Below are 72089 nucleotides of genomic sequence, written 5' to 3'. Positions count from 1 at the left end.
AACATACACTAGCCTGGCTCTGTACATACGAGAGGTGGCATAAAAATGGACCCAATGGACTGGGGAATCCGCAGTTGAGGAAAAAGGAAGACATGTCAGAAGCACTGGTATGGAAGGTGGCATCATCAGAGCAGATGCAGCGGAGATGGAGAAACTGGGAGAATGGAATAGAGTCCTTACAAGAGGCAGGGTGGGAGGAAGTGTAGTCCAGGTAACTGTGGGAGTCAGTGGGCTTGTAGTGAATGTTTGTCAATAACCTATCCCCAGAGATGGAGACGGAGAAGTCGAGGAAGGGAAGGGAAGAGTCGGAGATGGACCATGTGAAGGTGAGGGAAGGGTGTAAATTGGAAGCAAAGTGAATGAAATTATCTAGTTCAGGGTGAGAGCAGGAAACAGCACCAATACAGTCATCACTGTACCGGAAAAAGAGGTGAGGGAGGGGACCTGAGTAGGACTGGAACAAAGAGTGTTCCACGTATCCCACGAAAAGGCAGGCACAGCTAGGACCCATGCAGGTTCCCATTGCAACCTCTTTGATTCGGTATGGAAGGTGGCATCGTCAGAGCAGATTCTCTGTCTCCGCCGCATCTGCTCTGACGATGCCACCTTTTATACCAGTGCTTCTGATATGTCTTCCTTTTTCCTCTACTGTGGTTGACATGGCCCTTGACCGTGTCAGTTCTATCTCCCACACTTCTGCCCTCACCCCTGCCCCTCCCTCACGGAATCACAACAGAGTTCCCCTTGTCCTCACCATTCACCCCACCAGCCTCCACATTCAATGGATCATCCTCCGCCATTTCCACCACCTCCTGTGTGATCCCACCACCAAATGTATCTTCCCCTCACCTCCCCTTTCAACATTCCGTAGGGACCGCTCCCTCCGCGACACACTTGTCCACTCAGCCAGCATCCCAACACCCCTTCCCCTTTGCCCGGCACCTTCCCGTGCAAGCGCAGGAGATGCAACACAGGCCCTTATACCTGCCCCCTTCCCACTGTCCAGGGCCCCAAACACCCCTTGCAGGTAAAACAGAAATTTACATGTACTTCTCGCAATTTAGTATACTGTATTTGCTGCTCACGATGTGGTCTCCTCTACATTGGGAAGACCAAACACAGATTGGGCGACCGCTTTGTGGAACAGCTCCTTTCAGTCTATAAGGGGGACCCCGAGCTTCCGGTCGCCTGTCATTTTAATTCACCGCTCCACTCCCACTCAGGCATCACTGTCCTTGGCCTCTTGCATTGTTCCACAGAAGCTCAGTGTAAGCTCAAGGAACAGCACCTCATCTTTCGATTAGGCACTTTACAGCCTCCCGGACTCAACATAGAGTTCAACAATTTCAGATCATAACCTCGGCCCCTATCATACATGTATATATAAATACATTTTTATATACACACTTTTTGTCTGTGTCTTTTTTTCTTCTCCCCCGCATGGCAGCTGTCTTTCATTCTGCCACTACAATTTACACTTCATCTAGAGCCAAGGATAAAAGCAAAAGACAGGAAGGAGAAAAACAAAAGTGGCAGACAGAGAAATCAAGGGTTTAAATCAAACATGGCCACAGTAAATAATAATTCTAAAAGATCTAAGAGCATTAAAAAAACAAGCCTGAAGGCTTTGTGTCTTAATGCGAGGAGCATTCGTAATAAGGTGGATGAATTAGCTGCGCAAATAGAAGTAAACGAATATGATATGATTGGGATTACGGAAACATGTCTCCAGGGTGGCCAAGGCTGGGAACTCAACATCCAGGGGTATTCAATATTCAGGAAAGATAGGCAAAAAGGAAAGGCAGGTGGGGTAGCATTGCTGGTTAAAGAGGGGATTAACACAATTGTAAGGAAGGATATTAGCTCTGATGATATGGAATCTGTATGGGTAGAACTGAGAAACACCAAGGGGCAGAAAACGTTAGTGGGAGTGGTATATAGACCTCCAAACAGTAATGAGGAGGTTGGGGATGGCATTAAAAGGGAAATTAGAGAAGCGTGCAGTAAGGGCACAGCAGTTATCATGGGTGACTTTAATCTACATATAGATTGGGCTAACCAAATTAGTAACAATACTGTGGAGGAGGAATTCCTGGAATGTTTACGGTATGGTTTCCTGGACCAATATGTTGAGGAACCAACTAGAGATCAGGCCATCTTAGACTGGGTATTATGTAATGAGAAAGGATTAATTAGCAATCTTGTTGTGCGAGGCCCCTTGGGTCGGAGTGATCATAATATGATAGAATTCTTCATTAAGATGGCGAGTGAAGTAGTTGACTCAGAGACTAGGGTCCTGAATTTAAATAAAGGAAACTACGATGGTATGAGGCGCAAGTCGGGTAGGATTGATTGGGGAATGTCACTCAAAGGGTTGACGGTGGATAGGCAATGGCAAACATTCAAAGATCGCATGGATGAACTACAGAATTTGTTCATCCCAGTTTGGCATAAAAATAAAACAAAAAAGATGACTCAACCATGGCTAACAAGGGAAATTAGAGATAGCATAAGATCCAAGGAGAGGACATATAAATTGGCCAGAAAAAGCAGTAAACCTGAGGATTGGGAGCAGTTTAGGATTCAACAAAGGAGGACAAAGGGATTAATTAAGAGGGGAAAATAGAGTATGAGAGTAAGCTTGTAAGGAACATAAAAACTGACTGTAAAAGCTTTTATAGATATGTGAAGAGAAAAAGATTGGTGAAGTCAAGCATAGGTCCTTTGCAGTCAGAATCAGGGGAATTTATAATGGGGAACAAAGAAATGGCTGACCAATTAAATACATACTTTGGTTCTGTCTTCACAAAGGAGGACACAAATAACCTCCCAGAGATGTCGGGGAACATAGGGTCTAATGAGAGGGAGGAACTGATAGAAATCAGTATTTGTAGGGAAATGGTGTTAGAGAAATTGATGGAATTGAAGGCCGATAAATCCTCAGGGCCTGATAATCTACATCCTAGGGTACTTAAGGAAGTAGCCCTAGAAATAGTAGATGCATTACTAGTCATCTTCCAAAATTTGATAGACTCTGGAACAGTACCCATGGATTGGTGGGTAACTAATGTTACCCCACTGTTCAAAAAAGGTGGTAGAGAGAAAATGGGGTATTACAGACCGGTAAGCCTGACATCGGTAGTGGGGAAAATGCTAGAGTCCATTATAAAAGATGTAATAGCAGAGCACTTGGAAAACAGTGACCGGATCGGACAAAGTCAACATGGATTTACAAAAGGTAAATCATGCTTGACTAATCTACTGGAATTTTTTGAGGATGTAACTGGTAAAATAGATAACGGAGAACCAGTGGATGTGGTGTATTTGGACTTTCAGAAGGCTTTCGATAAGGTCCTGCATAAAAAATTAGCGTGTAAAGTTAAGGCACATGGGATTGGGGGCAAGGTATTGACTTGCATAGAGAACTGGGTGGCAGACAGAAAGCAAAGAGTTGGATTAAACGGCTCTTTTTCCGAGTGGCAGGCAGTGACTAGTGGGGTACCGCAGGGATCGGTCCTTGGACCCCAGCTATTCACAATATATATTAATGATCTGGACGAGGGAACTAGATGTAATATCTCCAAGTTTGCAAACGACACAAAGCTGGGTGGGCGTCTGTGCTGTGAGGAGGATGCCGAGAAACTCCGGTATGATTTGGACAGGTTAGGTGATTGGGCAGGAGCATGGCAGATGCAATATAACGTGGATAAATGCGAGGTTATCCACTTTGGTGTCAAAAACAAGAAGGCAGATTATTATCTGAATGGCAATAGATTGGAAGAAGGGGAAGTGCAACGAGACCTGGGCGTCCTTGTGCACCAGTCGCTGAAGGTAAGCATGCAGGTGCAGCAGGCGGTTAAGAAGGCAAATGGTATGTTGGCCTTCATAGCGAGAGGGTTTAAGTGCAGGAACAAAGATGTCTTGCTGCAGTTGTACAGGGCCTTGGTGAGATCACATCTAAGTATTTTGTGCAGTTTTGTTCACCTTATCTGAGGAAGGGTGTTCTTGCCATGGAGGGAGCACAGTGAAGATTCACCAGGCTGATACCTGGGATGGCAGGAATGACGTATGAGGAGAGATTGGGTCGATTGGGCTTGTACTAGCTGGAGTTTAGAAGAATGTGAGGGGATCTCATTGAAACTTATAAAATTCTAACAGGACTAGACAGACTAGATGCAGGAAGGATGTTCCCAATGGTCGGGGAGTCCAGAAACAGGGGTCATAGTCTAATGATTAGGGGTAAACCATTTAGGACAGAGATGAGGAGGAATTTCTTCACCCAGAGAGTGGTGAACCTGTGGAATTCTCTACCACAGAAGGCAGTAGGTGCCAATTCATTAAATATACTCAAGAAGGAGTTGGATATATTTCTTAAGGCTAAAGCGATCAAGGGATATGGGGAGAAGGCAGGGACAGGGTACTGAATTTGGATGATCAGCCATGATCGCATTGAATGGCGGAGCAGGCTTGAGGGGCCGAATGGCCTTCTCCTGCTCCTATCTTCTATGTTTTGTAAGGATTTTGCAATAATTTTGAAATTTCCTACAGTTCCAAAGATTGATTTTTGATTAAAGAATACCTGGGTAATATACCTTTAAAAATCCAGGGATCAAAATGGTCATCAGACCTCGTGGCAGAAGACAAAAAGGCAGCTTGTGTGTGTCTGTGAAAAAGGGGTAATCAAAGATGGCTGCCCAACCTCTTGTCAGGACACAGACTGTGGACATATGAAAAGGGAGGATCAAAGATGGCTGACTAAACTGCCAATCAAAGGCAGTTCAGGGAGTTCCCCTCCCTGCAGCAACAATCGACAGAAACTGCTACTATGTTTACACAAAGGATTAACCACTTGAGACTGCAGTTTCAGTTTGACCACAGGACAATGACTTTTGTTTACACTAACTTCCAAAGCCGGTTACTCAGCAATTATAGAAAGACATGCTTTTTTTTCAAACCAAGACAGCTGCATTCAAACTCAGTACGATTAAAGGGAATACATTCACAAACCCATCACGATAAATGGGTAATTCATCCAAACCCATCACAGCCAATGGGGACAGTTTGGTTCCCTTTTGTTCAGCCCAGATGCACCTGGATTTGGGCGGGAAGGTTTCGGCCCCAATTGGGGTATAAGATAGCTTGTCAAGAAGCCATCTCTCTCTCTCTCTCTCTCTCTGCAGCCTCGCCTCCGTGCCCTCTACAACTCAGGAGCCCGCCCAAGGGAGTGGAACACCAGCAGTTATTTTTAAACACTGGGGTGTCTCCATCTTCAGGGTGGTGAAGAATCTAAAACAGGCGTTCATTGGTGAGCATATAATTTTCTGGCCCATTACAAGGCAACTTAGAATAGGTATAGGGGTGGGAATTAAGGGAATTTTGTTAGAACTGTAATTTTAGTTGATTTTCCCTCATTGTGTCCATTCTCTCCTCCCCTATTTAAGTAACAGTGTTGCACTAGCAGAGACGTGCTGTAGTGAACACTGAGTTCTGTATTAAAAGTGCTGTATTTAAACAAAAGTGCTGCACTAAGCAGGGAAGTGCTGTAGTGAACATTAAGTGATTTGTAAGAAGTAAAGTGCTGTATTTGAGTAACAGTGTTGCACTAGCAGAGAAGTGCTGTAGTGAACACTGAGTTCTGTATTAAAAGTGCTGTATTTAAATAAAAGTGTTGCACTAAGCAAGACAGTGCTGTAGTGAACATTAAGTGATTTTTAAGAAGTAAAGTGTTGTATTTGAGTAACAGTGTTGCGCTAAGCAGAAAGGTGCTTCAGTGGACACTAAGCAGCTGTATTAAAGTGCCGTATTTAAGTAAAAGTCACTAAGCAGAGGTGCTGTAGTGAGCAAAGTGTACTGTATTAAAGGTGTGTTGCACTAGTTAAAGGTGCTGTATTTAAGTAAAGCCACAAAGCAAGAGAATGCTGCGGTAAACGATAAGTGAACTGTGTTAAGCAAAAGTGCTGTACCAGGCATAGGTGTGTTGTATCTATTATTTTTAAGTTGTTTCTTTCTTTTGTTTCAATAAATACTTGTCTGTTTTGCACCCGAACCACGAGTCACGTTTCTCTGTCTACATCACTACCGAATAAGTCCTGCGGTCAGAACCAGGAATAGGGGAACGCTTCGAAACCACACGGGGGTCCCTGGAGCAGTTCAGAGGCTTCTGACTGGCCAGAGACAATAACCATAACCCGAACCCCCCTGGTGTATTAATTGCTACAAAATGGCAACCGCGGCAGGACTGTCGGCAACGTTCTGCGATGTGGCAGACAGTGGTTTGGGTCTGGAAAGAGCAGCAGTTATTGGGTTTCATTTTATCCCACTGGTTTGTTTGTGGTTAGGTTCCCGCAGGCTTGGGGAAGTCACCCGCAGGCTTTGGGAAGCCAGAGCAGAGAGTTGGGGTAGGGAAAGGGAGCTTGAAGAATACCAGGCCAAGGTAGAGCGCCTGGTGGTTCAGTTTAGTGAGGGCAAAAGCCACACGAGGCACGAGTCAGAGTACCTGAAGTGCCTAGTTGCAGAGGCCAAGAACAATGAGATGAGGGTGTGGGAGGAGAACGCTCGCCTCATACAAGAAATAAAAGAGCAGGAGGAAAAGGTTAGGGAGGTAAAGGTAGCATATAAGCTGGCCTGCGAGCAAGGGTTTGTGGAAGCAGATCATGGCCCCTGTAGGGCAGAGATAGAAAGCCTGAATATGGCTTTAAAAATAGCAAAGGGGATGATATGTCTGATAAGCCCGAAGGCAGGTCCGAAGTTTCAGGAGCTCTGGGAGCAAAGGGGGGTGGAGGATGAGGTGGTAGAGACTGGAATTTCCCCCCCCCCCGGGTCGAGTCATTATTGGAGGCAGTGCGGTCTCTTCTGACTGGCCAGGGGAGCGTAGCAGCCACCACCGGTGCTTTGACCCCGTCTGCCCCATCCCACTCCCAGCAATGGCTGGAGCCACCGCAACTTGTTGACCTGTGTCCCCACGAAAATGCTGTGGGGAGCAGGCCCTATGTTGAGATGGGGGTGAAGATGGTGCAAGGGAGATATTCGGTGGACACTGGAGCCTCCAGCACGGTGGCCCACTCGGAAGACCTGACCAATTCCCCCCGGTCTAACCAGGTCCCATTTAACTTAATGGGACCCACAGGGAAACAGGCAGCTGGGAGTGAACCCGAGGTCAGAAATCCTCAGCCTACAGCAGGTACAAACTCACAGGCTGCACAGGCAGGCGCTGTGGCTTGTGTTAGGGGAGGAGCCATTCATGACCAGAGTAAGTTATTCAAGCAGGGTAACAGGGAAGGAGAGTCCTGGGACCCCTGTAAAGCAGGTCCGGTAGCAGTAATCCAGGACAAGGGCGGCACACAGGGGATAGTTTTGGCCCCGGACCAAAAGCAAGTCCAAGCCCCAGACTCCACCTTTAAGGCCGCCCTGGTAAGAGAAATGGATTCTGAACAGGATTCATGGCAGGCAGCTAGTTATATCAAACAATGCGGTTTGTTTAAGCAGGGGGCAGGGAAACAGGCAGCTGGGATTCTACCTGAGATTAGAAATCACCAGCCTGCAGTGAGTATGCACACACAGACTGCACACGCAGGCGCAGTCGCGTGTATGGGAGAAGTCCCCCAGCACTTGGCCTGAGCGATTCCCCCTCTCTTGTGGGACTCCGGGGAGGAGCCTGAACCAGGTTTTAGACCTGAAGGGGAAGGCTCTCAGCCACCGGCAGCTGGTGGCAAGGGATTGCCTGTCCCCAGCCCAGGTTTGGGAAGGGAGAGACCCGAAGGAGGAGCTCCCCAGCCAGCAGGGAGTGTGACCCGAGCCAAGGGTCTGCTCACCAGGGTAGCCCCACCAGCGACACTCCCTAGGAAATCTCTTCAGGTACCCCAGCCCAAGAAAGTATGGTCACCCACTTTCCAGTGGAGTAGGGCGGTCTCCCGAGTCAGGGAAAAGCCAAAAGGCAGAGGTCCCCAACCAGCAGCCATAAGCTGCGAGGGACTTGAAGCTGGAATCAGTCCACGAAGCTGGAATCAGTCCACCCATGCCACAGGGAGCAGCCTGTGGCAGCCAAACCAGGGATTAGGCTGGCCGCCCGGAGACGGGCGGCGCTTGTATATAGCTTTGTTCAAGTAGTGTGTATAAGGATTAAGGTAGAACGTGTTAATTTTAATTTTTATATTGCAATTCAGTAGTGATATTATTAGTGTAAAAGTTTTAAGTATGGTACCGTTCCAGAATTGTATTGTGAATCGAGGTCGCGGGACCTGATTACACCCCCTCGAGCCAGGGGACCTGGCGAGATGTATTTTTTTAGTCTTTTTCAGAGTTCCGGAAGGCACAGAGGACCAGCGTGTCGATGAGTGCTCAAGGAAGGAGCACTCCCAGCCCGCGAAGGAAGGGGTCTGCAGGAGGTGGATGCCCACAACATTTAAACTGTTACTGGAAATTCAATTTAAGATTAAGACTGGAAATTCAATTTAAGACTAAGGCCTAGAAATTCATTGTAGCCACTTTTGGGGCGTTAAAGTCGGGCGGCCGCGAAAGTTTGCGCCTGCCGCCAAATCGAGGCCACTTCTGCGATATTCATTAGCTTCGCCCTAAGAGTTTGCTCGAGCGCTAAAACTGGTGCTGGACGTCTCTCTTTAGGCGCTAAGCAGGAGGTGCTGAGCGAGAGCGCCCAGGCCGGGCGCAGCGCAGGTGCGGCCATCTCGTGATTGACAGCAGACACCCTGGCGCCGGCCAGCTCTTAAGGGGGAAGGGTCGACTTTGTCTGCTGCCACGCCCTGGATAGTGGAGCCCTCCAGCTAGGCCTGAACACTGCTGCTGGACCCAAATAGCGCCTGAAGCCATGCAGAGGGCCCGTGAACGAGCGCAGCGCTTCTCAGAGTGTGATCTGAGTGTGCTGGTTGGTGGTGTGGAGAAGAGGCGCCATATTTTGTACCCGGACAATGGCAGGAAGGCGCCGGTCCGCGCCTACCGGAGAGCCTGGAGGCATGTCGCCAGCAAGGTGTCAGCCAACAGCGAGGTCCCCAGGACCGGTGTCCAATGCCGCAAAAAGTTTAATGACCTCACGCGGATTGTCAGGGTGAGTACCCTTTCCAGTGACCTCCTCATCCTTGCATGTGCACCTCACATTATGGGCAAAGGGACCTGAAAGCCCTAATGGCCAGCCCTCATCCAGCAGCTATGGGACAGGCATGAACATCAATTGCACATTCTGCACTTAACACACTGGCCAAGCTATTCCACCATGGGAGGCAGTGCACACAAGATCAGGGTGACACACTGGCCAGGCTATTCCACCATGGGAGGCAGTGCACACAAGATCAGGGTGACACACTGGCCAGGCTCTTCCACCATGGGAGGCAGTGCACACAAGATCAGGGCGACACACTGGCCAGGCTATTCCACCATGGGAGGCAGTGCACACAAGATCAGGGCGACACACTGGCCAGGCTATTCCACCATGGGAGGCAGTGCACACAAGATCAGGGCGACACACTGGCCAGGCTATTCCACCATGGGAGGCAGTGCACACAAGATCAGGGCGACACACTGGCCAGGCTATTCCACCATGGGAGGCAGTGCACACAAGATCAGGGCGACACACTGTACTTAGAGGCCGTCCTTTCTCTTGCAGGCCAAGCTGGCCAATAACAAGAAGAGCCGCACTGTGACCGGGGGAGGCCGACCCCAGATCCAGCCGCTCACCGAGCTGCAACATCGCGTGGAGCGCATCATGGGTGCCCGGGTGATTGGCCCCGTTACATGTGGAGATGCCGACCCTGTTCTGGGCACCAATGGTAAGGACATCAACGTTTGGACCTCTCTCGTCCCACTTGCGCATCAGATCTACATCCTTTGCCACTGTCCGACCAATGCGCTGAATGCCACCACTCATGCATCCCTCGCTGGCGCCCTCTCCTCACTCTAAAGCTACTCTTGTGCCTTCCTGCTTTCAGATGGTGAGGAGGAGGTCCCTGAACTTGCCAGTGACAGCCCCTCAGAGGAGGAGGAGGAGGAGGAGCAAGAGGAAGGCGGCCCATCAGGGGAACCCTCAGCCGTGGCAACCCATGCCAATGTAGGGGACACGTCTTCCCTGGAGGGGAGCGTCACGGAAGTGTCGGAGGGGAGGGGAGCTCATGGGACCTGCGGCCTGCAGAAATGCGGGAGGGGGGTGCCAGCTCGGCGGCCTTCTCCCCAGAGGGGGGAAGGGTCGGAGGGGAGTCCAATTGCTGGGCCCAGCGGCCTCCAGCAACGCAGGAAGGGTCGGCCAGCTCGGCGGCCTTCTCCCCAGAGGGAGAGTCCGGCCTCCAGTCCGGAGATGGTCTTCGCCGAGGAGATGGAACGCCTCGAGGACTTGTCCGTGGACTCGGAGCGCCGGCACACGAAGCTCATGGGGGTAGTGGCACGGTTGCCTGAGGCCATCGAGTCCCTCTCTCGGAGTGTCACCGACGTCGGGGCCTTACAGGCCATCAGTTTGGCGGAATTCGGGGCAGAGCAGGCAGCGAGTCGGGCGGCATTCGGGGCAGATCAGGCAGCGAGTCGTGCGGCATTCGGGGCAGCTCAGGCAGCGAGTTGTCAGCTGATCAGTGGTGCCGTGCAGTCACTGGGTGGTCTGATGAGGTCACTGAACAGGTCAACATGGGCACTCACTGCTGCCACACTCGCTGTGTCAGCCAGGCATCGCCAGGGCACCCGGCGCGCTGCAGCAGCACAGCGGTCTGTCCCTCGGCAGATTGGTGCGCATGCTGCAGTGCTGGCCCGGGCGAGTGCCAGTGTCTCAGGCGACCAGCGAGCGCCTGCCATCTGCCAGTTTGGCCCCATTCCTCCAGCCGCCACTGCCACTCCCCCAGTGGAGCTGCCACAAGCTGCTGCAGCGACTGATGCTGGCCAGCCACAGCTGCAGCATTCAACAGCCGCCCGCTCGACGGCCAGACCTCGACTAGGCCGACCCCCAAGGGCATCTGCCGTCACAACATGTGCCCCTCTGGAGCCTGCCCCCAGCCTTGCAGCAGCCAATGGCCTTACTTTGAGGAGGAGCAGCAGGGCGGGCAGGGGCCACACAAAGATGGCCAAGGCATCGCCCTAGCGGGCCAAAAAGTCAAATGTGTGGCCAGTTGTGTTTGTTTTTTGAGGCCGAGAATTGGATGTTTGTTTTTTGAGGCCGAGAATTGGATGTTTGTTTTTTGAAGGCCGAGGATGTGATGTTTGTATTTTACGAAGTCCGAGGATGACGGCCATTTTAGTTGCACTGTTTTGTTAATCCTCTCCAGGTTGTGGGAGCGAGTAATGTGTTTGAGTGTTTTTTGGGGGTTTCATCTGTTTTTGGTTTTCATGTGGGAAGGGCCCTGAGTTTGTACAATAAAGCATTTTATTTATTAACATTGTCCATGTTTGATCTTTGAAGTGTTTGTTGCCTTAACCGGCTGAGGGCTTGCGGAGCGGCTGCAATCATGTTCTTTCTTTGGCACAAGCCATTCCCTGACAGGGGGCCTAGAAGTGACGTTCAATAAGCCGCCGACGGGCGGCCCTTGGACCTTGTGCCTCCCTCCTGGGCTGGTACTCCTCGTCCTCCTCCTCCTCATGCTCCTCCTGCTCCTCCTCCTGAGGTGGGGGTCCAACATGAGGTGGCAGTGCCTGAGTCCTGCAGATAGCCAGGTTGTGCAGCATGCAGCAAATGACGACGAATTGGGAGACTCGGTCCTGCGAATACTGGAGGGCTCCCCCGGAGCAATCGAGACAGCGGAACCGTTGCTTGAGGACACCGATTGTTTGTTCTATGATGTTCCTAGTCGCTTGATGGCTCTCGTTGTATGCCTCTTCAGCAGGGGTCGTGGGCGCACGGAGCGGGGTCATGAGCCAGGTACACAAAGGATAGCCTTTGTCCCCGATAAGCCATCCTCTTGGGGGAGGCTGTGCCTGGAACATGTCAGCCACAGTTGTCTGTCGCAGGATAAAGGCATCGTGGCTGCTGCCTGGAAAGCGGGCATTGACAGCTAGGATGCGCTGCCTGTGGTCACACACCAGCTGTACGTTGAGGGAATGGTAGCCCTTCCGGTTGCGGTAATCCTCGGCATGCTCCAGAGGTGCCCGCAAAGCCACATGCGTGCAGTCAATGGCGCCCTGCACCATGGGGAAGCCCGCTATTCTTGCAAATCCCACTGCACGCTGCTGCTGCTTGTCCAGGGTCATGGGGAAGGAGATGAATTGATGTCTCCTTCTGAAAAGGGCTTCGGTCACCTGGCGGATGCAGCAATGCACGGTGAACTGGGAGATGTTAGCGATGTCCCCAGCAGCGGATTGGAAGGAGCCGGTGGCATAGAAGTTGAGAGCCACCGTCGCCTTCACTGCCACCGACAGAGACGTCCTGCGCATCAGCTGTGGCTGCAGATCTCTCTGAAGCAGCTGGCAGATGTCTGCAACCACCTCCCTTCTGAATCGCAGCCTCCTTACACACATCGCGGCAGACATGGTCAGATAGGAGGACTGCTGGCGGTATACCCTGGGTGGGTAAGGCCTCAGTTGGTGACGCCTGTTGCCCCCTCTGCGTCTAGCCAGGGCTGCCACTCTCTCATGGCGTCTGTAAGCCCTTCTGGCATAAGGCTGAAAGTCAGCGTTGGCACCCAATGCAGCCCCCATTATATGGTGGCAAACAATGAGCTCTCAATGAAGGCAAAGATAATTGCTAAGCTCTGGCCTGAGCCAAAAATACCTGTCCTAGTGTTGGTCCAAACCAGTAAGCTCTCCTCCTTGGTCTCTCGCCAAAAAACCGTTGCACAAGAGTGAATGCTGCAAAATGGCTGGCCTTTATAGTGCAGGGTAAGTGCCCTTTAATTAGCGCTCCCCGCGGCCCGCCTCGGCTGTGTACCATTCCACTTCACAGTCGTTAGGGCCGCCCGGCGCACAATGGGCCGGCGTGAGTGAAGTTCCGGCTCGGGGCGCACAAAGGGCGTTGCACTAGTAAATGACGTCATGATCTGCGCGCGCAGCAGGGCGCGCGCTAAGACTTTGCGCCGGCGCTAAATGTGTACTGAAGTTGGGGCGAGGTGCAGATCGCGCTGCGCCCGGGTGCTAAGCGCCTAGCGCTCGAGATCTACTCCTCCTAAGGCGCTAATGGCTGGCGCGCCCAACTGAATTTCTAGGCCTAAGAATTTACAAAACTTGTTAATTATTTTACTGCTTGTTTGGAGTTAAGGGAACAAATTGCATATGCCTATGAATTGTTATGTTTGCATTGTGAAAATTTTTAATACATTTATGGCTGAAGAATAGTCCCATTCAATAAAGTGCCAGGCAATTGCATTGTAATAAAAAAAAAGGGAAGCTCGTTGTCTTCCATGTGTATTTTAGCAGATATGTTGGCTGGGTGACAATCCCATTAAAGATGTTGTATCATGTTAAAATTATGTTACAAGTGGTGCAGGGGCATCGGACCACCTCCATGCTTGACTTATTGTGAACATAAGTGGTGCAGGGGCATTGGACCCCCTCCGTGTATTGATTATTTCATTAATCTTGTTTTCTGTCGATAGATGCCTACCGTACTGCGTTTCTCTCTGGGCAGTGGAGATGGAGGTGTCGGGGGATCGTAGATAGTTTTAGATAAGTATTAAGGGAAGGTTGTTTGTGGGGGGTCAGAAATTATTGCTCACCTTTGGCCAGGATACTACAAGCAAGTTTTAGTATCTGATGGGGGACTGTAAGGATTTCGCAATAATTTTTAGATTCCTACAGTTCCGAAGATTGATTTTTGATTAAAGAATACCTGGGTAATATACCTTTAAAAATCCAGGGATCAAAATGGCCATCAGACCTCGTGGCAGAAGACAAAAGACTTGAAAAGGCAGTTTGTGTGTGACTTTGAAAAAGGGGTAATCAAAGATGGCTGCCCAACCTCGTGTCAGGACACAGACAGTGGACATATGAAAAGGGAAGATCAAAGATGGCTGACTAACCTGCCAATCAAAGGCAGTTCAGGGAGTTCCCTCCCTGCAGAGACAATCGACAGAAACTGCTACTATGTTTACACAAAGGATTAACCAATTGAAACTGCGGTTTCAGTTTGACCACAGGACAATGACTTTTGTTTACACTAACTTCCAAAGCTGTTTACTCAGCAATTATAGAAAGACATGCTTTTTTTCAAACCAAGACAGCTCCATTCAAACTCAGTATGATTAAAGGGAATACATTCACAAACCCATCATGATAAATGGGTAATTCATCCAAACCCATCACAGACAATGGGGACAGTTTGGATCTCTTTTGTTCAGCCCAGATGCACCTGGATTTGGGCAGGAAGTTTTTGGCCCCAATTGGGGTATAAGATAGCTTCTCAAGAAGCCATCTCTCTCTCTCTCTCTCTGCAGCCTCGCCTCCGTGCCCTCTACAACTCAGGAGCCCGCCCAAGGGAGTGGAACACCAGCAGTTATTTTTAAACACTGGGGTGTCTCCATCTTCAGGGTGGTGAAGAATCTAAAACTGCAAGGGCACGGGGCAGGCATTCATTGGTGAGCATATAATTTTCTGGCCCATTACAAGGCAACTTAGAATAGGTATAGGGGTGGGAATTAAGGGGAATTTTGTTAGAACTGTAATTTTAGTCGATTTTCCCTCGTTGTGTCCGTTCTCTCCTACCCTATTTAAGTAACAGTGTTGCACTAGCAGAGATGGGCTGTAGTGAACACTGAGTTCTGTATTAAAAGTGCTGTATTTAAATAAAAGTGTTGCACTAAGCAGGGAAGTGCTGTAGTGAACATTAAGTGATTTGTAAGAAGTAAAGTGCTGTATTTAAGTAACAGTGTTGCGCTATGCAGAAAGGTGCTTCAGTGGACACTAAGCAGCTGTATTAAAGTGCCATATTTAAGTAAAAGTCACTAAGCAGAGGTGCTGTAGTGAGCAAAGTGTACTGTATTAAAGGTGTGTTACACTAGTTAAAGGTGTTGTATTTAAGTAAAGCCACAAAGCAAGAGAGTGCTGCGATAAACGATAAGTGAACTGTGTTAAGCAAAAGTGCTGTACCAGGCATAGGTGTGTTGTATCTATTATTTTGAAGTTGTTTCTTTCTTTTGTTTCAATAAATACTGGTCTATTTTGCACCCGAACCACGAGTCACATTTTTCTGTCTACATCACTACCGAATAAGTCCGGCAGTCAGAACCAGGAATAGGGGAGCGCTTCGAAACCGCATGGGGGTCCCTGGAGCAGCTCAGAGGCTTCTGACTGGCCAGAGACAATAACCATAACCCCATCCCCACTTGTATTAATTCTATGTCTATGTATCTATCCTTTGTTTCTTAACCTGTTCCATTACAATCTCCTTTTGCCTTGAATATCTCTTAATGTCACTTAATCTCTTCCACCTTCCATCCTATCACAGACCTTCCCTTTTGTTCTTTCATCCCCTCCCTTTCCCAGCCTCTTCACTTGCTTAAAAATCTGTTCCATTTCCTGCTTTTTTCCAGTTCTGACGAAAGGTCATCGACCTGAAACATTAACTCTGTTTCTCTCTTCACAGATGCTGCCTGACCTGCAGAGTTTCTCCAGCATTTTCTGTTTTTAATTCAGATTTCCAGCATCTGCAGTATTTTCTTTTTGTATGAGGAAATAGAAGGTTATGCTGATAGGCATAAGAACATAAGAACATAAGAAATAAGAGCAGGATTGGGCCATATGGCTCTGTAAGGAATTAGCACATGCTTGCGGGGTTGGGGTTATTGTCTCTGGCCAGTCAGAAGCCTCTGAGCTGCTCCAGGGACCCCCGTGCAGTTTCGAAGTGCTCCCCTATTGCTGGTTTTGACCGCCGGACTTATTCGGTAGCGATGTGGACAGAAAAACGCTGAGACTCGTGGTTTGGGTGCAAAACAGGCCAGTATTTATTGAAACAAAAAGAAAGAAACAACTTAAACTGTAATCGATACAGCACTTATGCCTGGTACAGCACTTTTGCTTAACGCAGTACACTCAGTGTCCACTAGAGTGCTCTCTGCTAGTGCAACACTCCTTTTATTAAAATACAGCACTTTTAAATACAGCTGCTCAGTGTCCACTGGAGCACTTCTCTGCTCAGTGCAACACTACTTTTATTAAAATACAGCACTTTTAAATACAGCCACTCAGTGTCCACTGGAGCACTTCTCTGCTCAGTGCAACACTCCTTTATTAAAATACAGCACTTTTAAATACAGCCACTCCGTGTCCACTGGAGCACTTCTCTGCTCAGTGCAACACTCCTTTATTAAAATACAGCACTTTTAAATACAGCCACTCAGTGTCCACTGGAGCACTTCTCTGCTCAGTGCAACACCGTCTTACTTAAATAGGGGGGAAGAAACGGATAAAATGAGGGAAAATTGACTAAAATAACAGTTCTAACAGAATTCCCACTTAATTCCCACCCCTATACCTATCCTAAGTTGCCTTGTAAAGGCCAGAAACATATATGCTCACCAATGAAAATGCCTTCTCCGTGCCCTGCGATCTTTGATCTTCACTGCCCCGAAGTAAAAACACCCCAGTATTTTAAAAGTAAACTGCTGGTGTTCCACTTCTTCACGCAGACTCCCACATTGTAGAGAGCATGGAGGCAAGGCCACAGAGAGAGAGATGGCTTCTGAGAAGCTATCTTTTATACCCCAATTTGGGGCCGAAATGTTCCCGCCCAGATCCGGATGTATCTGGGCTAAAACAAAAGGGGTCCAAGCTGCCCCATTGCCTTGTAATGGGTTTGGATGAATCACCCATTCGTTTAAACTGTTTCCAGTTTAAATGTGTCCTCATTGTCTGTGATGGCTTTGAATAAAGTTGCAGTTTAAATGTGGCCATTGTCTGTGATGGTTTTGAATAAAGTTGCAGTTTAAATGTGTCCTTTGAATAAAGCTGCCGTGGTTTGAACTATTTCCTTGATTGCTTGAGTAGTGTAAACAAAAGTCATTGTCCTTGTGGTCAGACTGAAACCGCAGTAATCCTTTGCGTAGCAGTTTCTGTAAACACATCGATTGTCTCTGCAGGGAGGGGGAACTCCCTGAACTGCCTTTGATTGGCAGTCTGGTCAGCCATCTTTGATCTTCACCTTTTTCACAGACACACACACAAGCTGCCTTTTCAAGTCCTTTGTCTTTTGCCATGCAGTCTGGCGGCCATTTTGATCCCCTGGATTTTTAAATGCATATATACCCAGGTATTCTTTAATCAAAATTAATCTTCAGAACTGTAGGAAATTTTGAAATTATTGAGAAATCATACAGCCCCTCGAGCCTGCTCTGCCATTCAATAAGATCATTGCTGATCATCGACTTCAACTCCACTTTCCCGCCCGATCTCCATATTCCTTGATTCCCCTAGAGTCCAAAAATCTATCTATCTCAGCCTTGAATATACACAAAGACTCAGCATCTTAGATGAGAAAGGATGGGAGGAGGCTCGAGTGGAGCATAAACTTCATCATGGACTGGTTGGGCAGAATGGCCTGTTTCTGTGCTGTATATTCGATGAAATTCTATGTAAAATTAATTCACATTGGCCTAATATTTGTTTAGGCACATTTTTAAACTTAAAGTGGTCAGCACATTAGGAACACGCACCAGAAGCCAGAGGCCCAAGGTCAGCCCGAAACTGGGCCTCGGATCTCATCATACTTCAGCGAGCTGCAGGTGCCTGTTACACCTTCAGAGGCAGCTTGCCGGTGTATTGGCCATCAATTTGGTCCAGCAGTCTTGCCGGAAGCGGCACTTAGGTAAGTCTTAGGAATGGGAAGGGAGGAGAACAGGAAGGGGTGGCGGGGAGCTAGCACAAGCTAGCAATGGCCCTCAGTAGTGATGTGGAACCAGGAGAAGCACTCTTGATACTCCCAACTCCACATGAAGGTCAGTATACAAAAATAAACCCTTTTTGTTGGCGATCGCTGGTTAGGCTGCAGCAAACGCAATGCTCCATTCAGCAATGACTAATTTAGTGGAGGATCCTGAAACAGCAGTTAGGACGCTCAATAACTTATGTAACAAGCCATATGCCTGTTTCAGGCATCCAGCAGGGACATCTGAATATTGCCCAACCCAATATGGGATTAGACGTCTGTCATGCATCTTTGGGACGCAGGACATAGTCTCATGAAATTGGACATGTCACCCCCTCCCCCTCTCCTTTTTAATGCCAAAAAGCTGGGCAAAAAGGGGTGCAACTTCATATCCTTTATCTCATGGTGCTCTTGCCTCAAACTGCACAAACATTAAATATTAGGGTAAACTATTAAATATTTTAGAAAAAGTCAGCCTGAGAACCACTGATATATTATGGCCTAGAAATTCATAGTTAAGGCCCATTTAGAGGGAAAAAAGGCCGCCGCCACACTTCCACCTGCTGCCGACGAGTCCTGCGGCGGCCGCCAAATTTGGCTGGGCGGCAGCGCTGCCGATGTCCACGCTCGCTAGCAATATGGAGATTATGCAGATTGTAACATCAGTGAGTGTGCAGTACTGTCATTTTAGAATAGAATGGTTACAGTATAGAAGGAGGCCATTTGGCCCGTCGAGCCCATGTCAGCTCTCTGCAAGAGCACTTCAGCTAGTCCCATTCACCGCCCTGTCCCCATAGCCCTGCAAATTCTTTTCCTACAGGTACTTATCCAACTCCCTTTTGAAAGCCACTATTGAATCTGCCTCCACCACACTTTCAGGCAGTGCATTCCAGATCATAACCACTCACTGAATAAAAAAGTTTTCCCTCATGTCGCCTTTGGTTCTTATGCCAATCAACATAAATCTGTGTCCTCTGGTTCTCGACACTTCCGCCAATGGGAACAGTTTCTCTCTATCTACTCTGTCGAGACCACTCATAATTTTGAACACCTCTATCAAATCTCTTCTCAAACTTCTCTGCTCTAAGGAGAACAACCCCAACTTCTCCAGTCTATCCATGTCCTTCTAGGTGGTAGAGGTCACGGGTTTGGGAGGTACTGACAAAGGAGCCTTGGCAAGTTGCTGAAGTGCATCTTGTAGATGGTACACAGTGCAGCCATGGTGCGCCGGTGGTGGAGGGACTGAATGTTTAAGGTGGTGGATGGGGTGCCAATCAAGCGGGCTGCTTTGTCTTGGACGGTGTCGAGCTTCTTGAGTGTTGTTGGAGCTGCACTCATCCGGGTAAGTGAAGAGTATACTATCACTCTCCTTACTTGTGCCTTGTAGATGGTGGAAAGGCTTTGGTGAGTCAGGAGGTGAGACACTCGCTGCAGAATGCCAAGACTCTGACCTGCTCTTGTTGCCACAGTATTTATGTGGTTGGTCCAGTTAAGTTTCTGGTCAATGGTGACTCCCAGGATATTGATGGTGTGGGATTCGGCGATGGTAATCCCGTTGAATTTCAAGGGGCAGTGGTTAGACTTGGAGATAGTTATTGCCTTGCACTTGTGTGGCACAAATGTTACCATTTTTAACCACTTTCACAACCTGCCCTGCCGTCTTCAATGATTTGTGCACATATACCCCCAGGTTTCTCTGTTCTTGCACCCCCTTTAGAATTGTATCCTTTAGTTTATATTTCCTCTCCTCATTCTTCCTACCAAAATATATCACTTCGCAATTTTTAGCATTAAATTTCATCTGCCACATGTCCGCCCATTCCACCACACTATCTATGTCCTCTTGAAGTCTATCACTATCCTCCTCATCTTCAAATTTTGAAATTGTACCCTGTACACCCACGTCCAAGTCATTAATATATATCAAGAAAAGCAGTGGTCCTAGTATTGATTCTTGGGGAACACCACTGTACACCTTTCAGTCTGAAAAACAACCATTCACCACTATTCTCTGTTTCCTGTCACTTAGCCAGTTTCGTATCCATACTGCTACTGTCCATTTTAATCCATGGGCTTCAACTTTGCTGGCAAGCCTATTATGTGGCACTTTATCAAACGCCTTTTGGAAGTCCATGTACACCACATCAACCGCATTGCCCTCATCAACCCTCTCTGTTACCTCATCAAAAAATTCAATCAAGTTAGCTAAACATGATTTGCCTTTAATAAATCCATGCTGGCTTTCCTTAGTTAATCCACACCTGTCCAAGTGACTGTTAATTTTGTCCCGGATTATCATTTCTAAAAGTTTCCCTACCACCGAGGTTAAACTGACTGGCCTGTAGTTGCAGGGTTTATCCTGACACCCTTTTTTGAACAATTTGCAATTCTCCAATCCTCTGGAAACACCCCCCTATCTAAGGAGGATTGGAAGATGATGGCCATCACCTCCGCAATTTCCACCTTTGCTTCCCTCAGCATCCTAGGATGCATCCCATCCAGTCCTGCTGACTTATCTACTTTAAGTACAGTCAGCCTTTCTAGTAACTCTTTATTAATTTTTAACCCATCCAATATCTCAACTACCTCCTGTTTCACTATGACTTTGGCAGCATCTTCTTCCTTGGTAAAGACAGATGCAAAGCACTCATTTAGTACCTCAACCATGCCCTCTGCCTCCATGCGTAGTTCTCCATTTTGGTCCTTAATCGGCCCCATCCCTCCTCTTAAGAACATAAGAAATAGGAGCAGGAGTAGGCCCCACGAGCCTGCTCTGCCATTCAATAAGATCATGGCTGATCTTCTACCTCAACTCCACTTTCCTGCACTATCCCTATATCCCTTGATTCCCTTAATATCAAAAATCTATCGATCTCTGTCTTGAATATATTCAATGACTGAGTCTTCACTGCCCTCTGTGGTAGAGAATTCCAAAGATTCACTACCCTCTGAGTGAAGAAATTTCTCCTCATCTCAGTCCTAAATGGCTGACCCCTTATTCTGAGACTGTGACCCCTGGTTCTAGACTCCCCAGCCAGGGGAAACATCCTCCCTGCATCTACCCTGTCAAGTCCTGTTGTGGTGGAGCCACTAAGGGACTCCGATCAACTGTATATAATTCCCTTTAACAATATGTTAGCTACAGCCTGAGTCTGTATCTTTGTATATACTGTTTGCATGTACAGAGCGCGGTACATCACGTGATCCCCACCGGCGGGAAAAACGTGATGACGTCATGACGCCAGCCACGGGACCGCCCAAGCAGTCCTCGTGGAGCCTCCGAACTGACTAGACCTGTATGCGTAGTTCTCTTGCATTTTGTTTTTTAAACTCAGTTAGTTTCACATTAAACATCATTTGTTTGATCGCCTGAGTCGACCTCAGTCTTTTGATAGGAACTAGACATTGCTACACTGTGAGAATTTTGTATGTTTCAATGAGATCACCTCTCATTCTTCTAAACTCTAGAGAATATAGGCCTAGTCTACTCAATCTTTCCTCATAGGACAAAACCCCCATCCCAGGAATCAGTCTAGTGAACCTTTGTTACACCTCCTCTATAGCAAGTATATCCTTCCTTAGGTAAGGAGACCAAACCTGTACACAATACTCCAGGTGTGGTCTCACCAGGGCCTATATAATTGCAGTAAGACATCTTTATTCTTATGATCAAATCCTCTTGAAATAAAGGCCAACATACCATTTGCTTTCCGACGTGCTTGCTGTACCTGCATGTTAACTTTCAGTGATTCGTGTAATGGACATCCAGGTCCCTCTGAATACCAACATTTCCACATCTCTCACCATTTCAAAAATACTCTGCTTTTTTATTTTTCCTACCAAAGTGAATAACTTCATATTTCTCCACATTATATTCCATTTGCCATGTTCTTGCCCACTCACTTAGCCTGTCTATATCGCCTTGAAGCCTCTTTGATTCTTTGTGGTCGGGGAAGGAGACTCCCAAGCTGGGTATTGTCTCAGCCTTGGCCTGGGATCCACCAGGAGGTGAGTACAGTAGATGAAAGGAGGAATACTGGCTTCCCCACAAGAGGAAGTGTGGACCAGGTCCAGGCCTGGTTCTTTGCCTAGACCCCAGAAAAAACTTTGAAGATTCTGTCAACAGATTGTCCCCCTTACAAACAGGCCACTGGATCTTTCAAACTTTGTCCTTGCACCAGGGCTGTCATAGTTGCCTTAATGTTTGGCCTGTATTGGGTGAGGAGAGTCAGTGATGGAGGTTTGTGGAAGTCAAATCCAGGCACTTCAGCCACGATTGAGAGCCTAAATAACACCACAATATACAAAGTCCCAAAACCATATCAAAAAATCACTTAAGACTTCAAGTAAACTACAGGGTCTCTATTTATGGGAAAGCAGCCAATGCTTCTGTTCAAAAATTAATTAACTCAACATTGCTTTAGGGACTGGAATAGGCTGTTTGAAATGTTAATACATACAGTTAGCAGATAGTCAAATAGTCAATTCTAGTCTCTCTGAATGTTGATTTCACGTCAACCACCTAGACAATGTTACAGTTTCAATTACTATTAGCTGTCAAAAACAAACATCTGACAGGACTGGACAGACTAGATGCAGGAAGGATGTTCCCGATGGTCGGGGAGGCCAGAACCAGGGGTCACAGTCTAAGGATAAGGGGTAGGCCATTTAGGACAGAAATGAGGAGGAATTTCTTCACCCAGAGAGTGGTGAACCTGTGGAATTCTCTACCACAGAAGGCAGTAGAAGCCAATTCATTAAATATATTCAAGAAGGAGTTGGATATATTTCTTAAGGCTAAAGGGATCCAGGGGTATGGGGAGAAAGCAGGGGCCGGGTACTGAAATTGGATGATCAGCCATGATCGCATTGAATGGCGGAGCAGGCTCGAGGGGCCGAATGGCCTACTACTGCTCCTATCTTCTATGTAACATACTACAGTATTAGGTGAGCAGAATATTTCAGTTCACACCATATTTACTTAAGCATTAAAATGGTTACCACTGTAATGGTCTGTCTATGCATAAGGTTCATCAAAAAGGCCTACATTTACATCAAAGAAACGACCTGAATATAATTCGTAGGCAGTCTCATGGTCCCTAGTTCCTGCCTTGGCTGTGCCACTAAAGTGAGGGAGCTGGGATGGGCTCCGTTAGTGTCATTTCCTACGTAACTTCCATTCGAAACTATTATTCAGAAACTGCTGGAAAAGATGTTTGAAAAGGACGACAAGGAATTTAGGGGGTGAAATTCGCCTCCTTCGCACCTGCAGTTAGCGCAAAGGGGTTATTGCCTGGTGGGGGGCAATAATAGCGCCTCCCGAGAAATTCGGTGGGGTGCTGCTGAGGCGCTAGCCAATAGCGGCGCACGCTGCCGGTAGCGCCGTGGGCCACTGCGCTGCCACCGATGATGTCATCGCCGAGCGACGTGACCCCTTACCGCCCCACTGCGGCCCCTTACCGCTCCACAGCAGAAATTTGGCTGCGCCCAGCAAGGCTGCCACGGGCGATGTCAGTGACAGCCTCGCAGGTCGCGAACATCGTTGACGGAACAGTAATTAAATGGGTGGTCCTCTGCGCCCCGCGCTGCCACTTTTTCTTTTGGCCGACATCCAGGTCGGCCTCTCTTGGCGCCAGCCCGCCCGCCGTCCAGCAGCTTCCACTGCAAATGTACAGAAGTCACTCTGACAGGCTTGTCAGGCCTCCTCGCCATTTCACTTTTTCTGTTAAAGACAATTCTGGGGGTCGCATGTGGCGGAACCACTAAGGGACTCCAATTAACTGTATATAATTCCCTTTAACAATATGTTAGCTACAGCCTGAGTCTGTATCTTTGTATATACTGTTTGCATGTACAGAGCGCGGTCCCTTTAAGAGCGCGGGCAAACGCGATGACGTCACGCCGTTCATCACATGATCCCCCACCGGCGGGAAAAACGTGATGACATCATGACGCCAGCCACGCGATCGCCCAAGCAGTCCTCGTGGAGCCTCCGAACTGACTAGACCTGTATGCGTAGTTCTCTTGCATTTTGTTTGTTAAACTCAGTTAGTTTCACATTAAACATCGTTTGTTTGATCGCCTGAGTCGACCTCAGTCTCTTGATAGGAACTAGACATTCCTACATTGGTGACCCCGACTTTTGCGAACGGTTTTCGCAGAAGGAACAAAGCATGGAAACAAACGCCGTTGCATTGAAGCTACCGCAATTCTGGGAGCAACAAGCGACCTCGTGGTTCATCCAGGTCGAAGCCCAGTTTGCACTATGGAACATCGTTGCGGATCAGACCCGTTACTTTTACGTGGTCTCCGCACTCGACAGCTCCACCGCCTCGCGGATCGTCAGCCTGCTTGAGAACCCCCCAGACGACCGCAAGTGTGAAACAATCAAGGCGCGATTGTTACAGGTCTTCGAGCTCATGGAGTCGGAGCGCGCCCGCCGACTGCTCGCTATGCCCGGCCTCGGGGACTCCAAGCCGTCTGAGCTCATGAGCCAAATGCTCACGCTCCTTGGCTCCGAACCGGAATGCTTCCTCTTTAGGGAGCTCTTCCTCAGTCAGTTACCGGAGCAAGTACAAGCTGCCCTGGCCAGGTCCGAAGTCACAGACTGCGCAGCGCTTGCTGCTGAAGCGGACAAGATTTTCGCGGTGACACAGCAGTACTGCACTGCCACGAGGTGCCCATCCCCCACAGACGCCGTCCCAGCTCCTCAACCTTCGGGGCTGTGCTTCTACCACGCACGGTTTGGCGCAAAAGCCAGATGTTGCCGTCCTCCCTGCAGCTTCTCTCCCCAAAAAAAACAACTGCAACCCCGCCAAAAGAAGAACGGGTCTGACGGGTGCCCCGCAGCTGCGATGGCAATTGGGAATGCTGGCAAGCTGTTCTTCATCACCGATTCCATCTCTGGTCGGCGATTCCTATGCGACACCGGCGCACAGTGCAGCATTCTACCCGCGTCCGCTATTGATGTACAAGCTGGGAGGCACGGCCTCTCACTCGAAGCGGCTAATGGCGGAGCTATCCGGACCTTCGGCAAACGGTGGGTCCAGGTGTGCTTCGGCGGCCAGCGATTTGTTTGGGAATTTGTTACGGCCAGGGTTTCACAAGCCATTCTCGGCGTGGATTTCCTGTGCGCCAACGGCCTCCTGGTCGATCTGCGGAACCAGCGGCTGATCAACGCGGCCATGTTTCACTCTATTCCTTGCCACCTTTGCAACACCATGTTGCGCACCGCCTCCTGCGCTTTCCCAACTCCGGATGAGTTCGCTCGCCTGCTCGGTGAATTTCCAGACCTGACCAGACCTACGTTCTCCTCTACGGCCACGAAGCATGGTGTGGAACACCACATCACCACCACCGGCGCCCCGGTCCACGCGCGGGCCTGGCGCCTCGAACCCGGCAAGCTGGCGGTCGCGAAGGTGGAGTTCGCTACGATGGAACGCCTGGGGATTATTCGCTGGTCCAATAGTCCCTGGTCTTCGCCTCTCCACATAGTACCGAAGCCTGGCGGCAGATGGCGGCCATGCGGCGACTATCGGTGACTTAACAACGCTACCACTCCTGATCGATACCCGATCCCCCACATTCAGGATTTCTCTGCCCATTTGGCTGGGAACACTGTGTTTTCCAAGGTGGATCTGGTCCGAGGCTACCACCAGGTCCAGGTACACCCGCAGGATGTGCAGAAGATCGCTGTCATCACCCCATTCGGCCTTTTTGAATTTTTGAGGATGCCTTTTGGGTTGAAGAATGCCACCCAGGCCTTCCAGCGCCTCATGGACTCCGTGCTGCGGGACCTCAAGTTCCTTTTCGTCTACTTGGACGACATCCTCGTGGCCAGTCGGAATAAGGAGGAACACATCGCGCACCTACGCACCCTCTTTCGACGCCTCAGCCAACACGGCCTGATTCTCAACCCGGCCAAGTGTCAGTTTGGTCTGCCCCACATTGATTTCCTGGGACATCGCATTACATCGGAGGGAACGGTGCCTTTGCAAGCGAAGGTAGAGGCGGTGACATCCTTTCCGCGCCCGCAGACCATCAAGGCCATACAGGAGTTCCTCGGGATGGTGAATTTTTACCACCGTTTCGTGCCTAAGGCAGCTCTGCTCATGCAGCCCCTGTACGAGGCCCTCAAGGGCAAGTCTGGCAAGGATCCAGTAAGCTGGACGGTCGACATGGACCGGGCGTTCATTGACACAAAAAGCGCCCTAGCCAACGCGACCATGCTGGCGCACCCGCTGCCAGGTGCCACCATCGCCCTCACCACCGACGCGTCAGACTACACCATCGGCGCAGTGCAGGAACAGTGGGTAAATGGAACGTGGCAACCGCTGGTGTTCTTCAGCCGTCAACTACGGTGAAACGAGCAGAAGTACAGTACCTTCGACCGGGAGTTGCTGGCTCTTTTTCTGGCCATCCGCCATTTCCGGTTCTTGCTGGAAGGACGTCCTTTCACTGCTTTTGTGGACCATAAGCCACTAACGTTCACTATGGCCAAGACCGCCGAACTGTGGTCAGCCCGACAACAACGTCAGCTAATGTTTATCTCCAAATTCACTACTGATATTCAGCACGTGGCCGGTAAAGACAAACTGGTGGCAGATTGCCTCTCCCGCGCGACCATTCAGGCAGTCCAGCTCGGCATCGACTATGCCCTCATGGCTGCGGATCAAGCCTCGGATCCAGAGGTGCAAGCTTACCGAACCAGCCCCTCTAGCCTCCAAGTGGCCGACGTCAAATTCCACGCCGCAGGCACCACGCTACTTTGTGACGTCTCCATAGGAGATCCTCGCCCTATCGTGCCAGTTGCCTGGCACCGCAAAGTGTTTGACACCATACACGGGTTGTCACACCCTGGCATGAAGGCCTCGCAAAGGCTGATGTCATCCAAGTTCGTTTGACGGGGCATGCATATGGATGTCCGCGACTGGGCCAACACCTGCGTGGTCTGCCAAAAGGCCAAGGTGCAGCGTCACGTCAAAGCTCCATTGGCCACCTTCGCTGTTCCGGAGCGACAGTTCGATCGCATGAATGTGGACCTGGTGGGGCCACTTCCACCTTCTCATGAGTTTACACATATCTTTACGATGGTAGACCGCACCACTAGATGGCCAGAGGCAGTTCCCTTGTCGTCCACCACTTCGGCAGACGTAGCCAGGGCATTCATCTCCTCTTGGGTCGCCCGTTTTGGGGTACCGGCGGACATCTCTTCTGATCGTGGACCGCAGTTTTCCTCTTAGCTCTGGAACGCAGTGGCCCAGGGGCTCGGCATCAAGCTACATCGCACCACAGCCTACCATCCACAGGCGAATGGCCTGTGCGAATGATTTCACAGGTCGCTCAAAGCCGCACTGAGGGCCAGCCTCCAAGGCGCGGGATGGGTGGACAGGCTACCATGGGTCCTGTTGGGTCTTCGCACTGCACCCAAGGAAGACCTTCGCTCGTCCTCGGCAGAGCTCGTCTATGGCCAGCCACTACGCGTACCAGGGGATTTCCTTCCGACTCCAACAGAGCCATGGTCCGCATCCAATCAACTCATCAGCCACCAGGAGGCCGCCAGGTGTTTTGCACCAGTACCAATGTCGCATCATGGCTTTCAGAGCTCCCACGTCCCAGCAGAGCTGAAGAACGCCGAATATGTGTTCATCCGTCACGAAGCTCATCGGGATCCGCTCAAGGCCCCTTACACTGGTCCTTTCCGTGTGCTAGAGCCGGGAGACAAAACTTTCTCGGTGAATATCGGCGGTAAACCGGACCACATTTCGGTTGACCGGTTGAAGCCGGTACACTTGGACCTTGACCACCCGGTCGAGACCGCACAGCCGCCAAAACGTGGCCGACCGCCCACAGTCGCCGTGCCGGATCAAGCGCAACCACCCGCCAGCCCGCCCGCCATCCAGCAGCTTCCACTGCAAATGTACAGAAGTCACTCTGACAGGCTTGTCAGGCCTCCTCGCCATTTCACTTTTTCTGTTAAAGACAATTCTGGGGGTCGCATGTGGCGGAACCACTAAGGGACTCCAATTAACTGTATATAATTCCCTTTAACAATATGTTAGCTACAGCCTGAGTCTGTATCTTTGTATATACTGTTTGCATGTACAGAGCGCGGTCCCTTTAAGAGCGCGGGCAAACGCGATGACATCACGCCGTTCATCACATGATCCCCACCGGCGGGAAAAACGTGATGACGTCATGACGCCAGCCACGGGACCGCCCAAGCAGTCCTCGTGGAGCCTCCGAACTGACTAGACCTGTATGCGTAGTTCTCTTGCATTTTGTTTTTTAAACTCAGTTAGTTTCACATTAAACATCATTTGTTTGATCGCCTGAGTCGACCTCAGTCTCTTGATAGGAACTAGACATTCCTACACTGTAAGAATTTTGTATGTTTCAATGAGATCACCTCTCATTCTTCTAAACTCTAGAGAATATAGGCCTAGTCTACTCAATCTTTCCTCATAGGACAATACCCCCATCCCAGGAATCAGTCTAGTGAACCTTTGTTACACCTCCTCTATAGCAAGTATATCCTTCCTTAGGTAAGGAGACCAAACCTGTACACAATACTCCAGGTGTGGTCTCACCAGGGCCTATATAATTGCAGTAAGACATCTTTATTCTTATGATCAAATCCTCTTGAAATAAAGGCCAACATACCATTTGCTTTCCGACGTGCTTGCTGTACCTGCATGTTAACTTTCAGTGATTCGTGTAATGGACATCCAGGTCCCTCTGAATACCAACATTTCCACATCTCTCACCATTTCAAAAATACTCTGCTTTTTTATTTTTCCTACCAAAGTGAATAACTTCATATTTCTCCACATTATATTCCATTTGCCATGTTCTTGCCCACTCACTTAGCCTGTCTATATCGCCTTGAAGCCTCTTTGATTCTTTGTGGTCGGGGAAGGAGACTCCCAAGCTGGGTATTGTCTCAGCCTTGGCCTGGGATCCACCAGGAGGTGAGTACAGTAGATGAAAGGAGGAATACTGGCTTCCCCACAAGAGGAAGTGTGGACCAGGTCCAGGCCTGGTTCTTTGCCTAGACCCCAGAAAAAACTTTGAAGATTCTGTCAACAGATTGTCCCCCTTACAAACAGGCCACTGGATCTTTCAAACTTTGTCCTTGCACCAGGGCTGTCATAGTTGCCTTAATGTTTGGCCTGTATTGGGTGAGGAGAGTCAGTGATGGAGGTTTGTGGAAGTCAAATCCAGGCACTTCAGCCACGATTGAGAGCCTAAATAACACCACAATATACAAAGTCCCAAAACCATATCAAAAAATCACTTAAGACTTCAAGTAAACTACAGGGTCTCTATTTATGGGAAAGCAGCCAATGCTTCTGTTCAAAAATTAATTAACTCAACGTTGCTTTAGGGACTGGAATAGGCTGTTTGAAATGTTAATATATACAGTTAGCAGATAGTCAAATAGTCAATTCTAGTCTCTCTGAATGTTGATTTCACGTCAACCACCTAGACAATGTTACAGTTTCAATTACTATTAGCTGTCAAAAACAAACATCTGACAGGACTGGACAGACTAGATGCAGGAAGGATGTTCCCGATGGTCGGGGAGGCCAGAACCAGGGGTCACAGTCTAAGGATAAGGGGTAGGCCATTTAGGACAGAAATGAGGAGGAATTTCTTCACCCAGAGAGTGGTGAACCTGTGGAATTCTCTACCACAGAAGGCAGTAGAAGCCAATTCATTAAATATATTCAAGAAGGAGTTGGATATATTTCTTAAGGCTAAAGGGATCCAGGGGTATGGGGAGAAAGCAGGGGCCGGGTACTGAAATTGGATGATCAGCCATGATCGCATTGAATGGCGGAGCAGGCTCGAGGGGCCGAATGGCCTACTACTGCTCCTATCTTCTATGTAACATACTACAGTATTAGGTGAGCAGAATATTTCAGTTCACACCATATTTACTTAAGCATTAAAATGGTTACCACTGTAATGGTCTGTCTATGCATAAGGTTCATCAAAAAGGCCTACATTTACATCAAAGAAACGACCTGAATATAATTCGTAGGCAGTCTCATGGTCCCTAGTTCCTGCCTTGGCTGTGCCACTAAAGTGAGGGAGCTGGGATGGGCTCCGTTAGTGTCATTTCCCACGTAACTTCCATTCGAAACTATTATTCAGAAACTGCTGGAAAAGATGTTTGAAAAGGACGACAAGGAATTTAGGGGGTGAAATTCGCCTCCTTCGCACCTGCAGTTAGCGCAAAGGGGTTATTGCCTGGTGGGGGGCAATAATAGCGCCTCCCGAGAAATTCGGTGGGGTGCTGCTGAGGCGCTAGCCAATAGCGGCGCACGCTGCCGGTAGCGCCGTGGGCCACTGCGCTGCCACCGATGATGTCATCGCCGAGCGACGTGACCCCTTACCGCCCCACCGCGGCCCCTTACCGCCCCACAGCAGAAATTTGGCTGCGCCCAGCAAGGCTGCCACGGGCGATGTCAGTGACAGCCTCGCAGGTCACGAACATCGTTGACGGAACAGTAATTAAATGGGTGGTCCTCTGCGCCCCGCGCTGCCACTTTTTCTTTTGGCCGACATCCAGGTCGGCCTCTCTTGGCGCCAGCCCGCCCGCTGTCCAGCAGCTTCCACTGCAAATGTACAGAAGTCACTCTGACAGGCTTGTCAGGCCTCCTCGCCATTTCACTTTTTCTGTTAAAGACAATTCTGGGGGTCGCATGTGGCGGAACCACTAAGGGACTCCAATTAACTGTATATAATTCCCTTTAACAATATGTTAGCTACAGCCTGAGTCTGTATCTTTGTATATACTGTTTGCATGTACAGAGCGCGGTCCCTTTAAGAGCGCGGGCAAACGCGATGACGTCACGCCGTTCATCACATGATCCCCCACCGGCGGGAAAAACGTGATGACGTCATGACGCCAGCCACGCGATCGCCCAAGCAGTCCTCGTGGAGCCTCCGAACTGACTAGACCTGTATGCGTAGTTCTCTTGCATTTTGTTTGTTAAACTCAGTTAGTTTCACATTAAACATCGTTTGTTTGATCGCCTGAGTCGACCTCAGTCTCTTGATAGGAACTAGACATTCCTACATTGGTGACCCCGACTTTTGCGAACGGTTTTCGCAGAAGGAACAAAGCATGGAAACAAACGCCGTTGCATTGAAGCTACCGCAATTCTGGGAGCAACAAGCGACCTCGTGGTTCATCCAGGTCGAAGCCCAGTTTGCACTATGGAACATCGTTGCGGATCAGACCCGTTACTTTTACGTGGTCTCCGCACTCGACAGCTCCACCGCCTCGCGGATCGTCAGCCTGCTTGAGAACCCCCCAGACGACCGCAAGTGTGAAACAATCAAGGCGCGATTGTTACAGGTCTTCGAGCTCATGGAGTCGGAGCGCGCCCGCCGACTGCTCGCTATGCCCGGCCTCGGGGACTCCAAGCCGTCTGAGCTCATGAGCCAAATGCTCACGCTCCTTGGCTCCGAACCGGAATGCTTCCTCTTTAGGGAGCTCTTCCTCAGTCAGTTACCGGAGCAAGTACAAGCTGCCCTGGCCAGGTCCGAAGTCACAGACTGCGCAGCGCTTGCTGCTGAAGCGGACAAGATTTTCGCGGTGACACAGCAGTACTGCACTGCCACGAGGTGCCCATCCCCCACAGACGCCGTCCCAGCTCCTCAACCTTCGGGGCTGTGCTTCTACCACGCACGGTTTGGCGCAAAAGCCAGATGTTGCCGTCCTCCCTGCAGCTTCTCTCCCCAAAAAAAACAACTGCAACCCCGCCAAAAGAAGAACGGGTCTGACGGGTGCCCCGCAGCTGCGATGGCAATTGGGAATGCTGGCAAGCTGTTCTTCATCACCGATTCCATCTCTGGTCGGCGATTCCTATGCGACACCGGCGCACAGTGCAGCATTCTACCCGCGTCCGCTATTGATGTACAAGCTGGGAGGCACGGCCTCTCACTCGAAGCGGCTAATGGCGGAGCTATCCGGACCTTCGGCAAACGGTGGGTCCAGGTGTGCTTCGGCGGCCAGCGATTTGTTTGGGAATTTGTTACGGCCAGGGTTTCACAAGCCATTCTCGGCGTGGATTTCCTGTGCGCCAACGGCCTCCTGGTCGATCTGCGGAACCAGCGGCTGATCAACGCGGCCATGTTTCACTCTATTCCTTGCCACCTTTGCAACACCATGTTGCGCACCGCCTCCTGCGCTTTCCCAACTCCGGATGAGTTCGCTCGCCTGCTCGGTGAATTTCCAGACCTGACCAGACCTACGTTCTCCTCTACGGCCACGAAGCATGGTGTGGAACACCACATCACCACCACCGGCGCCCCGGTCCACGCGCGGGCCTGGCGCCTCGAACCCGGCAAGCTGGCGGTCGCGAAGGTGGAGTTCGCTACGATGGAACGCCTGGGGATTATTCGCTGGTCCAATAGTCCCTGGTCTTCGCCTCTCCACATAGTACCGAAGCCTGGCGGCAGATGGCGGCCATGCGGCGACTATCGGTGACTTAACAACGCTACCACTCCTGATCGATACCCGATCCCCCACATTCAGGATTTCTCTGCCCATTTGGCTGGGAACACTGTGTTTTCCAAGGTGGATCTGGTCCGAGGCTACCACCAGGTCCCGGTACACCCGCAGGATGTGCAGAAGATCGCTGTCATCACCCCATTCGGCCTTTTTGAATTTTTGAGGATGCCTTTTGGGTTGAAGAATGCCACCCAGGCCTTCCAGCGCCTCATGGACTCCGTGCTGCGGGACCTCAAGTTCCTTTTCGTCTACTTGGACGACATCCTCGTGGCCAGTCGGAATAAGGAGGAACACATCGCGCACCTACGCACCCTCTTTCGACGCCTCAGCCAACACGGCCTGATTCTCAACCCGGCCAAGTGTCAGTTTGGTCTGCCCCACATTGATTTCCTGGGACATCGCATTACATCGGAGGGAACGGTGCCTTTGCAAGCGAAGGTAGAGGCGGTGACATCCTTTCCGCGCCCGCAGACCATCAAGGCCATACAGGAGTTCCTCGGGATGGTGAATTTTTACCACCGTTTCGTGCCTAAGGCAGCTCTGCTCATGCAGCCCCTGTACGAGGCCCTCAAGGGCAAGTCTGGCAAGGATCCAGTAAGCTGGACGGTCGACATGGACCGGGCGTTCATTGACACAAAAAGCGCCCTAGCCAACGCGACCATGCTGGCGCACCCGCTGCCAGGTGCCACCATCGCCCTCACCACCGACGCGTCAGACTACACCATCGGCGCAGTGCAGGAACAGTGGGTAAATGGAACGTGGCAACCGCTGGTGTTCTTCAGCCGTCAACTACGGTGAAACGAGCAGAAGTACAGTACCTTCGACCGGGAGTTGCTGGCTCTTTTTCTGGCCATCCGCCATTTCCGGTTCTTGCTGGAAGGACGTCCTTTCACTGCTTTTGTGGACCATAAGCCACTAACGTTCACTATGGCCAAGACCGCCGAACTGTGGTCAGCCCGACAACAACGTCAGCTAATGTTTATCTCCAAATTCACTACTGATATTCAGCACGTGGCCGGTAAAGACAACCTGGTGGCGGATTGCCTCTCCCGCGCGACCATTCAGGCAGTCCAGCTCAGCATCGACTATGCCCTCATGGCTGCGGATCAAGCCTCGGATCCAGAGGTGCAAGCTTACCGAACCAGCCCCTCTAGCCTCCAAGTGGCCGACGTCAAATTCCACGCCGCAGGCACCACGCTACTTTGTGACGTCTCCATAGGAGATCCTCGCCCTATCGTGCCAGTTGCCTGGCACCGCAAAGTGTTTGACACCATACACGGGTTGTCACACCCTGGCATGAAGGCCTCGCAAAGGCTGATGTCATCCAAGTTCGTTTGGCGGGGCATGCATATGGATGTCCGCGACTGGGCCAACACCTGCGTGGTCTGCCAAAAGGCCAAGGTGCAGCGTCACGTCAAAGCTCCATTGGCCACCTTCGCTGTTCCGGAGCGACAGTTCGATCGCATGAATGTGGACCTGGTGGGGCCACTTCCACCTTCTCATGAGTTTACACATATCTTTACGATGGTAGACCGCACCACTAGATGGCCAGAGGCAGTTCCCTTGTCGTCCACCACTTCGGCAGACGTAGCCAGGGCATTCATCTCCTCTTGGGTCGCCCGTTTTGGGGTACCGGCGGACATCTCTTCTGATCGTGGACCGCAGTTTTCCTCTTAGCTTTGGAACGCAGTGGCCCAGGGGCTCGGCATCAAGCTACATCGCACCACAGCCTACCATCCACAGGCGAATGGCCTGTGCGAATGATTTCACAGGTCGCTCAAAGCCGCACTGAGGGCCAGCCTCCAAGGCGCGGGATGGGTGGACAGGCTACCATGGGTCCTGTTGGGTCTTCGCACTGCACCCAAGGAAGACCTTCGCTCGTCCTCGGCAGAGCTCGTCTATGGCCAGCCGCTACGCGTACCAGGGGATTTCCTTCCGACTCCAACAGAGCCATGGTCCGCATCCAATCAACTCATCAGCCACCAGGAGGCCGCCAGGTGTTTTGCACCAGTACCAATGTCGCATCATGGCTTTCAGAGCTCCCACGTCCCAGCAGAGCTGAAGAACGCCGAATATGTGTTCATCCGTCACGAAGCTCATCGGGATCCGCTCAAGGCCCCTTACACTGGTCCTTTCCGTGTGCTAGAGCCGGGAGACAAAACTTTCTCGGTGAATATCGGCGGTAAACCGGACCACATTTCGGTTGACCGGTTGAAGCCGGTACACTTGGACCTTGACCACCCGGTCGAGACCGCACAGCCGCCAAAACGTGGCCGACCGCCCACAGTCGCCGTGCCGGATCAAGCGCAACCACCCGCCAGCCCGCCCGCCATCCAGCAGCTTCCACTGCAAATGTACAGAAGTCACTCTGACAGGCTTGTCAGGCCTCCTCGCCATTTCACTTTTTCTGTTAAAGACAATTCTGGGGGTCGCATGTGGCGGAACCACTAAGGGACTCCAATTAACTGTATATAATTCCCTTTAACAATATGTTAGCTACAGCCTGAGTCTGTATCTTTGTATATACTGTTTGCATGTACAGAGCGCGGTCCCTTTAAGAGCGCGGGCAAACGCGATGACATCACGCCGTTCATCACATGATCCCCACCGGCGGGAAAAACGTGATGACGTCATGACGCCAGCCACGGGACCGCCCAAGCAGTCCTCGTGGAGCCTCCGAACTGACTAGACCTGTATGCGTAGTTCTCTTGCATTTTGTTTTTTAAACTCAGTTAGTTTCACATTAAACATCATTTGTTTGATCGCCTGAGTCGACCTCAGTCTCTTGATAGGAACTAGACATTCCTACACTGTAAGAATTTTGTATGTTTCAATGAGATCACCTCTCATTCTTCTAAACTCTAGAGAATATAGGCCTAGTCTACTCAATCTTTCCTCATAGGACAATACCCCCATCCCAGGAATCAGTCTAGTGAACCTTTGTTACACCTCCTCTATAGCAAGTATATCCTTCCTTAGGTAAGGAGACCAAACCTGTACACAATACTCCAGGTGTGGTCTCACCAGGGCCTATATAATTGCAGTAAGACATCTTTATTCTTATGATCAAATCCTCTTGAAATAAAGGCCAACATACCATTTGCTTTCCGACGTGCTTGCTGTACCTGCATGTTAACTTTCAGTGATTCGTGTAATGGACATCCAGGTCCCTCTGAATACCAACATTTCCACATCTCTCACCATTTCAAAAATACTCTGCTTTTTTATTTTTCCTACCAAAGTGAATAACTTCATATTTCTCCACATTATATTCCATTTGCCATGTTCTTGCCCACTCACTTAGCCTGTCTATATCGCCTTGAAGCCTCTTTGATTCTTTGTGGTCGGGGAAGGAGACTCCCAAGCTGGGTATTGTCTCAGCCTTGGCCTGGGATCCACCAGGAGGTGAGTACAGTAGATGAAAGGAGGAATACTGGCTTCCCCACAAGAGGAAGTGTGGACCAGGTCCAGGCCTGGTTCTTTGCCTAGACCCCAGAAAAAACTTTGAAGATTCTGTCAACAGATTGTCCCCCTTACAAACAGGCCACTGGATCTTTCAAACTTTGTCCTTGCACCAGGGCTGTCATAGTTGCCTTAATGTTTGGCCTGTATTGGGTGAGGAGAGTCAGTGATGGAGGTTTGTGGAAGTCAAATCCAGGCACTTCAGCCACGATTGAGAGCCTAAATAACACCACAATATACAAAGTCCCAAAACCATATCAAAAAATCACTTAAGACTTCAAGTAAACTACAGGGTCTCTATTTATGGGAAAGCAGCCAATGCTTCTGTTCAAAAATTAATTAACTCAACGTTGCTTTAGGGACTGGAATAGGCTGTTTGAAATGTTAATATATACAGTTAGCAGATAGTCAAATAGTCAATTCTAGTCTCTCTGAATGTTGATTTCACGTCAACCACCTAGACAATGTTACAGTTTCAATTACTATTAGCTGTCAAAAACAAACATCTGACAGGACTGGACAGACTAGATGCAGGAAGGATGTTCCCGATGGTCGGGGAGGCCAGAACCAGGGGTCACAGTCTAAGGATAAGGGGTAGGCCATTTAGGACAGAAATGAGGAGGAATTTCTTCACCCAGAGAGTGGTGAACCTGTGGAATTCTCTACCACAGAAGGCAGTAGAAGCCAATTCATTAAATATATTCAAGAAGGAGTTGGATATATTTCTTAAGGCTAAAGGGATCCAGGGGTATGGGGAGAAAGCAGGGGCCGGGTACTGAAATTGGATGATCAGCCATGATCGCATTGAATGGTGGAGCAGGCTCGAGGGGCCGAATGGCCTACTACTGCTCCTATCTTCTATGTAACATACTACAGTATTAGGTGAGCAGAATATTTCAGTTCACACCATATTTACTTAAGCATTAAAATGGTTACCACTGTAATGGTCTGTCTATGCATAAGGTTCATCAAAAAGGCCTACATTTACATCAAAGAAACGACCTGAATATAATTCGTAGGCAGTCTCATGGTCCCTAGTTCCTGCCTTGGCTGTGCCACTAAAGTGAGGGAGCTGGGATGGGCTCCGTTAGTGTCATTTCCCACGTAACTTCCATTCGAAACTATTATTCAGAAACTGCTGGAAAAGATGTTTGAAAAGGACGACAAGGAATTTAGGGGGTGAAATTCGCCTCCTTCGCACCTGCAGTTAGCGCAAAGGGGTTATTGCCTGGTGGGGGGCAATAATAGCGCCTCCCGAGAAATTCGGTGGGGTGCTGCTGAGGCGCTAGCCAATAGCGGCGCACGCTGCCGGTAGCGCCGTGGGCCACTGCGCTGCCACCGATGATGTCATCGCCGAGCGACGTGACCCCTTACCGCCCCACCGCGGCCCCTTACCGCCCCACAGCAGAAATTTGGCTGCGCCCAGCAAGGCTGCCACGGGCGATGTCAGTGACAGCCTCGCAGGTCGCGAACATCGTTGACGGAACAGTAATTAAATGGGTGGTCCACTGCGCCCCGCGCTGCCACTTTTTCTTTTGGCCGACATCCAGGTCGGCCTCTCTTGGCGCCAGCCCGCCCGCCGTCCAGCAGCTTCCACTGCAAATGTACAGAAGTCACTCTGACAGGCTTGTCAGGCCTCCTCGCCATTTCACTTTTTCTGTTAAAGACAATTCTGGGGGTCGCATGTGGCGGAACCACTAAGGGACTCCAATTAACTGTATATAATTCCCTTTAACAATATGTTAGCTACAGCCTGAGTCTGTATCTTTGTATATACTGTTTGCATGTACAGAGCGCGGTCCCTTTAAGAGCGCGGGCAAACGCGATGACGTCACGCCGTTCATCACATGATCCCCCACCGGCGGGAAAAACGTGATGACGTCATGACGCCAGCCACGCGATCGCCCAAGCAGTCCTCGTGGAGCCTCCGAACTGACTAGACCTGTATGCGTAGTTCTCTTGCATTTTGTTTGTTAAACTCAGTTAGTTTCACATTAAACATCGTTTGTTTGATCGCCTGAGTCGACCTCAGTCTCTTGATAGGAACTAGACATTCCTACATTGGTGACCCCGACTTTTGCGAACGGTTTTCGCAGAAGGAACAAAGCATGGAAACAAACGCCGTTGCATTGAAGCTACCGCAATTCTGGGAGCAACAAGCGACCTCGTGGTTCATCCAGGTCGAAGCCCAGTTTGCACTATGGAACATCGTTGCGGATCAGACCCGTTACTTTTACGTGGTCTCCGCACTCGACAGCTCCACCGCCTCGCGGATCGTCAGCCTGCTTGAGAACCCCCCAGACGACCGCAAGTGTGAAACAATCAAGGCGCGATTGTTACAGGTCTTCGAGCTCATGGAGTCGGAGCGCGCCCGCCGACTGCTCGCTATGCCCGGCCTCGGGGACTCCAAGCCGTCTGAGCTCATGAGCCAAATGCTCACGCTCCTTGGCTCCGAACCGGAATGCTTCCTCTTTAGGGAGCTCTTCCTCAGTCAGTTACCGGAGCAAGTACAAGCTGCCCTGGCCAGGTCCGAAGTCACAGACTGCGCAGCGCTTGCTGCTGAAGCAGACAAGATTTTCGCGGTGACACAGCAGTACTGCACTGCCACGAGGTGCCCATCCCCCACAGACGCCGTCCCAGCTCCTCAACCTTCGGGGCTGTGCTTCTACCACGCACGGTTTGGCGCAAAAGCCAGATGTTGCCGTCCTCCCTGCAGCTTCTCTCCCCAAAAAAAACAACTGCAACCCCGCCAAAAGAAGAACGGGTCTGACGGGTGCCCCGCAGCTGCGATGGCAATTGGGAATGCTGGCAAGCTGTTCTTCATCACCGATTCCATCTCTGGTCGGCGATTCCTATGCGACACCGGCGCACAGTGCAGCATTCTACCCGCGTCCGCTATTGATGTACAAGCTGGGAGGCACGGCCTCTCACTCGAAGCGGCTAATGGCGGAGCTATCCGGACCTTCGGCAAACGGTGGGTCCAGGTGTGCTTCGGCGGCCAGCGATTTGTTTGGGAATTTGTTACGGCCAGGGTTTCACAAGCCATTCTCGGCGTGGATTTCCTGTGCGCCAACGGCCTCCTGGTCGATCTGCGGAACCAGCGGCTGATCAACGCGGCCATGTTTCACTCTATTCCTTGCCACCTTTGCAACACCATGTTGCGCACCGCCTCCTGCGCTTTCCCAACTCCGGATGAGTTCGCTCGCCTGCTCGGTGAATTTCCAGACCTGACCAGACCTACGTTCTCCTCTACGGCCACGAAGCATGGTGTGGAACACCACATCACCACCACCGGCGCCCCGGTCCACGCGCGGGCCTGGCGCCTCGAACCCGGCAAGCTGGCGGTCGCGAAGGTGGAGTTCGCTACGATGGAACGCCTGGGGATTATTCGCTGGTCCAATAGTCCCTGGTCTTCGCCTCTCCACATAGTACCGAAGCCTGGCGGCAGATGGCGGCCATGCGGCGACTATCGGTGACTTAACAACGCTACCACTCCTGATCGATACCCGATCCCCCACATTCAGGATTTCTCTGCCCATTTGGCTGGGAACACTGTGTTTTCCAAGGTGGATCTGGTCCGAGGCTACCACCAGGTCCCGGTACACCCGCAGGATGTGCAGAAGATCGCTGTCATCACCCCATTCGGCCTTTTTGAATTTTTGAGGATGCCTTTTGGGTTGAAGAATGCCACCCAGGCCTTCCAGCGCCTCATGGACTCCGTGCTGCGGGACCTCAAGTTCCTTTTCGTCTACTTGGACGACATCCTCGTGGCCAGTCGGAATAAGGAGGAACACATCGCGCACCTACGCACCCTCTTTCGACGCCTCAGCCAACACGGCCTGATTCTCAACCCGGCCAAGTGTCAGTTTGGTCTGCCCCACATTGATTTCCTGGGACATCGCATTACATCGGAGGGAACGGTGCCTTTGCAAGCGAAGGTAGAGGCGGTGACATCCTTTCCGCGCCCGCAGACCATCAAGGCCATACAGGAGTTCCTCGGGATGGTGAATTTTTACCACCGTTTCGTGCCTAAGGCAGCTCTGCTCATGCAGCCCCTGTACGAGGCCCTCAAGGGCAAGTCTGGCAAGGATCCAGTAAGCTGGACGGTCGACATGGACCGGGCGTTCATTGACACAAAAAGCGCCCTAGCCAACGCGACCATGCTGGCGCACCCGCTGCCAGGTGCCACCATCGCCCTCACCACCGACGCGTCAGACTACACCATCGGCGCAGTGCAGGAACAGTGGGTAAATGGAACGTGGCAACCGCTGGTGTTCTTCAGCCGTCAACTACGGTGAAACGAGCAGAAGTACAGTACCTTCGACCGGGAGTTGCTGGCTCTTTTTCTGGCCATCCGCCATTTCCGGTTCTTGCTGGAAGGACGTCCTTTCACTGCTTTTGTGGACCATAAGCCACTAACGTTCACTATGGCCAAGACCGCCGAACTGTGGTCAGCCCGACAACAACGTCAGCTAATGTTTATCTCCAAATTCACTACTGATATTCAGCACGTGGCCGGTAAAGACAACCTGGTGGCGGATTGCCTCTCCCGCGCGACCATTCAGGCAGTCCAGCTCAGCATCGACTATGCCCTCATGGCTGCGGATCAAGCCTCGGATCCAGAGGTGCAAGCTTACCGAACCAGCCCCTCTAGCCTCCAAGTGGCCGACGTCAAATTCCACGCCGCAGGCACCACGCTACTTTGTGACGTCTCCATAGGAGATCCTCGCCCTATCGTGCCAGTTGCCTGGCACCGCAAAGTGTTTGACACCATACACGGGTTGTCACACCCTGGCATGAAGGCCTCGCAAAGGCTGATGTCATCCAAGTTCGTTTGGCGGGGCATGCATATGGATGTCCGCGACTGGGCCAACACCTGCGTGGTCTGCCAAAAGGCCAAGGTGCAGCGTCACGTCAAAGCTCCATTGGCCACCTTCGCTGTTCCGGAGCGACAGTTCGATCGCATGAATGTGGACCTGGTGGGGCCACTTCCACCTTCTCATGAGTTTACACATATCTTTACGATGGTAGACCGCACCACTAGATGGCCAGAGGCAGTTCCCTTGTCGTCCACCACTTCGGCAGACGTAGCCAGGGCATTCATCTCCTCTTGGGTCGCCCGTTTTGGGGTACCGGCGGACATCTCTTCTGATCGTGGACCGCAGTTTTCCTCTTAGCTCTGGAACGCAGTGGCCCAGGGGCTCGGCATCAAGCTACATCGCACCACAGCCTACCATCCACAGGCGAATGGCCTGTGCGAATGATTTCACAGGTCGCTCAAAGCCGCACTGAGGGCCAGCCTCCAAGGCGCGGGATGGGTGGACAGGCTACCATGGGTCCTGTTGGGTCTTCGCACTGCACCCAAGGAAGACCTTCGCTCGTCCTTGGCAGAGCTCGTCTATGGCCAGCCACTACGCGTACCAGGGGATTTCCTTCCGACTCCAACAGAGCCATGGTCCGCATCCAATCAACTCATCAGCCACCAGGAGGCCGCCAGGTGTTTTGCACCAGTACCAATGTCGCATCATGGCTTTCAGAGCTCCCACGTCCCAGCAGAGCTGAAGAACGCCGAATATGTGTTCATCCATCACGAAGCTCATCGGGATCTGCTCAAGGCCCCTTACACTGGTCCTTTCCGTGTGCTAGAGCCGGGAGACAAAACTTTCTCGGTGAATATCGGCGGTAAACCGGACCACATTTCGGTTGACCGGTTGAAGCCGGTACACTTGGACCTTGACCACCCGGTCGAGACCGCACAGCCGCCAAAACGTGGCCGACCGCCCACAGTCGCCGTGCCGGATCAAGCGCAACCACCCGCCAGCCCGCCCGCCATCCAGCAGCTTCCACTGCAAATGTACAGAAGTCACTCTGACAGGCTTGTCAGGCCTCCTCGCCATTTCACTTTTTCTGTTAAAGACAATTCTGGGGGTCGCATGTGGCGGAACCACTAAGGGACTCCAATTAACTGTATATAATTCCCTTTAACAATATGTTAGCTACAGCCTGAGTCTGTATCTTTGTATATACTGTTTGCATGTACAGAGCGCGGTCCCTTTAAGAGCGCGGGCAAACGCGATGACATCACGCCGTTCATCACATGATCCCCACCGGCGGGAAAAACGTGATGACGTCATGACGCCAGCCACGGGACCGCCCAAGCAGTCCTCGTGGAGCCTCCGAACTGACTAGACCTGTATGCGTAGTTCTCTTGCATTTTGTTTTTTAAACTCAGTTAGTTTCACATTAAACATCATTTGTTTGATCGCCTGAGTCGACCTCAGTCTCTTGATAGGAACTAGACATTCCTACACTGTAAGAATTTTGTATGTTTCAATGAGATCACCTCTCATTCTTCTAAACTCTAGAGAATATAGGCCTAGTCTACTCAATCTTTCCTCATAGGACAATACCCCCATCCCAGGAATCAGTCTAGTGAACCTTTGTTACACCTCCTCTATAGCAAGTATATCCTTCCTTAGGTAAGGAGACCAAACCTGTACACAATACTCCAGGTGTGGTCTCACCAGGGCCTATATAATTGCAGTAAGACATCTTTATTCTTATGATCAAATCCTCTTGAAATAAAGGCCAACATACCATTTGCTTTCCGACGTGCTTGCTGTACCTGCATGTTAACTTTCAGTGATTCGTGTAATGGACATCCAGGTCCCTCTGAATACCAACATTTCCACATCTCTCACCATTTCAAAAATACTCTGCTTTTTTATTTTTCCTACCAAAGTGAATAACTTCATATTTCTCCACATTATATTCCATTTGCCATGTTCTTGCCCACTCACTTAGCCTGTCTATATCGCCTTGAAGCCTCTTTGATTCTTTGTGGTCGGGGAAGGAGACTCCCAAGCTGGGTATTGTCTCAGCCTTGGCCTGGGATCCACCAGGAGGTGAGTACAGTAGATGAAAGGAGGAATACTGGCTTCCCCACAAGAGGAAGTGTGGACCAGGTCCAGGCCTGGTTCTTTGCCTAGACCCCAGAAAAAACTTTGAAGATTCTGTCAACAGATTGTCCCCCTTACAAACAGGCCACTGGATCTTTCAAACTTTGTCCTTGCACCAGGGCTGTCATAGTTGCCTTAATGTTTGGCCTGTATTGGGTGAGGAGAGTCAGTGATGGAGGTTTGTGGAAGTCAAATCCAGGCACTTCAGCCACGATTGAGAGCCTAAATAACACCACAATATACAAAGTCCCAAAACCATATCAAAAAATCACTTAAGACTTCAAGTAAACTACAGGGTCTCTATTTATGGGAAAGCAGCCAATGCTTCTGTTCAAAAATTAATTAACTCAACGTTGCTTTAGGGACTGGAATAGGCTGTTTGAAATGTTAATATATACAGTTAGCAGATAGTCAAATAGTCAATTCTAGTCTCTCTGAATGTTGATTTCACGTCAACCACCTAGACAATGTTACAGTTTCAATTACTATTAGCTGTCAAAAACAAACATCTGACAGGACTGGACAGACTAGATGCAGGAAGGATGTTCCCGATGGTCGGGGAGGCCAGAACCAGGGGTCACAGTCTAAGGATAAGGGGTAGGCCATTTAGGACAGAAATGAGGAGGAATTTCTTCACCCAGAGAGTGGTGAACCTGTGGAATTCTCTACCACAGAAGGCAGTAGAAGCCAATTCATTAAATATATTCAAGAAGGAGTTGGATATATTTCTTAAAGCTAAAGGGATCCAGGGGTATGGGGAGAAAGCAGGGGCCGGGTACTGAAATTGGATGATCAGCCATGATCGCATTGAATGGCGGAGCAGGCTCGAGGGGCCGAATGGCCTACTACTGCTCCTATCTTCTATGTAACATACTACAGTATTAGGTGAGCAGAATATTTCAGTTCACACCATATTTACTTAAGCATTAAAATGGTTACCACTGTAATGGTCTGTCTATGCATAAGGTTCATCAAAAAGGCCTACATTTACATCAAAGAAACGACCTGAATATAATTCGTAGGCAGTCTCATGGTCCCTAGTTCCTGCCTTGGCTGTGCCACTAAAGTGAGGGAGCTGGGATGGGCTCCGTTAGTGTCATTTCCCACGTAACTTCCATTCGAAACTATTATTCAGAAACTGCTGGAAAAGATGTTTGAAAAGGACGACAAGGAATTTAGGGGGTGAAATTCGCCTCCTTCGCACCTGCAGTTAGCGCAAAGGGGTTATTGCCTGGTGGGGGGCAATAATAGCGCCTCCCGAGAAATTCAGTGGGGTGCTGCTGAGGCGCTAGCCAATAGCGGCGCACGCTGCCGGTAGCGCCGTGGGCCACTGCGCTGCCACCGATGATGTCATCGCCGAGCGACGTGACCCCTTACCGCCCCACCGCGGCCCCTTACCGCCCCACAGCAGAAATTTGGCTGCGCCCAGCAAGGCTGCCACGGGCGATGTCAGTGACAGCCTCGCAGGTCGCGAACATCGTTGACGGAACAGTAATTAAATGGGTGGTCCTCTGCGCCCCGCGCTGCCACTTTTTCTTTTGGCCGACATCCAGGTCGGCCTCTCTTGGCGCCAGCCCGCCCGCCGTCCAGCAGCTTCCACTGCAAATGTACAGAAGTCACTCTGACAGGCTTGTCAGGCCTCCTCGCCATTTCACTTTTTCTGTTAAAGACAATTCTGGGGGTCGCATGTGGCGGAACCACTAAGGGACTCCAATTAACTGTATATAATTCCCTTTAACAATATGTTAGCTACAGCCTGAGTCTGTATCTTTGTATATACTGTTTGCATGTACAGAGCGCGGTCCCTTTAAGAGCGCGGGCAAACGCGATGACGTCACGCCGTTCATCACATGATCCCCCACCGGCGGGAAAAACGTGATGACGTCATGACGCCAGCCACGCGATCGCCCAAGCAGTCCTCGTGGAGCCTCCGAACTGACTAGACCTGTATGCGTAGTTCTCTTGCATTTTGTTTGTTAAACTCAGTTAGTTTCACATTAAACATCGTTTGTTTGATCGCCTGAGTCGACCTCAGTCTCTTGATAGGAACTAGACATTCCTACATTGGTGACCCCGACTTTTGCGAACGGTTTTCGCAGAAGGAACAAAGCATGGAAACAAACGCTGTTGCATTGAAGCTACCGCAATTCTGGGAGCAACAAGCGACCTCGTGGTTCATCCAGGTCGAAGCCCAGTTTGCACTATGGAACATCGTTGCGGATCAGACCCGTTACTTTTACGTGGTCTCCGCACTCGACAGCTCCACCGCCTCGCGGATCGTCAGCCTGCTTGAGAACCCCCCAGACGACCGCAAGTGTGAAACAATCAAGGCGCGATTGTTACAGGTCTTCGAGCTCATGGAGTCGGAGCGCGCCCGCCGACTGCTCGCTATGCCCGGCCTCGGGGACTCCAAGCCGTCTGAGCTCATGAGCCAAATGCTCACGCTCCTTGGCTCCGAACCGGAATGCTTCCTCTTTAGGGAGCTCTTCCTCAGTCAGTTACCGGAGCAAGTACAAGCTGCCCTGGCCAGGTCCGAAGTCACAGACTGCGCAGCGCTTGCTGCTGAAGCGGACAAGATTTTCGCGGTGACACAGCAGTACTGCACTGCCACGAGGTGCCCATCCCCCACAGACGCCGTCCCAGCTCCTCAACCTTCGGGGCTGTGCTTCTACCACGCACGGTTTGGCGCAAAAGCCAGATGTTGCCGTCCTCCCTGCAGCTTCTCTCCCCAAAAAAAACAACTGCAACCCCGCCAAAAGAAGAACGGGTCTGACGGGTGCCCCGCAGCTGCGATGGCAATTGGGAATGCTGGCAAGCTGTTCTTCATCACCGATTCCATCTCTGGTCGGCGATTCCTATGCGACACCGGCGCACAGTGCAGCATTCTACCCGCGTCCGCTATTGATGTACAAGCTGGGAGGCACGGCCTCTCACTCGAAGCGGCTAATGGCGGAGCTATCCGGACCTTCGGCAAACGGTGGGTCCAGGTGTGCTTCGGCGGCCAGCGATTTGTTTGGGAATTTGTTACGGCCAGGGTTTCACAAGCCATTCTCGGCGTGGATTTCCTGTGCGCCAACGGCCTCCTGGTCGATCTGCGGAACCAGCGGCTGATCAACGCGGCCATGTTTCACTCTATTCCTTGCCACCTTTGCAACACCATGTTGCGCACCGCCTCCTGCGCTTTCCCAACTCCGGATGAGTTCGCTCGCCTGCTCGGTGAATTTCCAGACCTGACCAGACCTACGTTCTCCTCTACGGCCACGAAGCATGGTGTGGAACACCACATCACCACCACCGGCGCCCCGGTCCACACGCGGGCCTGGCGCCTCGAACCCGGCAAGCTGGCGGTCGCGAAGGTGGAGTTCGCTACGATGGAACGCCTGGGGATTATTCGCTGGTCCAATAGTCCCTGGTCTTCGCCTCTCCACATAGTACCGAAGCCTGGCGGCAGATGGCGGCCATGCGGCGACTATCGGTGACTTAACAACGCTACCACTCCTGATCGATACCCGATCCCCCACATTCAGGATTTCTCTGCCCATTTGGCTGGGAACACTGTGTTTTCCAAGGTGGATCTGGTCCGAGGCTACCACCAGGTCCCGGTACACCCGCAGGATGTGCAGAAGATCGCTGTCATCACCCCATTCGGCCTTTTTGAATTTTTGAGGATGCCTTTTGGGTTGAAGAATGCCACCCAGGCCTTCCAGCGCCTCATGGACTCCGTGCTGCGGGACCTCAAGTTCCTTTTCGTCTACTTGGACGACATCCTCGTGGCCAGTCGGAATAAGGAGGAACACATCGCGCACCTACGCACCCTCTTTCGACGCCTCAGCCAACACGGCCTGATTCTCAACCCGGCCAAGTGTCAGTTTGGTCTGCCCCACATTGATTTCCTGGGACATCGCATTACATCGGAGGGAACGGTGCCTTTGCAAGCGAAGGTAGAGGCGGTGACATCCTTTCCGCGCCCGCAGACCATCAAGGCCATACAGGAGTTCCTCGGGATGGTGAATTTTTACCACCGTTTCGTGCCTAAGGCAGCTCTGCTCATGCAGCCCCTGTACGAGGCCCTCAAGGGCAAGTCTGGCAAGGATCCAGTAAGCTGGACGGTCGACATGGACCGGGCGTTCATTGACACAAAAAGCGCCCTAGCCAACGCGACCATGCTGGCGCACCCGCTGCCAGGTGCCACCATCGCCCTCACCACCGACGCGTCAGACTACACCATCGGCGCAGTGCAGGAACAGTGGGTAAATGGAACGTGGCAACCGCTGGTGTTCTTCAGCCGTCAACTACGGTGAAACGAGCAGAAGTACAGTACCTTCGACCGGGAGTTGCTGGCTCTTTTTCTGGCCATCCGCCATTTCCGGTTCTTGCTGGAAGGACGTCCTTTCACTGCTTTTGTGGACCATAAGCCACTAACGTTCACTATGGCCAAGACCGCCGAACTGTGGTCAGCCCGACAACAACGTCAGCTAATGTTTATCTCCAAATTCACTACTGATATTCAGCACGTGGCCGGTAAAGACAAACTGGTGGCGGATTGCCTCTCCCGCGCGACCATTCAGGCAGTCCAGCTCGGCATCGACTATGCCCTCATGGCTGCGGATCAAGCCTCGGATCCAGAGGTGCAAGCTTACCGAACCAGCCCCTCTAGCCTCCAAGTGGCCGACGTCAAATTCCACGCCGCAGGCACCACGCTACTTTGTGACGTCTCCATAGGAGATCCTCGCCCTATCGTGCCAGTTGCCTGGCACCGCAAAGTGTTTGACACCATACACGGGTTGTCACACCCTGGCATGAAGGCGTCGCAAAGGCTGATGTCATCCAAGTTCGTTTGGCGGGGCATGCATATGGATGTCCGCGACTGGGCCAACACCTGCGTGGTCTGCCAAAAGGCCAAGGTGCAGCGTCACGTCAAAGCTCCATTGGCCACCTTCGCTGTTCCGGAGCGACAGTTCGATCGCATGAATGTGGACCTGGTGGGGCCACTTCCACCTTCTCATGAGTTTACACATATCTTTACGATGGTAGACCGCACCACTAGATGGCCAGAGGCAGTTCCCTTGTCGTCCACCACTTCGGCAGACGTAGCCAGGGCATTCATCTCCTCTTGGGTCGCCTGTTTTGGGGTACCGGCGGACATCTCTTCTGATCGTGGACCGCAGTTTTCCTCTTAGCTCTGGAACGCAGTGGCCCAGGGGCTCGGCATCAAGCTACATCGCACCACAGCCTACCATCCACAGGCGAATGGCCTGTGCGAATGATTTCACAGGTCGCTCAAAGCCGCACTGAGGGCCAGCCTCCAAGGCGCGGGATGGGTGGACAGGCTACCATGGGTCCTGTTGGGTCTTCGCACTGCACCCAAGGAAGACCTTCGCTCGTCCTCGGCAGAGCTCGTCTATGGCCAGCCACTACGCGTACCAGGGGATTTCCTTCCGACTCCAACAGAGCCATGGTCCGCATCCAATCAACTCATCAGCCACCAGGAGGCCGCCAGGTGTTTTGCACCAGTACCAATGTCGCATCATGGCTTTCAGAGCTCCCACGTCCCAGCAGAGCTGAAGAACGCCGAATATGTGTTCATCCGTCACGAAGCTCATCGGGATCCGCTCAAGGCCCCTTACACTGGTCCTTTCCGTGTGCTAGAGCCGGGAGACAAAACTTTCTCGGTGAATATCGGCGGTAAACCGGACCACATTTCGGTTGACCGGTTGAAGCCGGTACACTTGGACCTTGACCACCCGGTCGAGACCGCACAGCCGCCAAAACGTGGCCGACCGCCCACAGTCGCCGTGCCGGATCAAGCGCAACCACCCGCCAGCCCGCCCGCCATCCAGCAGCTTCCACTGCAAATGTACAGAAGTCACTCTGACAGGCTTGTCAGGCCTCCTCGCCATTTCACTTTTTCTGTTAAAGACAATTCTGGGGGTCGCATGTGGCGGAACCACTAAGGGACTCCAATTAACTGTATATAATTCCCTTTAACAATATGTTAGCTACAGCCTGAGTCTGTATCTTTGTATATACTGTTTGCATGTACAGAGCGCGGTCCCTTTAAGAGCGCGGGCAAACGCGATGACATCACGCCGTTCATCACATGATCCCCACCGGCGGGAAAAACGTGATGACGTCATGACGCCAGCCACGGGACCGCCCAAGCAGTCCTCGTGGAGCCTCCGAACTGACTAGACCTGTATGCGTAGTTCTCTTGCATTTTGTTTTTTAAACTCAGTTAGTTTCACATTAAACATCATTTGTTTGATCGCCTGAGTCGACCTCAGTCTCTTGATAGGAACTAGACATTCCTACACTGTAAGAATTTTGTATGTTTCAATGAGATCACCTCTCATTCTTCTAAACTCTAGAGAATATAGGCCTAGTCTACTCAATCTTTCCTCATAGGACAATACCCCCATCCCAGGAATCAGTCTAGTGAACCTTTGTTACACCTCCTCTATAGCAAGTATATCCTTCCTTAGGTAAGGAGACCAAACCTGTACACAATACTCCAGGTGTGGTCTCACCAGGGCCTATATAATTGCAGTAAGACATCTTTATTCTTATGATCAAATCCTCTTGAAATAAAGGCCAACATACCATTTGCTTTCCGACGTGCTTGCTGTACCTGCATGTTAACTTTCAGTGATTCGTGTAATGGACATCCAGGTCCCTCTGAATACCAACATTTCCACATCTCTCACCATTTCAAAAATACTCTGCTTTTTTATTTTTCCTACCAAAGTGAATAACTTCATATTTCTCCACATTATATTCCATTTGCCATGTTCTTGCCCACTCACTTAGCCTGTCTATATCGCCTTGAAGCCTCTTTGATTCTTTGTGGTCGGGGAAGGAGACTCCCAAGCTGGGTATTGTCTCAGCCTTGGCCTGGGATCCACCAGGAGGTGAGTACAGTAGATGAAAGGAGGAATACTGGCTTCCCCACAAGAGGAAGTGTGGACCAGGTCCAGGCCTGGTTCTTTGCCTAGACCCCAGAAAAAACTTTGAAGATTCTGTCAACAGATTGTCCCCCTTACAAACAGGCCACTGGATCTTTCAAACTTTGTCCTTGCACCAGGGCTGTCATAGTTGCCTTAATGTTTGGCCTGTATTGGGTGAGGAGAGTCAGTGATGGAGGTTTGTGGAAGTCAAATCCAGGCACTTCAGCCACGATTGAGAGCCTAAATAACACCACAATATACAAAGTCCCAAAACCATATCAAAAAATCACTTAAGACTTCAAGTAAACTACAGGGTCTCTATTTATGGGAAAGCAGCCAATGCTTCTGTTCAAAAATTAATTAACTCAACGTTGCTTTAGGGACTGGAATAGGCTGTTTGAAATGTTAATATATACAGTTAGCAGATAGTCAAATAGTCAATTCTAGTCTCTCTGAATGTTGATTTCACGTCAACCACCTAGACAATGTTACAGTTTCAATTACTATTAGCTGTCAAAAACAAACATCTGACAGGACTGGACAGACTAGATGCAGGAAGGATGTTCCCGATGGTCGGGGAGGCCAGAACCAGGGGTCACAGTCTAAGGATAAGGGGTAGGCCATTTAGGACAGAAATGAGGAGGAATTTCTTCACCCAGAGAGTGGTGAACCTGTGGAATTCTCTACCACAGAAGGCAGTAGAAGCCAATTCATTAAATATATTCAAGAAGGAGTTGGATATATTTCTTAAGGCTAAAGGGATCCAGGGGTATGGGGAGAAAGCAGGGGCCGGGTACTGAAATTGGATGATCAGCCATGATCGCATTGAATGGCGGAGCAGGCTCGAGGGGCCGAATGGCCTACTACTGCTCCTATCTTCTATGTAACATACTACAGTATTAGGTGAGCAGAATATTTCAGTTCACACCATATTTACTTAAGCATTAAAATGGTTACCACTGTAATGGTCTGTCTATGCATAAGGTTCATCAAAAAGGCCTACATTTACATCAAAGAAACGACCTGAATATAATTCGTAGGCAGTCTCATGGTCCCTAGTTCCTGCCTTGGCTGTGCCACTAAAGTGAGGGAGCTGGGATGGGCTCCGTTAGTGTCATTTCCCACGTAACTTCCATTCGAAACTATTATTCAGAAACTGCTGGAAAAGATGTTTGAAAAGGACGACAAGGAATTTAGGGGGTGAAATTCGCCTCCTTCGCACCTGCAGTTAGCGCAAAGGGGTTATTGCCTGGTGGGGGGCAATAATAGCGCCTCCCGAGAAATTCGGTGGGGTGCTGCTGAGGCGCTAGCCAATAGCGGCGCACGCTGCCGGTAGCGCCGTGGGCCACTGCGCTGCCACCGATGATGTCATCGCCGAGCGACGTGACCCCTTACCGCCCCACCGCGGCCCCTTACCGCCCCACAGCAGAAATTTGGCTGCGCCCAGCAAGGCTGCCACGGGCGATGTCAGTGACAGCCTCGCAGGTCGCGAACATCGTTGACGGAACAGTAATTAAATGGGTGGTCCTCTGCGCCCCGCGCTGCCACTTTTTCTTTTGGCCGACATCCAGGTCGGCCTCTCTTGGCGCCAGCCCGCCCGCCGTCCAGCAGCTTCCACTGCAAATGTACAGAAGTCACTCTGACAGGCTTGTCAGGCCTCCTCGCCATTTCACTTTTTCTGTTAAAGACAATTCTGGGGGTCGCATGTGGCGGAACCACTAAGGGACTCCAATTAACTGTATATAATTCCCTTTAACAATATGTTAGCTACAGCCTGAGTCTGTATCTTTGTATATACTGTTTGCATGTACAGAGCGCGGTCCCTTTAAGAGCGCGGGCAAACGCGATGACGTCACGCCGTTCATCACATGATCCCCCACCGGCGGGAAAAACGTGATGACGTCATGACGCCAGCCACGCGATCGCCCAAGCAGTCCTCGTGGAGCCTCCGAACTGACTAGACCTGTATGCGTAGTTCTCTTGCATTTTGTTTGTTAAACTCAGTTAGTTTCACATTAAACATCGTTTGTTTGATCGCCTGAGTCGACCTCAGTCTCTTGATAGGAACTAGACATTCCTACATTGGTGACCCCGACTTTTGCGAACGGTTTTCGCAGAAGGAACAAAGCATGGAAACAAACGCCGTTGCATTGAAGCTACCGCAATTCTGGGAGCAACAAGCGACCTCGTGGTTCATCCAGGTCGAAGCCCAGTTTGCACTATGGAACATCGTTGCGGATCAGACCCGTTACTTTTACATGGTCTCCGCACTCGACAGCTCCACCGCCTCGCGGATCGTCAGCCTGCTTGAGAACCCCCCAGACGACCGCAAGTGTGAAACAATCAAGGCGCGATTGTTACAGGTCTTCGAGCTCATGGAGTCGGAGCGCGCCCGCCGACTGCTCGCTATGCCCGGCCTCGGGGACTCCAAGCCGTCTGAGCTCATGAGCCAAATGCTCACGCTCCTTGGCTCCGAACCGGAATGCTTCCTCTTTAGGGAGCTCTTCCTCAGTCAGTTACCGGAGCAAGTACAAGCTGCCCTGGCCAGGTCCGAAGTCACAGACTGCGCAGCGCTTGCTGCTGAAGCGGACAAGATTTTCGCGGTGACACAGCAGTACTGCACTGCCACGAGGTGCCCATCCCCCACAGACGCCGTCCCAGCTCCTCAACCTTCGGGGCTGTGCTTCTACCACGCACGGTTTGGCGCAAAAGCCAGATGTTGCCGTCCTCCCTGCAGCTTCTCTCCCCAAAAAAAACAACTGCAACCCCGCCAAAAGAAGAACGGGTCTGACGGGTGCCCCGCAGCTGCGATGGCAATTGGGAATGCTGGCAAGCTGTTCTTCATCACCGATTCCATCTCTGGTCGGCGATTCCTATGCGACACCGGCGCACAGTGCAGCATTCTACCCGCGTCCGCTATTGATGTACAAGCTGGGAGGCACGGCCTCTCACTCGAAGCGGCTAATGGCGGAGCTATCCGGACCTTCGGCAAACGGTGGGTCCAGGTGTGCTTCGGCGGCCAGCGATTTGTTTGGGAATTTGTTACGGCCAGGGTTTCACAAGCCATTCTCGGCGTGGATTTCCTGTGCGCCAACGGCCTCCTGGTCGATCTGCGGAACCAGCGGCTGATCAACGCGGCCATGTTTCACTCTATTCCTTGCCACCTTTGCAACACCATGTTGCGCACCGCCTCCTGCGCTTTCCCAACTCCGGATGAGTTCGCTCGCCTGCTCGGTGAATTTCCAGACCTGACCAGACCTACGTTCTCCTCTACGGCCACGAAGCATGGTGTGGAACACCACATCACCACCACCGGCGCCCCGGTCCACGCGCGGGCCTGGCGCCTCGAACCCGGCAAGCTGGCGGTCGCGAAGGTGGAGTTCGCTACGATGGAACGCCTGGGGATTATTCGCTGGTCCAATAGTCCCTGGTCTTCGCCTCTCCACATAGTACCGAAGCCTGGCGGCAGATGGCGGCCATGCGGCGACTATCGGTGACTTAACAACGCTACCACTCCTGATCGATACCCGATCCCCCACATTCAGGATTTCTCTGCCCATTTGGCTGGGAACACTGTGTTTTCCAAGGTGGATCTGGTCCGAGGCTACCACCAGGTCCCGGTACACCCGCAGGATGTGCAGAAGATCGCTGTCATCACCCCATTCGGCCTTTTTGAATTTTTGAGGATGCCTTTTGGGTTGAAGAATGCCACCCAGGCCTTCCAGCGCCTCATGGACTCCGTGCTGCGGGACCTCAAGTTCCTTTTCGTCTACTTGGACGACATCCTCGTGGCCAGTCGGAATAAGGAGGAACACATCGCGCACCTACGCACCCTCTTTCGACGCCTCAGCCAACACGGCCTGATTCTCAACCCGGCCAAGTGTCAGTTTGGTCTGCCCCACATTGATTTCCTGGGACATCGCATTACATCGGAGGGAACGGTGCCTTTGCAAGCGAAGGTAGAGGCGGTGACATCCTTTCCGCGCCCGCAGACCATCAAGGCCATACAGGAGTTCCTCGGGATGGTGAATTTTTACCACCGTTTCGTGCCTAAGGCAGCTCTGCTCATGCAGCCCCTGTACGAGGCCCTCAAGGGCAAGTCTGGCAAGGATCCAGTAAGCTGGACGGTCGACATGGACCGGGCGTTCATTGACACAAAAAGCGCCCTAGCCAACGCGACCATGCTGGCGCACCCGCTGCCAGGTGCCACCATCGCCCTCACCACCGACGCGTCAGACTACACCATCGGCGCAGTGCAGGAACAGTGGGTAAATGGAACGTGGCAACCGCTGGTGTTCTTCAGCCGTCAACTACGGTGAAACGAGCAGAAGTACAGTACCTTCGACCGGGAGTTGCTGGCTCTTTTTCTGGCCATCCGCCATTTCCGGTTCTTGCTGGAAGGACGTCCTTTCACTGCTTTTGTGGACCATAAGCCACTAACGTTCACTATGGCCAAGACCGCCGAACTGTGGTCAGCCCGACAACAACGTCAGCTAATGTTTATCTCCAAATTCACTACTGATATTCAGCACGTGGCCGGTAAAGACAAACTGGTGGCAGATTGCCTCTCCCGCACGACCATTCAGGCAGTCCAGCTCAGCATCGACTATGCCCTCATGGCTGTGAATCAAGCCTCGGATCCAGAGATGCAACCTTACCGAACCAGCCCCTCTAGCCTCCAAGTGGCCGACGTCAAATTCCATGCCGCAGGCACCACGCTACTTTGTGACGTCTCCATAGGAGATCCTCGCCCTATTGTGCCAGTTGCCTGGCACCGCAAAGTGTTTGACACCATACACGGGTTGTCACACCCTGGCATGAAGGCCTCGCAAAGGCTGATGTCATCCAAGTTTGTTTGGCGGGGCATGCATATGGATGTCCGCGACTGGGCCAACACCTGCGTGGTCTGCCAAAAGGCCAAGGTGCAGCGTCACGTCAAAGCTCCATTGGCCACCTTCGCTGTTCCGGAGCGACAGTTCGATCGCATGAATGTGGACCTGGTGGGGCCACTTCCACCTTCTCATGAGTTTACACATATCTTTACGATGGTAGACCGCACCACTAGATGGCCAGAGGCAGTTCCCTTGTCGTCCACCACTTCGGCAGACGTAGCCAGGGCATTCATCTCCTCTTGGGTCGCCCGTTTTGGGGTACCGGCGGACATCTCTTCTGATCGTGGACCGCAGTTTTCCTCTTAGCTCTGGAACGCAGTGGCCCAGGGGCTCGGCATCAAGCTACATCGCACCACAGCCTACCATCCACAGGCGAATGGCCTGTGCGAATGATTTCACAGGTCGCTCAAAGCCGCACTGAGGGCCAGCCTCCAAGGCGCGGGATGGGTGGACAGGCTACCATGGGTCCTGTTGGGTCTTCGCACTGCACCCAAGGAAGACCTTCGCTCGTCCTCGGCAGAGCTCGTCTATGGCCAGCCACTACGCGTACCAGGGGATTTCCTTCCGACTCCAACAGAGCCATGGTCCGCATCCAATCAACTCATCAGCCACCAGGAGGCCGCCAGGTGTTTTGCACCAGTACCAATGTCGCATCATGGCTTTCAGAGCTCCCACGTCCCAGCAGAGCTGAAGAACGCCGAATATGTGTTCATCCGTCACGAAGCTCATCGGGATCCGCTCAAGGCCCCTTACACTGGTCCTTTCCGTGTGCTAGAGCCGGGAGACAAAACTTTCTCGGTGAATATCGGCGGTAAACCGGACCACATTTCGGTTGACCGGTTGAAGCCGGTACACTTGGACCTTGACCACCCGGTCGAGACCGCACAGCCGCCAAAACGTGGCCGACCGCCCACAGTCGCCGTGCCGGATCAAGCGCAACCACCCGCCAGCCCGCCCGCCATCCAGCAGCTTCCACTGCAAATGTACAGAAGTCACTCTGACAGGCTTGTCAGGCCTCCTCGCCATTTCACTTTTTCTGTTAAAGACAATTCTGGGGGTCGCATGTGGCGGAACCACTAAGGGACTCCAATTAACTGTATATAATTCCCTTTAACAATATGTTAGCTACAGCCTGAGTCTGTATCTTTGTATATACTGTTTGCATGTACAGAGCGCGGTCCCTTTAAGAGCGCGGGCAAACGCGATGACATCACGCCGTTCATCACATGATCCCCACCGGCGGGAAAAACGTGATGACGTCATGACGCCAGCCACGGGACCGCCCAAGCAGTCCTCGTGGAGCCTCCGAACTGACTAGACCTGTATGCGTAGTTCTCTTGCATTTTGTTTTTTAAACTCAGTTAGTTTCACATTAAACATCATTTGTTTGATCGCCTGAGTCGACCTCAGTCTCTTGATAGGAACTAGACATTCCTACACTGTAAGAATTTTGTATGTTTCAATGAGATCACCTCTCATTCTTCTAAACTCTAGAGAATATAGGCCTAGTCTACTCAATCTTTCCTCATAGGACAATACCCCCATCCCAGGAATCAGTCTAGTGAACCTTTGTTACACCTCCTCTATAGCAAGTATATCCTTCCTTAGGTAAGGAGACCAAACCTGTACACAATACTCCAGGTGTGGTCTCACCAGGGCCTATATAATTGCAGTAAGACATCTTTATTCTTATGATCAAATCCTCTTGAAATAAAGGCCAACATACCATTTGCTTTCCGACGTGCTTGCTGTACCTGCATGTTAACTTCAGTGATTCGTGTAATGGACATCCAGGTCCCTCTGAATACCAACATTTCCACATCTCTCACCATTTCAAAAATACTCTGCTTTTTTATTTTTCCTACCAAAGTGAATAACTTCATATTTCTCCACATTATATTCCATTTGCCATGTTCTTGCCCACTCACTTAGCCTGTCTATATCGCCTTGAAGCCTCTTTGATTCTTTGTGGTCGGGGAAGGAGACTCCCAAGCTGGGTATTGTCTCAGCCTTGGCCTGGGATCCACCAGGAGGTGAGTACAGTAGATGAAAGGAGGAATACTGGCTTCCCCACAAGAGGAAGTGTGGACCAGGTCCAGGCCTGGTTCTTTGCCTAGACCCCAGAAAAAACTTTGAAGATTCTGTCAACAGATTGTCCCCCTTACAAACAGGCCACTGGATCTTTCAAACTTTGTCCTTGCACCAGGGCTGTCATAGTTGCCTTAATGTTTGGCCTGTATTGGGTGAGGAGAGTCAGTGATGGAGGTTTGTGGAAGTCAAATCCAGGCACTTCAGCCACGATTGAGAGCCTAAATAACACCACAATATACAAAGTCCCAAAACCATATCAAAAAATCACTTAAGACTTCAAGTAAACTACAGGGTCTCTATTTATGGGAAAGCAGCCAATGCTTCTGTTCAAAAATTAATTAACTCAATGTTGCTTTAGGGACTGGAATAGGCTGTTTGAAATGTTAATATATACAGTTAGCAGATAGTCAAATAGTCAATTCTAGTCTCTCTGAATGTTGATTTCACGTCAACCACCTAGACAATGTTACAGTTTCAATTACTATTAGCTGTCAAAAACAAACATCTGACAGGACTGGACAGACTAGATGCAGGAAGGATGTTCCCGATGGTCGGGGAGGCCAGAACCAGGGGTCACAGTCTAAGGATAAGGGGTAGGCCATTTAGGACAGAAATGAGGAGGAATTTCTTCACCCAGAGAGTGGTGAACCTGTGGAATTCTCTACCACAGAAGGCAGTAGAAGCCAATTCATTAAATATATTCAAGAAGGAGTTGGATATATTTCTTAAGGCTAAAGGGATCCAGGGGTATGGGGAGAAAGCAGGGGCCGGGTACTGAAATTGGATGATCAGCCATGATCGCATTGAATGGCGGAGCAGGCTCGAGGGGCCGAATGGCCTACTACTGCTCCTATCTTCTATGTAACATACTACAGTATTAGGTGAGCAGAATATTTCAGTTCACACCATATTTACTTAAGCATTAAAATGGTTACCACTGTAATGGTCTGTCTATGCATAAGGTTCATCAAAAAGGCCTACATTTACATCAAAGAAACGACCTGAATATAATTCGTAGGCAGTCTCATGGTCCCTAGTTCCTGCCTTGGCTGTGCCACTAAAGTGAGGGAGCTGGGATGGGCTCCGTTAGTGTCATTTCCCACGTAACTTCCATTCGAAACTATTATTCAGAAACTGCTGGAAAAGATGTTTGAAAAGGACGACAAGGAATTTAGGGGGTGAAATTCGCCTCCTTCGCACCTGCAGTTAGCGCAAAGGGGTTATTGCCTGGTGGGGGGCAATAATAGCGCCTCCCGAGAAATTCGGTGGGGTGCTGCTGAGGCGCTAGCCAATAGCGGCGCACGCTGCCGGTAGCGCCGTGGGCCACTGCGCTGCCACCGATGATGTCATCGCCGAGCGACGTGACCCCTTACCGCCCCACAGCAGAAATTTGGCTGCGCCCAGCAAGGCTGCCGCGGGCGATGTCAGTGACAGCCTCGCAGGTCGCGAACATCGTTGACGGAACAGTAATTAAAGGGGTGGTCCTCTGCGCCCCACGCTGCCACTTTTTCTTTTGGCCGACATCCAGGTCGGCCTCTCTTGGCGGCCCTTGGCGTGGCCCGTGGCCACCATCGCGCCATCCGGCACCATGTTTCGGTGCCGGGCTGCGGCCATGGCACCACGTCGCCCTAGTGGGCTAGTGGAAGCCGTCAAACGGCCTGCAGAACTCACAGCATCCCTCCCCTGAGTAGGAATAAATGGGTCATTTTTGGGTTGGCAAGCTGTAACTAGTGGGGTACTGCAAGGATCAGTGCTTTGCGCCCTAGACACCACCCCAAGAGAAAGTGGAGAGCCCAAGATGGGGCGGTAAGCCCAATTTAGCGGCCGGGGCAGTACTTCCGCACCGGGCGCTAAATGTAAGGCCCCAATTCGGTTTGGCACCAAACGAGGCGTAACCAAATTTCTCCCCCTTAAACTTTTTGTTTTGAAACAGCTTGAGGGTGAAGTTGGAGCTCATTGTGCCTATTTGCCAATGGGCCAATCTCCCATGCCTGAACAGCCTCAGAAACACGTCCGAGGACATATTGGTTGGGGGCTCTAGAGGTGTCCCTGGTGGGCACCTAAAACAGAGAGTTAAGCCCCTTGAATATGCTAATAAGGTGCCTAACGCCTGTTTTACGACAAAACTGAAAACCGGTTTACCCTGAACGTAGCAGGAGTCGAGCCGGCTGTGTTCAGGATTACCTGGTCTACATATGGTCTAACCAGCGGTCCTGAAAATGTAAACCTGAAGAGGACCGCTGGAGGCCGCCACCATAAAAGTAAGTCATAAAAAATACTTTCCTACCTGTGAGGCCAGGAGGAGCAGAAGTACTCAAACAACTGGTGAGCTTGTAGGGGGTGGTGTGTCATGCCCAGCCAGCATCGCCTCTGACTGTCCCTTTGAGTGGTTCGAATCACTCCCACACCCCTGGGTTCTAGACAACGGACTTAGGTACAGGCGGCGATACAGAAAATCGAGTAAACAAGTGGTTTGGTGCAAGAAAACCAAGATTTTATTAAAAGCAGAATAAAATAATCTTATGAAAATTACTGGTATGAAAATTACAGGCATAAACAATTACACTTATATGGGAATGGGGAACACACGGCACATTGAGGGAAAACAACTACATTAAACAATCCCCTTATCCTTATCCCTCCCCCCTATACCTAACTAGATTAAGCTATGAGGGGCCAGGAATTCATGCTCACCGATCCAAAACCTGTTGCTTAAACGGTTATGAGTTTTGAGGTCCGCTCCTGCTATCCTTTGGGGTACCCCGTCGCCACGTGATCTCAGGGCGCGGCACTGAAGTTGTTGATGCGAAGCACCCTCCCTTTTCCTCAGCTGCCGTCGTCGTCTCGTCGCGATGGGTTTTCTTCTTCTTCTCCCTCGGGTGGTCGTCGGAGGTAATGTTACTGTCGGGGTCGATTGGCGGTCTTTATCGTCTAAAAGATTTTACTACCCATGCTTCGAATGCTAGTTTATTCATCACGGGCGCTGCCACCCACTCTTCGAACGCCTGCTTATTCGCACTGTTCATGCATGCAACGCCAACTTATTCACCAAATGCCAGCTTATAACTAGGCGTTTGGTTTTTCTCAGTGCGTCTTACGCTGCCCTTCTCTGCTTTTATCAGTTTACCTTCTTCTTCGTCTCATCTCGTTTCGTCTGCCCATTTGTGGCCTGTGTGTCCTGTGTGGTTTTGAACTTGGGTCTCGTTCTCCTCCCGCATTTGGCCCCGGTGTAATGGGTGTCCTTGGTTGTTGAGCGGCGCAGGGAGCGAGAAGAGAGCCCGCCATGAGGCCAGGGCGCGAGTACGAGCGGCAGCAGGCCAAGGCCACAAGCAAGAGATCAGAGAGCTAAGCGAAGAGTGCGATTACCACTGATGGGCCTACAATTATACCCGTTCTTCAACTCCTTATCTGCACGCCAAATCAGGTCAGTCCATTGTCTTACTTTTGGCGGGCTTGTTTGAATGATTACAACCATTTACTTTAACGACTTTTGGAGTGGTTGTCTCCGGGTCTAATGACCCCGATGTCCTAGTTGTTTGTCATGGATAAGACTTAATTGTCCCCATCCTGACTTGATGGCTACTATGAGCTGTTACCGATTAAATATGCAGAAACCTAATGGCCTCGATTCTAGGCGCATTCTAGCTTGATTTGTTTCAAGTCAAATGAATGCGTATTCTGTGTTTACTTTGTCTGGCTGGCTCCAGAGAGTCCCTTTTCACAGATTCCTGCATTTAAGTTTCGTCTCCGGGCCTGCTTGTCTGCAGAACTTTGCTTTAAAAATCATGTCGGTTTTGTCACGAGGCTGCAGAAGCCATTTTGGTTACCCTGGTTTTAATAACTTGTACAAACAGGGCCCCTTGATCCATAATTTGGGGAGTGCAGGAATTTTGAGAACCCTGCACTTACACTCCCTCCTGTTGATAATAAACTTGCTTTAAATATCATCCTGATGAGGTGAGCAAAATTTCCGACCCTCCATAGTCAACCTTCCCCTGTAATTACCTATCTAAGATACCCACGAGACATGCATTTCCCATTCTGTAAAAATGTCGTGTACATAAGCATACATAGAATAATATTACAGTCATTTACGCACATCCAAGCATGGAGGGGGTCCGACACCCTTGCACCACTTGGTACACATCATCTTTATTAACAACACGTTTGAGAATCTTTATTAAAAACAATAAAAGAACATTAAAAAAAACACAATCTTTAATCAATGATACAAACAGCAAATTCAAACAGGTGTATCACCCTCCACCTTAACATAATGTTCCTTCCTGGTTTTAATTGCTTGTCAAAACAGGGCCCCTTGATCCATAATTTGGGGAGTGCGAGAATTTTGAGAACCCTGCACTTACAAGCTGCCTCTGTGGACATGACTAGTCAGTACTGTTGAGTCTGTGCGTTCCAGATATACTTATTTTAAATAAGTGGACACAGACAACAGGAAAAACTTAAACAGCTCTTTACTACTTGAAGGTCAGGGCTGAACTGCTTTACAAATTACTACACAGAGCTTATATACCGGTGTGGTCACCACCGGTACTACAATATACAGTAGCAAGAGAAAGTAGTCCATCTTCTTAAGGTAGTTCTCTTAAGGTGGTAAAGGTTACATATACCACAATTCCTCCCTTTTTAGCTTAACAGTGTACACCCCAATTTAAACATAGCATGGATAACATATATACAACTTTCATGCAACTGTTCAAAGATTCAGTCTCTGAGGAGGCCTCCTGATCCGAGTTGGATAACGCCTTTCAGGGGTCTCTGATTCTGGTTGCTGGGGTGACTCCTCTAATTGATCTCTTATGGATTGAACATCCTCATGTACGTTCGCGTTTGAGGTAGATGCTACAGGTTCAATAATTTCTTTCACTGGTGTCTCTGCCGTAGCCATGGGTTCGACCCTTGTTCTCGATTCTACAAGTTGGTCAGCATGACGTCGTATTACGTTTTCACCAATCTCTACCGTGTACATCAGGGGTCCTTGTCTGGCACGAATTGTTCCAGATTGCCATTTCTCATTCTTATAGTCCCGGGCTAACACTGGTTGTCCTATTTCGAAACTCCGAGTGGTCTTGTTATTTACATGCTGGAACTGTTTGTTTTCGACTTCCCTACGCACATTTGGTTTTAACAAATCCAACCTGGACCGCAACCTCCTGTTATAAAACATCATGGCAGGACTTTGATTTGTCACTGCATGTGTGGCGTTTCGATATGCCATTAGGAAATTGTCCACCTTGTGTTGTCGTGGAATATGGTCTTCGCTCATGGCCTTTATCGCCTTTTTGAACGTTTGCACAAATCTCTCGGCCAACCCATTTGTAGCCGGATGATATGGGGCAGATGTATAGTGTTTCACCCCATTCTTCTTCATGAATTTCTGGAATTCTTCTGACACGAACTGCGGTCCGTTGTCTGAACATATCTGTTCTGGCAATCCATTTCTTGCAAATATGGTTCTAAGAACTGCGATTGTCTTTTCCGAGGCAGTGGTCGCCATCTTAATCACTTCTGGCCATTTAGAATGTGCGTCTACCGCTATCAAAAACATGGAATCCATGAATGGACCTGCAAAGTCGATATGTACACACTGCCATGGGGTTGACGGCCATTCCCATGGATGCAGCGGTGCAATTGGAGGTGCATTTTGAACTTTTTGGCACCCTGAGCAGCTTTTAGTCAGATCCTCTATTTGTTTGTCGATACCTGGCCACCACATATAAGCCCTAGCAAGGCTTTTCATCTTGACTCCCCCCAGATGACCTTCATGCAGTTCCTTTAGAACTCTCTCCCTTAATTTAGGAGGAATAATCACCCTTGTTCCATACATCAATATTCCTTGACAAACGGACAGCTGTTCTCGTCTGGCTGAGAATGCCGGTAACAGTGGTTCGCCATGTGCTGGCCATCCCTTCACTGTCAATTCGTAGACCCGAGACAGTGTCGGGTCGTTCCTGGTCTCTCTCTCAATACTCGCATTGGTGACTGGCAAACATTCGATGATGGTCGAGTGAAATAACTCAACAGGGTCAACTGTCGGTGCCTCTTCCACTGTAGGTAGTGGCAGGCGCGACAGCCCATCAGCATTACCATGTTGCTTTGTACCTTTGAATTCGATCTCATATTGATGTGCCCCTAGGAAAAGGGACCATCTCTGGAGCCTCTGCGCTGTCATCACCGAAACACCCTTCTTAGGGTTAAAAATGGAAACCAACGGCTGGTGGTCTGTCAGCAGCGTAAACTTTTGGCCTTGCAGGTAATGATTAAATATTTTTACCCCCCACACGAGGCTGAGAGCCTCCCTATCTATCTGAGCATAGTTGCGCTCAGCGGAGGTCAATGATCTGGATGCGAACGCGACTGGTCTTTCCAAGCCATTTGGCAACTTATGTGATAGCACTGCCCCAATACCATATGGAGAAGCATCACAAGCTAAACGAATAGGCAGCGTTGGGTTAAAGTGAGCTAACACTTCCTTAGAGGTGATCAATGCCTTGCTTTTGTGAAAAGCCCGCTTACAGTCCTCGCTCCACTTCCATGGCACTCCCTTTTGTAAAAGAGCGTTCAGCGGGTGTAGCACCGTGGATAAATTTGGCAGAAACTTATGGTAATAGTTAATCAACCCTAGGAACGACCTCAACTGGGATACATTTTCCGGAGCGGGAACCTTCACACAGCTTCGATCTTGTCAGGTGACTTGTGAAGCCCCTCCTGGTCAATGACGTGACCACAGTACGAGATTCGCTTCTGAAAGAACTCACATTTCTGGCGATTAACTCGAAGTCCATACTCTTTCAATCTGGTGAGCACCTGTTCCAAATTAGCAAGGTGTTCCTCATCATCATCTCCTGTAATAAGAATGTCATCCAGATAGCATTGTGTGCCAGGAATTCCCTGTAATACCTGCTCCATGGCCCTTTGCCAAATCGCTGGAGCCGATGCCACTCCAAAAACCAGTCTATTATACCGATATAAGCCCTTATGCGTGTTGATCGTGAGATACTGGCGTACGCTTCATCAACTTCCATCTGTAAGTACGCCTGCGCCAGGTCTATCTTGGTGAAGTGTTTCCCGCCAGACAACGAAGCAAAGATATCCTCAATCCGCGGAAGCGGATATTGCACCGTGTGAAGAACCGGATTAACAGTGATCTTGAAATCGCCACGGATGCGAACCTTCCCCGGTTCCCCCGGCTTGTTGCTCAATGAACGCTTCATGACGGGAACAATGGCCGTGGCCCATTCGCTCCAGTCCACCTTTGACAGTACTCCTGAACGTTCTAGCCCTTCCAGCTCAGCTTCCACAGCAGGTCGTATCGCATAAGGTCTGGCTTTGAAAAATTTCGAGTTTGCATGTTCTTCAATCTTGATGTTTGCCGTAATTCCTTTCAGTGTTCCCAGTCCCTGTTGGAACACCTCCTTAGCATCGTCCAATATTCTGGACAGTCGTTTAGGTTTGACATCGTCCTTTTTACCGGAATCTACAGTTAGTGCTTTTAAGGAATGCCAGTCCATATTTATTCTCCTGATCCATTCCCGTCCCAGTAGTGGTGGACCTCCCTCAGGTAACACATACAAGTCCATTCCTTTGCTTTCTTTGCCCTTGTGGACCACCTTTACTTTTATCTTTCCGATGGGGTATACTCTTTGCCCCGTGTATGTTTTCAATACAATCTCCGTATCCCTTAGGGGAATGTGTGAGAATAACCTTTTGTAATCTTGCTTATTCATGACCGTCAATGCCGATCCTGTGTCCAATTCCATCTTCACTTGGACTCCTGCTATCTGGAGTGTAACCCAAATAGTTTGGTGGTCTGCTGTGTTACCCACATTATGTATTCTTAGACAACCCAGTTCCTTACTGCTGGAGTCTGAATCCGTCTTCTGTTCATCTGAACTGTTCTCTGTCACCTTGTGTACTTTTTTGTACTTCATCTGTGGTGACTTTTTGTTGCTGGTCTTCTTTCCTGACCGGCATACTTTCGCTATGTGACCGAGTCTGCCACATTTTCTGCATTCTTGATCTTTGAACCAGCACTGGTTCTGATCGTGCATTGTCCTTCCGCAACGATAGCACTTTACTGCACCCAATGCCATTTGATTGGTGCTGAGTTCCGATGGCCTTAGCTGCATTTCCGCGGTGCCTCGTGCTGCCGCCTCGTGCGATGCTGCAATGGTGACAGCTTTATCTAGCGTAAGGTCCTTTTCCTCTAGCAGTCGCTTCTGAGTTCCTTCTTTTAATAGTCCACACACAAACTTATCTCTCAGAGCATCTGCTAGTCCTGTACCAAACTGACAGTACTTTGATAGCTTGCGCAGTTCAATTAAGAATTCAGCATTGCTTTCCTCTTTCAGCTGCATTCTTCTGTAAAATTTAAATCGTTCTGCTATCAGCAGCGGCGTGGGGTTTAAATGCTCTTGCAGGATAGTAACAATATTCGCGAAAGTCTTATCCGCCGGTTTATCTGGTGTTACAAGGTGCCTTAATAACCCGTACGTCTTCGCACCCATCGAGTTTAATAGGGTTAGTGCTTTCTTTTCAGCCGGTATCTCATTTGCTGTACAATAAACTTCAATACGCTCCACATAAGTGGCCCAATCTTCGACATCGCTATCAAAAGCAGTGATGTTACTGTTTTTAGGCATCCTTGTAAGTTTCTTTAAGTATTTTATTTTATTTTTTTTTTCCAAAATGGCGGCTTCCCGCGCTTGGCGGCTTTTCCCGCGCTTGTCTTCTTCCTGCGCCGACTAAAATGGCGGCTTCCCGCGCTTGGCTTCTTCCCCCGCTGGCTACAATGACGATTACCGCGCTGTTGCCGTTCTCGCCTCCCAACGGTCCTTAATTTCCCCCAACGCTGCTGCTTTTACTCCCCGCTGTCCTCGTGGGTATTAGCGCTTCCTTTCTTGCTGCGCGTCTGTTCCGATTGCAGCCCGGCCCTTTACACCGGCTGTGGTCGAGTTCTCCGCCCTTTTTCCTCCGGTCTCGCCCCCCTTCTCCACTGACAATGCGGCCAACTTTCTGCCCGTGTCGCTAGATCGGCTTACCCACCGCCGTGGAAGAAGGATGATCACTGCCTGTCGCTGATGGTGGACTTCGTGGTCAGCAATTCCAACCCGGGTTCTCGATGCCTCCCGTGCGAATGCGGTGCTCAGCAGGATGATGAGGGCAGATGCCCCTTCTCGACGCCCGTTCTGGGGACGAAGCTGCCTTGGATGCAATTGCCGCTGGGTAAGATCGACTCGTCGCCACTGTTGAGTCTGTGCGTTCCAGATATACTTATTTTAAATAAGTGGACACAGACAACAGGAAAAACTTAAACAGCTCTTTACTACTTGAAGGTCAGGGCTGAACTGCTTTACAAATTACTACACAGAGCTTATATACCGGTGTGGTCACCACCGGTACTACAATATACAGTCGCAAGAGAAAGTAGTCCATCTTCTTAAGGTAGTTCTCTTAAGGTGGTACAGGTTACATACACCACAGGTACCATACTGATGAGGCCCCTCTCCTGGTGATCCCTGGGCTACCATTAGAGGCCGGAGACAGAGAAATCAGCTGGATCCCCAGTTTTCCCCACTCTCCCCTGTCATTTAAATGTGGCAAGGATGACTGGTTGAGATCCCTCCGGTGTGAAAGGAAGGGAAATGTACCACAGTGCTGGCATGGGTGAGGATGTGGTGGTAAGCCTTCCACCTGGATTTTCCTTCATTCTTCACCACTATCCCACTCAATTTTAGGTGGTATAGCAGAGGAAAATCCAGTCTATGATCTGCTTATAGAAATTGCCTTTAGCTGTGATAAGAAAGCAAATTTGTTGGGGGCAAGATCATATTTTGGGGGAAAAATTCAGTTGTTTGCGCCTCCCGTTAGTGCCGTAAGAGGGCGCTAATGGGGCGCAAAGCAACTAGCACCTGGGCGCGGTGATGTTTGCGCCGCTCGCGAAATTAACTAGACATTTTTCGGCGGCGCCAAACACTACTGCCACGATTTCCTGCGCCGGCAGATCGTGACGTCAGTCAAGTGCGCAACGCCCCAGTAGTGCCCTAGACCGGATATTGAGTGGCGCCCCCTGCCTTACCGCCTGCTGCTAGCAACGACAGGTTGAGGGGAGCATTTTGCAGTCAGAAAGGGACTGGGGGAGCGCTATTTAAAGGCAACCACTTCTTGCCTTTTTTTGTTGGTGACATTTTTGCACCACGCAGCCTGAGAGAGAGAGAGAGAGAGAGACTTCTGGAGAGATTCAACACTGTGTGAAGGAGTTTTGGGTACTGAGCAGCACTTTGCAGGTTCATTTTGATTTGCCCTTCCTTGCTTCACCAGCGCTCTGAGGTAGCGCCTCGCTCCTTGGCCTTTGCGCCTTAAGACAGGTGTGAAGCACCTGATTTAGTGCTCCAATCACCTCCTGGGGCGATAAAAGCCAAGTTTGCCGTCGGAGGCGATAATTAGCGCCAGGTGCTAAACTTTGCGCATGGCCGATAATGGCGCCCCAAACGGGGCGATACTGAATTTTTCCCCCTATATCTCTACATTCTTCAGAGCCCCCATGTGATTTGTTATTGACCCTATGTGTACTACTACCACAAACTCACTTCTTGCTCTCTACAATATCTGGCAATGAGCACCGCTCTACTTCCAGGTAAACTATCATCATCCAATAGACTAGCCACCTTTCTGAGCGCCAATTCTCGATGATGACAATTTTTCTTTGCCTTGCGAACTTTTTGTCCTAACTATCTTTTCTGGTTTCTTGTCTACCTCTTCCTCAATGATGTGTTCTCCTGCATTTTTAACCAGTGCTCAATAAGTGTACTTTCTTCTAACTTCCTCAATTTTTAAGTCATAGAGTCATAGAGTCATAGAGTAATACAGCACGGATAGAGGCCCTTCGGCCCATCGTGTCCGCGCCGGCCATCAAGCCCTGTCTAATCTAATCCCATATTCCAGCATTTGGCCCGTAGCCTTGTATGCTATGGCATTTCAAGTGCACATCCAAATGCTTCTTAAATGTTGTGAGGGTTTCTGCCTCCACAACCCTTTCAGGCAGTGAGTTCCAGACTCCAACCACCCTCTGGGTGAAAAAGTTCTTTCTCAAATCCCCTCTAAACCTCCCGCCCTTTACCTTGAATCTATGCCCCCTAGTTATTGACCCCTCTACTAAGGGAAAAAGCTCCTCAGCATCCATCCTATCTATGCCCCTCATAATTTTGTACACCTCAATCATGTCCCCCCTCAGCCTCCTCAGCTCCAAGGAAAACAAACCCAACCTGCCCAGTCTCTCTTCATAGCTGAAGCGCTCCAGCCCTGGTAACATCCTGGTGAACCTCCTCTGCACCCTCTCTAACGCGATCATATCCTTCCTGTAGTGTGGCGACCAGAACTGCACACAATATTCCAGCTGTGGCCTAACCAGTGTTTTATACAGCTCCATCATAACCTCCTTGCTCTTATATTCAATGCCTCGGCTAATGAAGGCAAGTATCCCATATGCCTTTTTTACCACCTTATCCACCTGTTCCGCCGCCTTCAGGGATCTGTGTACTTGCACACCCAGATCCCTCTGACCCTCCGTCTTGCCTAGGGTCATATGGACTTAGTCACTAACAATGTAAATGTGTAAATACCAATCTTCATATTAATAGAAATTCAGTGCTTTGCTAACAAATAATTGATTCCAACTAAACTTAGTTGACAAATATTGTTGCAATAATGCTAGACTATATATAAGTAATGGCCCAGTAATTCCAGGCACAATGTGTGAGTAAGGACGGGGTACTCACGCATGTGCCCGGAGGAATTGCCGGTTTTCAGCATGCACAGTGCATGCGCTGAAAACCGGCATTTCTTGTCCTCTGACCCAAGGGGTTAAGAGGCTGAACGCGTGCGCGGTATCGGGCAGCGCGTGCGACTTGGATTTCCTCTATTTTTAGAGAGTTGCACGTGTGTAAAGGCCTCCGGTATTTACGCATTGAAAAACCACATGTAAGTAATTAGTTTTACAGGTAAGTGGTCTATTAATACAATTGAGAATTTTTTTTCCACAGGTTTGTTATTTTTAAAGAATTTACAGTAAGGTAAGTTTAGTTTTAGCCCCGATTTATTATATAAATTTTTTTTTCAAATTTTAAAATTATTGTTTAAAATAGTTTTTCAGAGTTCTTTATGGTTCATTTAAGTAGTGCAATGTTTTTTTAAATTTTCTTTCAGGTTTAAGTAGTGTTTTGGGGCCAGGAGTTTTCATGAGTTTGACAGCTCTTACTGTCAAACTCATGAATGAACTTTTGCAACCTCCCATTGGTTGCCCTGTGCTCACGTGATCCCAGCCGGCTCATCGCACTAAATACGCCGCTGGGTCACACACGCACAGCGCGGCAGGACCTCAAGCGGGCCAGTGAGAGGAAATGCAATGCGGGCCAGAATTAAAATGTCAGCGCGCTGGGTAAGTGAACATCGGGGGCTTGCACGCGCGGCAAGCTCCCGATCCTAATTTCAGGGCCATTGTCTTTTTCGGATGCAGTCTACAAGCAAGTGACTTTTATTTCACGTTTCTTTATTTTTTATATATTGATTACTGTTGTTTCCTTGTACTAAAATTAATTTGATAACAGTAATGCATGAACATTAACTAGGACTTTTCTTAAAACTACCACAGGTTTTCCTTAAACGATCGTAGGCGATCTTAGAACATAAGAACATAAGAAATAAGAGCAGGAGTAGGCCATACGGCCCCTCGAGCTTGCTCCGCCATTCAATAAAATCATGGCTGACCATCAAACTTAACTCCACTTTCCCGCCCGATCTCCATATCCCTTGATTCCCCTAGAGTCCAAAATTCTATCTGTCTCAGCCTTGAATATACTCAAAGACTCAGCATGCACAGCCCTCTGGGGCAGAGAATTCCGAAGATTCACAACCCTCTGAGTGAAGAAATTCCTCCTCATCACAGTCTTAAATGGCCAACCCCTTATCCTGAGTCTATGCCCCCTAGTTCTAGACACTCCAGCCAAGGGAAACAACCACTCAGCATCTACCCTGTCAATCCCCTTCAGAATCCATTTTTTTTGTCAATGCTTGTGCTTTCAATTTGCTTCTGTTTTCATATATGGCCATCTTTTGATGCCTATTTACTGCAATATAGGTATACACACAAAAAACTTAATTACATGAATGGGAAAAAATATTCCTAGTGTGATCCCTACTCCTTAGTGCCCAGTTGTAAAGCAGACAAAAGGCACCTTTGTGCGAAAAACCAACACTCATTGACCTCTGCATGCTTAACCTACTAGCTTTCTGTTGTGATAGCCTCATGGCCATCATGCCCCAGACATCTCCCACGTATTCTCTTATTGGTTAATTCATTACCATATAGGAGGGAGGGGGTTCACAGCTTCCTTTTCACTTTAGTATCTTTAATTAATGTAGCTCCCAAAGTGAATTAGTTTATTACCTCTCTAATCTAGCATACCATCACTCACTTATTCTGGTTTCTAATGTAACCTCCAACATGAGGGTTCACAAAAATTTTATCGGAGCACCCAATACTTTTGATATTCAAGAATTAGACTTCAGTATGGAAAAGATGCAGGCTGTAAGTTACATTTATTTCTGTAACTATCCCATGTTTATAAAAACCCATCAAACATCTTCAATGTATGGTGTTCCAGCAGTCTGTGTGGAAAGAACTGAAGGATGGTCATCAACTTAATTGGGTCTGTAATCCTCCAAATGTTTTATTTTAGACCATGTTTTAACCCATCTCTATTTTTAAATAACTTGACCATCAAGAAATGTCTGTCCCTATGTACTCAAGCCGTGCTGATGACAGGGTTCTGTAGTTTCATGATTTATATGACCCCTGTGAGTTACACATCATTAAATTATCCTCCATATGCCTGACATTCCTTATAATGCAAACATCTTGCAGTGTCAAAGAATGATTGTATGAGAAATGCTTTTATTGTAAAATTTGGTGGAATGCCTGAACCAAATAAATTTTGATTTAGATTCATGCTCTGAATGATTGCCCATTGATGCAGATGGAACAAATATCCTGCAGCCTTATTTCTATCTTTATTCATCATTCTCTTTACTCCCATGATGCCTGTCCCTGCGTAGTCTCATCCACTGGTTTAAGTAATTATGTGCACCTCGAGAAAGGTTTCTCATTTTTCCCCTCAAATCCCAATTGATCTGCCTGTGAACTCACCACTTTGGTTCAACCCAGACATTTCCCTGAGCTATGTATGGAGTGCGATTTAGCATCTGGTGAGTTAAACCTTTGGCATCGGCCCCAATTTATAGAAAATTGAAGGGACTGATTTCTACCAATACCTCCATGTCTGCCTTGACCCTGTGGGCTCTCAAAAAGTTGCAATATTGGAATCTATTTGTATAATTTGCTTCAAAAGTAAATCTTTTCCACCCTATTTAATTTCCTGATCTTATTGTTTGATGTGATACAATGTGGAGTATCATATTTAAGATGAGAAATAAGAACACATGTTTTGGTGCTCATCAGGTCTTCATTGTTAACAGATTACTAAAGAGGAGATTGAAAATCCTCCATTGTAGTTACCTGAGTTTCGAAAATTAATAAGTTATGGTCACAAGAAAAGTTCATTTGGCCCAACAAGTTCATCTTGTTTTGCTTGATCTCATTCTCACCTTCCAGCAGCCCATGTGGTTTATCTCAGATGTCATATTTTATTTTGCAATCAATGTCATATTTTTCTACCTATCATTTTAACCTTTTTTTCTTCAGAAACATATCCAATTATCTCCTGCACTCACTTATGCACAAGAAAGTGCAAAAAAACTGGTATGAAAGTGCAGCAGACTATATTACCAGAATCCTACTTAGAGGCATTAAGAATCAACCACCTAGGGCTAAATTTTACCAGCGCTCAGTGTGCGGGTTTGGAGGCGGGTCTGTTGTCAAAATCACAAAGATTGATGGTGGGTCGGTATCCCGCTGTAAACCTGCTTCCTTGTCAGTTTCCCAAGTGTCGGGTCTATCATCCCTGAACAGACCCGACACCAAGCGGCAGATTAGCCAATTTAGATTTGTTTATAGAAAGCTTATTAAAAGATAGTTAAGAACCATTTTCCCATGTACTTACCATTTTACCAGATTTTCAATTAGGTTCCCAGAGAGCGGCTATCACGTCAGGTAAGTATGTCGGGTTCTCAATGACCGTGGATTGCTGTGAATAGGTGAGAGCTGCAAAAGTGGTCTAAAACCTACATCTGTTCACTTCCCAATCATAGAAGCTGGCGCATTAATGATTTGGAACCCACTTTTGAGCTTTATGCACTTTTGAAGTGTTTGGAGTAATCTCTCTATCCACTGTCACTTCCTTGGAACAACCTCTCTCAACATTGACAAATTTCTTCCGTCATCTCAACCTCACCTGCCATCTATTCTGT

The sequence above is a fragment of the Somniosus microcephalus genome, chromosome 2 (assembly GCF_052327205.1).
Source record: "Somniosus microcephalus isolate GS21.2 chromosome 2, FLI_Smic_1.0, whole genome shotgun sequence".
NCBI classification, from domain to species: domain Eukaryota; kingdom Metazoa; phylum Chordata; class Chondrichthyes; order Squaliformes; family Somniosidae; genus Somniosus; species Somniosus microcephalus.
The sequence above is the reverse complement of the archived record's forward strand: the minus strand, read 5'-3'. Positions refer to the sequence as shown.